Consider the following 72,089-nt stretch of genomic DNA (forward strand, 5'->3'; position numbering starts at 1 on the left):
TCGGGATCAACCTACCCCAGGACCCAGAAATCCCACTCTTGGGAATTTACCCAAGAGATGCCCAATCACATTACAAAAGCATTTGTTCAACTATGTTTATAGCAGCATTATTTGTAATAGCCAGAACCTGGAAACAACCTAGATGCCCTTCAGTGGAAGAATGGATGAAGAAAGTGTGGAATATATACATATTAGAGTGCTACTCAGTGCTAAAAAACAATGACATCTTGAATTTTGCATGCAAATGGATGGAAATAGAAAACACCATCCTGAGTGAGGTAACCCAGGCCCAAAAAGATGAACATGGGATGTACTCACTCATCATTGGTTTCTAGCCATAAATAAAGGATATCAAGCCTATAATTCATGATCCTAGAGAAGCTAAATAAGAAGGTGAATACAAAGAAAAACACTTATCCTCCTGGATATTGGAAGTAGACAAGATTGCCGGACAAAAATGGGAACTTGGGAGTGTGGTGGGATGGGGGGATGGGGAGAGAAAAGTGTGAAGTGGAGGATGAGGAGAGTTTGGGGGAATAGGATGGTTGGGATATAGGAATGGTGGATATGGGAACAAGGAATTATATATCTTAATTAAGGGAGCCATTCTAGGGTTGGCAGAGACCTGACTCCAGATGGGTTCCCAGGTATTCAGGAAGATGCCCCCAGCTAGTTCCTTGGGCAGCTGAGGAGAGGGAGCCATAAATGTCCAGATCCTATTGCCATACTCATGAATATCTTGCATATCACCATAGAACCTTCACCTTGCGTTGGATGAAGAAAATTACAGAGCTCCACATGGATCACTGGACTATGCTCCCAAGGACCTGATGAGGAGCAAAAGGAGGAAGACCATGAGCAAGGAAGTCAAGACCGTGAGGGGTGCTTTCACCCATTGAGACAGTGGGACAGAACTAACGGGAGACCACCAAGTCCAGTTGGAATGGGACTGATGGAATAGGCGACCAAACCAGACTCTCTGAATGTGGCTGAGGGTGGAGGAGGACTGAGAAACCAAGGACAATGGCGATGGCCTTGGACTCTTCTTCATGGACTGGCTTACTGTGAGACTTGTCAGCTTGGTTGCTTACCTTCCTGGACTTAGGGGGAGTTGGGAGGACCTTGGACTTAACATAGTGAAGGGAACCCTGATGGCTCTTTGACCTGGAGAGGGAAGGAGTGGGGGTATGGGTGGAAGGGAGGGGAGGGAAGGGGGAGGAGGAGGGGAGGAGATGGAAATCTTTAATAAAAAATGAGAAAAAATAAAAATATAAAAAATAAACAAACAAACAAACAAAAAAGAATGTTTAATCTGTCCCTTTTGGGTTGTATTCTCTGCTGAAATCTAGTCAGTCAATTTTATATATAGTAACATTCATCTTGACTGTTTATCTATGAATTTTTCTTCTGTATGACCTGTCTATTGGGGAGAAGGTAGGGAACTGAGGTCACCTACTGTCGTAGGAATTAATGTGTGACTTTTTGTTTAGCAGTATATGTTTTATGTAACTGGCCATGCCTGTGTTCAGTGGATGTATAACTAGAACTGCAATGTCCCCTTGATGGCTTACTACTTTAATTAGTATGAAGGGACCTTTTTATCTCAAAAAAGATAACATAAACATGAAGAAAACCCTTTTTAATAATCTTGAGTCTAAAATATATCTGTCTTTTAATTATTTGTATATCTGGAGCCCTAAGAGGCCAGACAAGGCATCATATCTCTTGAATCTTGAAGTAAAGGTATTTCTAAGCTATCTGATGTAGGTGGTAGGGACTAGACTTGTATATCCAACAGAAGCAATAATTCTGACCAAACTCTATAGCTTCCAAAGATATTATAACATGTAAGCCTTCTGTCTCCTATTGCTTGAACATGATGAAAGTTCCTGATAGATGGTTGTGAAACTACTCAACAGCTTTCTATACCTGTAAGTGGACTTGCCACATTGCTTCTTATTTTCATTGTTAACACAGTACTCTTAAAGATAAAAAAAAAACACATTTTACTAAAACCTAGTCAGGGTCTAGTCATATTACTTTAGGAAAATTTTCATAAATTTTGATGCTTTTTCTTTTGGAATTTTTAAAGACAACTATGGCTCTCCTGGAACTCATTATGTGAATCAAATTGAGACACTGGTTTGCCACCATCTGCCAAGTGCAGAGGTTATAGACATGCACTTTTAAGCCCAGGTGAGATATATTTTTAAGTGACCTATCTTTGAATCAGAGAACTAAAGGAGAAAACGAGAGTTTAAAGGAATGAGGAATGTTTGATTAACAGTAATACTTCTTGAAATTTCATAATAATAATTTAACCTGGCAAATCATTTCATGTTTTCAATAATTGGGGTACTTTATTTGTGTTGTTAATTTCACCCATTTAAAAATGTTTGAACTGATATTGAACTCGAGTTGGAAGAGGCGAGTCCGGTCTCAAAATGGAGGTAAAACCGTCGCCCGGTCGCCCCCAGCCTGACTCTGGCCGTCGCCACCGCCGCCGGGGGGGGGGGGGGGAGGGCCATGATCCAAAGGAACCGGAACAGTGGAGGAAACTGTTGATTGGTGGTCTGAGCTTTGAAACCACAGATGATAGCTTAAGAGAACATTTTGAGAAATGGGGCACACTTACAGACTGTGTGGTAATGAGAGATCCCCAAACAAAACGTTCCAGGGGCTTTGGTTTTGTGACCTACTCTTGTGTTGAAGAGGTGGATGCTGCAATGTGTGCTCAGCCACACAAGGTTGATGGGCGTGTGGTGGAACCAAAGAGAGCTGTTTCTAGAGAGGATTCTGTAAAGCCTGGTGCCCATTTAACAGTGAAGAAAATCTTTGTTGGTGGTATTAAAGAGGATACAGAAGAGTATAACCTGAGAGACTACTTTGAAAAGTATGGCAAGATTGAAACCATAGAAGTTATGGGAGACAGGCAGAGTGGGAAAAAGAGAGGATTTGCTTTTGTGACTTTTGATGACCATGACAGTTGATAAAATTGTTGTTCAGAAATACCACACTATTAATGGGCATAATTGTGAAGTGGAAAAGGCCCTTTCTAAACAAGAGATGCAGTCTGCTGAATCACAGAGAGGCCATGGAGGTGGATCTGGCAATTTTATGGGTCGTGGAGGAAACTTTGGAGGTGGTGGAGGTAATTTTGGTCGTGGTGGAAACTTTGGTGGAAGAGGAGGCTATGGTGGTGGAGGTGGTGGCAGCAGAGGTAGTTATGGAGGTAGTGATGGTGGATATAATGGATTTGGAGGGGATGGTGGCAACTACGGTGGTGGTCCTGGCTACAGCAGTAGAGGAGGCTATGGTGGTGGTGGGCCAGGCTATGGAAACCAGGGTGGTGGATATGGTGGTGGGGGAGGAGGATATGACGGTTACAATGAAGGAGGAAATTTTGGTGGAGGTAACTATGGTGGTGGGAACTATAATGACTTTGGAAATTATAGTGGACAACAGCAATCAAATTATGGACCCATGAAAGGGGGCAGTTTTGGTGGAAGAAGCTCAGGCAGTCCCTATGGTGGTGGCTATGGATCAGGTGGTGGAAGTGGTGGATATGGTAGCAGAAGCTTTTAAAAAAACAGCAGAAAAGGGCTACAGTTCTTAGCAGGAGAGAGAGTGAGGAGTTGTCAGGAAAGCTGCAGGTTACTTTGAGACAGTCGTCCTAAATGCATTAGAGGAACTGTAAGAATCTGCCACAGAAGGAGCGATAATCCATAGTCAGAGAAGTTACTGCAGCTTAAACAGGAGGCCCTTCTTGTTCAGGACTGTCAGAGCCACAGTTTGCAAAAAGTGCAGCTATTGATTAATGCAATGTAGTGTCAATTAGACGTACATTCCTGAGGTCTTTTATCTGTTGTAGCTTTGTCTTTCTTTTTCTTTTCATTACATCGTGTATATTGCCCTGTAAATTGTGGTAGTGGTACCAGGAATAAAAAATTAAGGAATTTTTAACTTTTCAAAAAAAAATGTTTGAACTATGTGTGCTTTTATTTGTGCCAGGCTGTTTGTGTGCAATGTAAGGACAATTTAATTTTTTTATTGTTTTTATTTTTTCCACACACTTCCACTCCTCCCCCCTCACCTTCTGCCCTTTCCCATGATCCACATACTCCAATTTCCTTCAGTATTAGCTTTTTCAGGTCCTCAAAGATGACCATAATATGAAAAGACTTTAAGAGACCAGTTAACACTGAAACTTTAACTCTTGTATGAACTCTACCATGAAGTGCAAAACTTTAAACTACATTTATAGAGTTTCTCTGCATGATGATTTTTTTTCTCATTATTTCAAGGACTCCATATGCATGTATAGGCTTTGCCACATTACTTACATTCACAGGGTTTCTCTCCAGTATGTGTTCCTTTATGTATATGGAGATTACTGGGAAAATCAAAGGCTTTACCACATTGCTACATTTATTGGGTTTCTCTCCAGTATGTGTTCTTCCATGCATTTGAAGACTATGGTGTTGTGAAAAGGCTTTTTCACATTGATTACATTTGTAGGGTTTCTCTCCAGTATGCGTTCTTTTATGTATTTGGAGATGACTGTGTCGTGAAAAGGCTTTATTACATTGATTACATTTGTGGGGTTTCTCTCCAGTATGTGTTCTTTTATGTATTTGGAGATGACTGTGTCGTGAAAAGGCTTTATCACACAGATTACATTTGTAGGGCTTTTTTTCAGTATGAGTTCCTTTATGCCTTTGGAGATTACCAGCACATGCAAAGGCTTTACTACATTGATTACATTCATAGGGTTTCTCTCCAGAATGTGTTCTTTTATGTATTTGGAGACGACTGTGTCGTGTAAAGGCTTTATCACACTGATTACATTTGTAGGGTTTCTCTCCAGAATGTGTTCTTTTATGTATCCGGAGAGTACTGTGTTGTGAAAAGGCTTTATCACATTGATTACATTCATAGGGTTTTTCTCCAGTATGTGTTCTTTTATGTCTTTGGAGATGACTGTGTTGTGAAAAATATTTATCACATTGATTACATCTGTAAGGTTTCTCTCCAGTATGTGTTCTTTCATGTCTTCGGAGACCACTGGCACATGCAAAGGCTTTAACACATTGTTTACATTCAAAGGTTTTCTCTCCAGCATGTGTTACTTTATGTAATTCAAGACTACTGTTGTGTGTAACCGCTTCATAGGGTTTCTCGCCAGTATGAAATCTTCCATGCCTCTGAAAATGACTGTGATGTGAGAAGGCTTTAGTACATTGAATATATTCACAGAGATTCTCTCTAGAATGACGATTTCTGTATCTGTAAAGACAATAGGAACAAATAAAAGCTTTATCACATTCATTACACTGATAAATATTTGTATCTCTACAAATTAATTTTACAAATTTGTGTATATGTTAATATGAATAAGAACTGAAGGTTGATAATCATAGTGTTCCCCTTCATTAAGGACTGTTTTGTATCATTGAAGTTATGTGTAATGGTAAAAGGTTCTATTATGGGGTCCACATTTAATGCATGTGACATTCTCCACATATTTAAAGTGAAGAACTCAGTGCTTTAATATACTTACTGGATTCATAAATTTTCCAATACTGTGAGTCATACTACATTTGCAAACCAGAACAGACATATTTATATATTCCAATTCTCATAGGGATTTTCTGCCTTGTGAATTTATTGATGTACTCCCAGTGAATTAGGAAAAACAATTTTAAACTTGTATCACATTAAAAACTTCTACTAAAAGTGGTGACTATTGCATATCTTCTAATTGTTCTGTAATAAAGAGTTATGTTGCTTCCTTCCATATTCCTTACTCACATGGATTGAATCCAGAGTGACATATGATATGCAGATAGGTTTCTCCTCAACAACATTCTTAATTTTCATAAATTGTCCCTCCCACTAAACTTACAAAAGTCACAACAAGTATATAAGAGACACACTAGTTTACTCTAAACTATTTCCTTACTAGAAGATTTTGGATATCCACTTATCACCTATTTAACACATATACCTTTTTCAAAGTCTGAGTGGTATTAAACAGATTGCCTGTTCTACAGCATACCTATCATGGAGCTGTAATTCAAATGCGGATATCAGGCACTATTATCCTATATTCTTTCTTAGAAAAATGCCTTGCAAACCCATATCAGCTACCTGGCACTGAGGTGTTTGGTTTTCTGAGAATTTAATAATCATCAGTATACTTTAAACTGTGTGCATTTACACTACTGTTTTTGTTTAAAACTTCCAGAACACGTTAAAATTTCTCCATATGCACATTTGAATAGTTTGCATATGAAAATTACCTTCCATGTCTTCCAAAACGTTGACAATGTTCTTCTATATTATAGTCTTCCCAACTGTAGCCTAAAACACAGTACCAGAAACTGTATGATATATCATGGGAAAGTAGCAAAATTTAAGTTACTATCTTCAGTGAACCTTAGAAGCAAGCCAAATTTATTTACCTCATTCTTCCACTTTCTCATCAACCGAAATTACAGAAAACTATCAATAACCAAAAAACAGTTGTCCTTTTATTTTAAAATGTGATGGAAAATTCAGTCTTACCTATATCTGTGAGGTTCCTATAGGTCTCCAGCATCACATCATTGTAGAGATTCTTCTGGGAAGGATCCAGCAAAGCCCACTCCTCCCAAGTGAAGTCCACATGCACATCACCATAGGTCACCGCATTCTAAAATATCCCATACATGTGTACAACAGAAAGTGTGATACATCATGCTAACAACATATTTCTTTGATAATATATTCATATAATTCTGGGGCTTCCCACACTTATTCCATGACACAGAGGTTCTAATCATAAGCTCATTTGAGAAAAAAAAAAACTGAACAATGAGGTTCACCAGTCATTTCTGTACCCTTTGTCTAGGATACATACTTCCAAGATAAATACCTATTAAGAGGCATAAAGAGAGAAGCAAGCAAACAGATCAAAGTTCACAGCATAGAAATTGAAAGAACACTTTCTGACTACAAAAAAGCTGGGAAAGTTGGGTGTACTGGCTCATGCTTTTAATATGTGAACTTAGGAGGCAAAAGCCTGAATTTCACTGAGTTGGCTGACAGCCTGGCCATTATACTCAGTGAATATAATGATATCCAGACTTACATATTAGTTAGACCCTGTCTCCACCATAAAAATAAATTGAACAAAAATGTAGAAAGAACTCACAGGGTTTTATGGAAGTTCCTACAAAGAATTAGGCACACACTCCAGTTTAGCATTCATCCTTCAGAATCCAATTTAAATTATAATAATCATAAGATCTTACTAAAGGGAATGAATTTTTAAAGTTACAAATGAACAGGTGAAAAAATTAACGATGTAAATGTTGATCATAAGTAAACAACACAGAAGAGATGGCTTAGCATTTAAATGCTCTTGTTGGTCTTCAGGCAGGTGGGTTTGATTGGCTCACAACTACCTGATGTAGGTGTGTCTTCTATCTATCAGATGACTTCATTGGTTAATTAATAAAGAAACTGCTTGGCCTGATAGGTCAGAACATAGGTGGGTGGAGTAGACAGAACAGGATGCTGGGAAGTTAGGCAGATGCTTCAGGCAGTCGTCATGCCTCTCCTCTCTGGGCAGTCACCATGATTCTCCAACCTGAGACAGTTGCCATAAAGCCAGCCACCAGGTCAGACATGCTGAATCTTTCCCAGTAAGCCACCACTTTGTGGTGCTATACAGATTACTAAATATGGGTTAAAGCAAAATTTAAGAATTAGCCAGTAAGAGGCTAGAGCTAATGGGCTAGGCAGTGTTTAAATAAATAGTTTGTGTGTTGTTATTTCGGGGCATAAGCTAGCCAGGCGGCCGGGAGCTGGGTGGCAGGAACACAGCCCACAGCTCCTCACTACAGAATGGTGCCCAATGTGGATAACTGAATCCACAGAAAGCCTGAGAAAGCTTGGGAAAGTATAAAGCATGTTTTCTTGGTAGCAGCAATTTCTCAGGTCTAGCTCTGCTTGCAAGAGGCAAGCAAACACTCTCATCTAAGAGAGGCTTCCTAACTCAGCCTTAGCTGCAAAACCCTGCAGCTCTTTTAAGAGTTCCTGCCATGAAACACTTAAACGGTGTTGATGAAAAGCTGAACGCATGCTTTTCGGTTTTCAGCAATAGCAGGAAAAACACTGTGCCATTTTAAAATGCTGGCTTTCTGGGCCATCCTGCCAGGGCAAACTCTGACTCTTTCAGGCAGGCAGTCGACTGAGTGTGGTCTGTTAGCAGAATGTTGCAGCTTGCTTGCCGGCAGGGACCTCAAAATAACATAGAGTTGTGGCGATAAACATGGCTACAGCCGGTACCTCTGCCATGAGGCTGGAAAGCTAAGGAATGGGCTGGATTCAGCCTTCAAAGCCAAAGCTTAATCCTACCCATATTGCTCAGAAATTTAAAGGCTCATGTGGTCAGAAAAAAAGAGAGAGATACAGTAAAGAGAGATTAAAAAAACAAAGAAAACCTCTAAATGATTTACAGTGTGTTAAAAATACATGCAGGCTAAAAGTTAAAGTTCTTAAAGTAGAAAGAAAGGAAGGAAGGAAGGAAGGAAGGAAGGAAGGAAGGAAGGAAGAAAGGAAGGAAGAAAGAGGAGTTGGTTGTGGGGTACACACCTTTAATCCCAACACTTGGGAAGCAGAGGTAGATTGACCTCTGTGACTTCAAGATGTGGCAGAACACACCTTTAATCCCAGCACTGGGGAGGCAGAGACAGATGGATCTCTGAGAGTTCGAGGACAGCCTGGTCTACTGAGTTATTCCAGGACAAAGATATAAAAAGAACCTGTCTCAAAAAGTAAAAATAAACAAAACAGAGGTTAAAATAATGCCACACAAAGATGGAAAATACACAGAGAATCTTGATGCTGTATACTATTATGCTCTCTTTGAATTGTTCGAATGCTGAGGAAGGAGCAAAAGCTGCTAAAAGATATTTGTTTATAAATGCTGAACTAATCCAACATAGATATTTTGAAAATACCTTGACTTCAGAATTTGGATCTAAGGATACGATACTTTGGAAAAGGGATTCTTCTTTTGTTTTCAGAGGATGAGAACTTGTGGATTGCATCTATCCCAATATGGTATGATAGACCATGCCCTCCTGAAAGGTTGCTGTGAACACCCTCAAAAAATTACTTCACTCAACTGCCAACTGAGATGAACCTAGCACACAGGTTACACCATGAAAGATCTGATTAACAATGCCCCCATTCAGCAGGAAGCAGTTTGGCCTGATAGGATAGAACATAGGTGGGTGGAGTAGACAGAACAGGATGCTGGGAAGTTAGGCAGATGCTTCAGGCAGTCGTCATGCCTCTCCTCTCTGGGCAGTCACCATGATTCTCCAACCTGAGACAGTCACCATAAAGCAAGCCACCAGGTCAGACATGCTGAATTTTTTCCGGTAAGCCACCACTTTGTGGTACTACACAGATTACTAAATATGGGTTAAAGCAAAATTTGAGAATTAGCCAGTAAGAGGCTAGAGCTAATGAGCCAGGCAGTGTTTAAATAAATACAGTTTGTGTGTTGTTATTTTGGGGCATAAGCTAGCCAGGCATCCAGGAGCTGGGTGGCAGGAACACAGCCTGCCACTCCTCACTACAACTACCCACTACTACAAGTTCAAGGATTGTAAGGCCATCATCTGATTGATGTGAGGACCAGACACATATGTGGTACATATCCATGTGTAAGGACAAAAGATACATATTCATATAAAAGAATTCAAAAAAATATAATGGGTAGGAATAATGTCATACTCCTGTAGTTGAATAACTGGGAAGACTCAGGCAGCATTAATGTCATGAATACTGTCATCCTAGGAAAGAAAAGTGGGTAAAGCTCAGGAAACAGCATATATTTAACATGTACAAAACTACATTCTAGTCCCACCAGCGAAGAATATATATATATATATATATATATATATATATATATATATATATATTCACACACCCAGGCATGATATTTAATCAAAGTATGTAGGAGTCAGAATTATTTGAATCTCTGAGATAAGGCCAGATATCTGATCTACAGAGCTACTTTCAGAACCACACCAAATGTAAAAAAGGCTGACTCACCTTCTCTGCCCCCAAATCCTCTTAATTCTATGACCTCAGAGGAACACTGAAACTGGCTGTGACTACACATAAAGAATCAAGAGGAGAGTGACTACCCACTCAGTGGGACTACCCACTCTCTAGGCCCTCCATACTGGGGAAAAACCCCAGGCTCCTCCCCCACCTGCCTCAACTTCTTTAGCCAGCTAGTAGGGCAAACTTGCTGCAGGTAGGCTTATCCAACACACCCATCACATCCATTGGACCCTGTAAGCTACAAGTCCCACTTAGCCACCAAACCCTCCTATCCACCCGTGGCCTCAGAGGAACTCTGAAACACAAGTTGCATTTACACAGAGAACCCAGAAACGAGTGAACACCCATCCAGGCAGGCAAAACCTGTGTACCTTCCCCCATCTGCCTCAGCTTTTCTAGCCAGAGAACAAGCAAGCTTCCTGCAGGTAGGCTGCTCCAACAGCCCCTTCCCATCTATTGTACCATGCAAGCTACAATTCCTAATCACCCGTGAAAGCTCAGCTATTTCAGATGAACTCTGAAACACAGGCTGCAACTACACAGAAAGGACCAAGAGGTGAGTGATCACCCACCCAGTGGGACACCCCATACTGCTTTCCATACTAGAAGCAAACTACAAGTCCCACTCAGTCTCCAAAACCTCCTATACCCCCATAACCTCAAGGACCTCTGAAATAAAACTGCAACTACACAGAGAGGATTAAGTGGTAGGCTGCTCCAACACCCCACCCCATCAATTGAACCCTGAAATCTACAAGTCACACTCTGCAATAAAACCCTCCTATCCTCCAAAATCTCAGAGGAACACTGAAGAACAGGTGAAAACTATACAGAGATGATCAAGAGAGGAACTGTAGAGCACAGACTGTTACTGCACAGAGTGGACAAAGAGAGTGAGCCAAGAGCACAGAGTGGACCAAGAGAGAAGTTAAGATAGACCTCAGTGGCTCCCTGAGACACAGACAGTGACAGTGCAGAGTAGACATAGAACAGTTCCCAAAGTCACAGAGAGCCAATCTAAGGGTTGGACCAAGAGGCAAAGACATTGACAGAACCAACTGAAGGAAGAGATGGGTAGGCATCAATGCAAGAATTCATTCAACAACTTAAAAGCAACATGGTAACACCAGAAGCCAGTGGTCATACAACAGAAAGACTTGAACATTCTAACCCAGAAGAATCAGAAGAAAATTATTTGAAATGTAACTTCATGAGGATGATGTAGACCTTTAAAAAAGAAATGAAAAGTTCCCATAAAGAAACGCAGGAAAAGACAAACAAAAAATGGAAGAAATTAATAAATCCTTCTAAGAAACCCAAGAAAAAACAAACAGGTGAAGAAAACAGTCCAAACATTTCAAGTCTTGAACACTGAAATAAAGGTAATAAAGAAAACACAAAGCAAGGGAATTCTGGATATGGGAAATTTGGGTAAACAAACAGGAACTACAGAGGCAAACACAGTACACAGAATAAAAGAGATGGACAAGAGAATCTCAAGTGTTGAAGACAATATAGAGGAAATAGATTCTTTGGTCAAAGAAAACATTAAATCCAACAAATTCTTAACACAAAACATCCAGGAAATCTGGGACACCATGGAAAGTCCAAACCTAAAAATAGTAGGGATAGAAGAAGGAGAACTTCATCTCAAAGACACAGAAAATACATTCAACAAAATCACAGAAGAAATCTTACCCAACCTAAAGAAAGATAGCCCTATGAAAGTACAAGAAGCTTTTGGAACACCAAATAGACTGAAATGAAAAAAAAGAAAAAAGTCCCCTCACCATATAATAATCAAAGCAAAATCATACAGAATAAAGAATATTACATGCTGTAAAGGAAAAAGATGAAGTAACATAAATAGGCAGACCAATCAGCAATACACCTAATTCTCAATGGAAACCATGAAAGCCAGATGGTCCTTTACAGATTTGCTGCAGACACGAAGAAATCATGGATGCCAACCCAGATTACTATAACCAGCAAAGTTTTCAACAACCATCAATGGAGGAAACAAAATAATCCGCAACAAAACCAGACTTAAAAAATACCTATCCACAAATCCAGCCCAACAAAAAGTACTAGAAAAATAAACCTTCAACCCAACCCAAAGAAGCTAACTGCATGCACAGAAACACAGCAACAGATAACCTCACATGAGCAAAACCACAAAAAAGGGAAACACAGAAACACTACCATATCTATCACCATGCACAAAACTCAAGTCCAAATGGATTAAAGACCTCAATATAAATCCAACCACACTGAACCTGATAGAAAAAAAAGTGGGAAGTAGCCTGCAATTTATGAGCAAAGGAGGCCACTTCTTACCTATAACTCCCGTAGCACAGACAATAAGAGAAACTGAATAAATGGGACCTCCTTAAACTGAGAAGCTTCTGTAAAGCAAAGGACACTGTCAGTAAGACAAAAAGGAAACCTACTGAATGAGAGATCTTCACCAACCCAACATCAGACAAAGGTCTGATCTCCAAAATATAAAAAGAACACAAAAAACTAGACATTAAAAATTTAAATTACTAATTAAAAATGGGGCACTGAACTTGAACAGAGAATTCTCAAGAAAAGAAATTCAAATGGTCAAAAGATACTTAAGGTCATGTTCAACTTCCTTAGTTACCAGGGAAACACAAATCAAAATAACTTTGAGATACTATCTTACACCTGTCAGAACAGCTAAAATTAAAAACACCAAGGATAAGCTATGCTGGAGAGAATGTGGAGGAAGGGGAACACTCATCCATTGTTGGTGGGAATGCAAACTTGTGCAACAACTTTGGAAATCAGTGTGGCAGTTTCTCAGGAAACTGGGAGTCAACGTACCTCAAGATCCAGCAATACCACTCTTGAGAATATATGTAAGAGATGCCCAATCATACTACAAAAGCATTTGTTCAACTATGTTCATAGTAGTATTATGTGTAATAGCCAGAACCTGTAAACAACCTAGATACTCCTCAATGGAAGAATGGATAAAGTGTGGAACATATACACATTAGAGTTCTACTCATCAGTAAAAAATAAAATAAAAAACAAACGATATCTTGAATTTTACATGCAAATGGATGGGAATAGAAAATACTATCCTGAGTGAGATAATCCAGACCCAAAAAGATAAATATGGTATGTACTCACTCATTAGTAAACTCTAGTCCTAAACAAAGGACAATAAACCTATAGTTCACGATCCGAGAGAAGCCAAATAATAAGGTGAACCAAAGAAAAACATACATAGATCCTACTTGAAACTGGAAAAAGACAAGATGGTTGGGTAAAAGTTGTGAGCATGGGGGTGGGGATGGGGATGAAGTGGGAGAAGGGTAGAAGGGAAGAAAGAAGGGAGAAGAGAAAGATTGGGGAGAACTTGGGGGAGTGGGATGGATGAGATGGAGGAAGGGTGGATACAGGACCAGGGAAGAAGATATCTACATTAACGGAGCCATTTTAGGGTTGGCAAGAGACTTGTCTCTAGAGGGGATACCAGCTATCCATGGGGATGTTACCAGCTAGGTCCTTGGGCAGCAGAGGAGAGGGTGCCTGAACTGGCCTGTCTCATAGTTGCACTGATGAATATCTCAACCTTTGTTTGGTGATGGATAGAGATAGAGACAAAGACCCACATCCGAGCATTGAACTGAGCTCCCAAGGTCCAGCTGAAGAGCAGAAGGAGGGAGAATATAAGCAAGGAAGTCAGGACCACAGGGGGTTAGTCCACCCACTGAGATGGTGTGGTTGATCTAATGGGAGCTCACCAAAGCCAGGTTAATTGGGTCTGAACGAGCATGTGATCAAACTGGACTCTCTGAATGAGGCTGACAATGGGGGCTGATTGAGAAACCATTGATAATGGCACTGGGATTTGTTTCTACTGCACGTATTGGCTTTTGGAGATCCTAGTCTGTTTGGATGCACACTTTCTTAGACCTGGATGGAGGGGAGGAGGGCCTTGGACTTTCCAGAAGGCAGGGTATCCTGCCCTCTCTTAGAACTGGAGGGGGAGGGAGCAAGGTGAGTAGGGGAGTGAGAGGGAAATGAGAGGAGGGGAGGAAGTGGAAATTTTGAATTGTATTATTTATAAAGCAATAAAAAAGTAACAGGAATTAACAATCACTGGTCATGAATATCTCAATATCAATGGACTCAATTCACCAATAAAAAGGCACAGGTTAAGTGAATGGATAAAAATAGATGATCCATCCTTCTGCTGTGTACAAGAAACACATCTCAACCTCAAAGAATGATATTACCTCAGATTAAAAGGTTGGAAAACGATTTTCCAATCAAATGGAGCTAAGAAACAAGTGGGTGTAACTATCCCAATATCTAACAAAATAGACTTCAAACTAAAGTCAATCAGAAGAAATGGAGAATACTTTATATTCATAACAGTAACAATCCATCAAGATGAAGTCTCCATCCTGAACATCTATGTCCCAAATACTAGAGCATTCCCATGTATAAAGGAAATATTATTAAAACTTAAACCTCACATCAAATCCCACACACTAATAGTAGGAGACTTCAACACCCCACCCAACTCTCCACAATAGACACAAGAATCAGATAGAAAAAAAGCAGCAACTGCCCTCCCCTTGCTCTCTGGCTTGCGGCTCTGCTTCCTGCAACTAGGCTCCCTTCCTGATTGCACAGAGGGCTGTTGTCTGGGATGGTAATCTGTAAGTTTTTCCCCCTTTAATAAATAACCATTCTATTAATCATAATTCCAAATTGGTATGGGATTGTTTGTGATTTACACTTTCATCTGGCACCGAAACGTTTGGTTTTAGGACCCCTCCTTTCCTCGCTTGGCTGCCTGTCACCAGCTCGGCTTGGCACGAGCCCTCCCTCCCTCAGCCATGGCCTGTACCTTGTGGGTGGAGCCAGCAGTTTAATATAAATTATCACGCAGTGCCTTTTCTTGCTGAAATTCTTTATATTTTCTCTTTACATGCCTCAAATTGGCTTCCAGTCCCCACACACCCTATCATTTGCCTCCCCATGTGGATTTAAATTCCACAGGCCTGCACCGTCTCTGCCTGCCTGGTTTGTTCTTTTCTGAGTTGTTTTTGATATCTTCCTTGCAAGTGCAGCACTTAAGTGGCACGAACCAGAGCACAAGCAGTTGCCGAAAGCAGCAACCCCTGAGGCAGCTCTGTCACATGGAGGCATATGCGGCTTCTGGGTTGCTCTTCTCTACCCCTGGATTCTGGGTTTCTGGTTCCGTGTATGGAATTGATTTGATTATATTTACTTTGTTGAGCAACTCGTATTTCCCAGTTTTTAACAATACTAAGGCAGACACTGAAACAGGACTCCATTTTCATCACTTTTGCCGTGGTTCTAGTCGCGACTTGGCAACAGCGCCACCTGCTGGGTAATAGGTAATACGGCAGTTTTCGTTTCCAACACAAATCTTACTGCTTTGTTTACTAATACAATGGATTATATCATGCAAGGTTTATATGATTATGGGGATACTTTAATTTACTTGTTACTAGGTTTCAGTTTTATTTTCCATATTCTATCATTAAGGAAGAATATGGCACCCGTAAGAACGATTCAATCTATATACGGACTAATAATGAACAACTAGTGGAAAGGATTAAAATTATTGAAAAACAGAGGTTATCTGAACAAGGGGATACTATGATAGACAAACTTGACTCCATATTCAAGGGTACTAGGAAGTTACCTGAAAGGGTTCAGGGTGTTGAATTTGACGTTCAGACGTTATCACAAAGTTTTGATAAGGTAACAGACAGAATATACCTCCAAGATGGGAATCTACATGATATACAAGAAAAGTTTAAGGAAGACATGTTATATTTGAAGGAAAAAATTAAAACTTTGGAAACACAGGTACAGAATGGGGACCAAAAAACTGATACCTTAGTGAAATCACTAGAAACACATATAGGTCAAGAGATTCAGGATTTAAGAGAGACAATGATAAAAAGATTTGAAAAGATTGAAGAAATTATTGGAGCTGGTCAACAGAGTAAGGAGGCACAAGGACAGGATACAATTCCACCACCAGCTATTAGAAATGGCTTACCCAGGGTTTTAGCGACATACCCTATAATTTATTCTGACAAAGTGTCAACTTCTAAAGGCTCAAAGGGAGTCAAAGAAGCTAGATGGAAGCCAAATAGAAATGAATTATCTAATAGAAATCAAGCAAGCTGTCATTAATTATGGCTTGCACTCTGCATTTGTTAAGGAAATGATAAGGACTTGGGCTTCTAATGTCAGAGCTATCCCCCAAGATTTCTATCAGTTAGTGTCTGCAGTTTTAGATGATGGATCTTCCTTGATGTTTGGAATTTATTTTAGAGAAGAATCCAAACATATGGAACAGCAAGGAAGAGCAAAAGGTGTGGAGGTTTCCCAAGATCAAATTCTTGGTGTAGAAGCATATGCTAATCCACAAGTCCAAGCTCTTTATGACAAAGAAGTATAGTGTCTATGTCACCAAGCAGCCTTAAATGCTTGGAATAGGATACAAGATCCAGCAAAACGTGTCGAATCATATACCAGGATTAGGCAGGGACAGAGAGAACCCTTTATTGACTTTTTGCAAAGATTAATTAAGGCTCTGGACAAAGGGGTAACAGACCCAGAAGCTAGATGAATACTTCTTGAATCTCTAGCTTTTGAAAATGCAAATATAGATTGCAAAAGATAATTGGGCCTTTAAAGTTTAGATCAGCACCTATGGATGAATGGATTCAGCATACAATGAATGTTGAGACGTTTAGCTATAATCATGAATCTTGGGTAGGAGAGGCAATTTCCAAAGCAATGAGGAGACATCAAACTGCCAGGTGTTTTAATTGTGGTAAATTAGGACATCTGAAAAAGGATTGCAGACAAAGAACTTCTAGGAATAATATCTCCTCTGGGAATGACAAAAAGAGTAGACCTCGGCCTTCAGGTATATGTAGGAGATGCGGTAAAGGACGACATTGGTCCAACGAATGCAGGTCAACAACAGACAGACAAGGCAACCCAATACCATTGGGAAACCCCTTGAGGGGCCTCTCACAGGACCCCAAGCCAACAGTGGCCCAGTCATTCCTAGTCACAGTGGAGAACGTGCTTCACCAAGAAAATTAAAAGCTCCAATTTCTGCTGTAAAAAGTAATACTGGTCTAAATGATAAATTACATGTGGAAGATGAGTCAAAAAATCTGGTAGGACAGAGTAAACGTATATTTTGGCAGACTTCTATTAATGATCAAAGACCAAAGCTAAGAGTCTGCATAAATGGCATTTTTATTGAAGGCTTATTAGACACAGGTGCAGATGTAAGTATTATTACTCCAAAATCTTGGCATCCAAATTGGCCTCTTCAAGAGGTAGATGTTCAGTTCCTGGGAATTGGAACCCTATCTCGTGTAAAACAAAGCACAAGATGGGTTGAATGCATAGGGCCTGAAGGGCAAATAGGAAGACTAAGGCCATAAATAGCAAATATTGCAATAAATTTATGGGGCCGTGGCCTGCTACAGCAATGGAATACCCAGATTAACATTCCTGTAGTTCCAGGAACTCATAATTCTGGGCAGGACATGATGAGGTATTATGGGAAAAGGTCACCAGCCATTCAGGCTGTACAATAACATACAGCAAATAGCAAACCTTTAGAGGTACCAACAGCCCTACCTTTAAAATGGCTAACTGAGAAGCCAATATGGATCAAACAGTGGCCACTAGCTGAAGATAAATTACAGGCTTTGGAACAGCTGGTACAAGAGCAACTAGATGCTCACCATATTGAAGAATGAACCAGCCCTTGGAATTCTCCTGTATTTATTGTAAAAAAAAATCTGGTAAATGGAGAATGGTGACAGATCTAAGAGCTGTTAACAAGGTAATTCAACCTATGGGCCCACTACAATCTGGAATTCCTTTGCCTTCCCTATTATCAAACGGATGGCCTCTTATAGTTATTGATTTGAAAGATTGTTTTTTTCACTATACCTTTACAAGAAAAGGATAGAGAAAAATTTGCCTTCATAGTGCCTACTTATAATAATTCTCAGCCCACTAGGAGATATCAATGGACTGTCCTCCCACAGATGATGCTCAATAGTCCCACATTGTGCCAATATTTTGTAAGTAAGCCATTGGAAATAATTCGTAAGCAATTTCCCAAGCCCATCATTTATCATTACATGGATGACATTGTGCTATCTGATTCAAATAAAGATACTTCAGAAAGGATGTTTGAAGAAGTAAAGAAAGTCTTGCCTAAATGGGGATTACAAATTGCCCCTGAAAAAATTCAAAGAGGAAATTCTATTAATTACCTAGGTTACAGAATACGGTTAGAGAACATTAAAACACAAAAGGCACAAATTAGCAGAGACCGGTTACAGACTCTTAATGACTTCCAAAGAATGTTAGGAGACATTTTCAGTCTATGACCAGCAGTTGGGATAACACCTGATCTAACAGTTCATTTAAACAAAACCTTGGATGGTGATAAAGATTTGAATAGTCCCAGAAAACTGACAGCTGAAACAGAAAAGAAACTGACAATGATTGAGGAAAATTTACAGGAGGCACATGTGGATAGGGTGAACCCAAATCTTAGCTCCATCCTAGTCATGTTGCCTTCCAGAATTTCTCCTACAGGGATTTTAATGCAGAGGGAAGATACTATTTTAGAGTGGATATTTATGCCTAATAAACCAAGTAAAAAATAAAAAACTTATGTAGAAAAAAGTCTCTGAATTAATTATAAAAGGTAAGCTGAGACTTCGTCAACTAGCAAGTATTTATACTAGCAGAAATTATAGTGCCTTTTACTACTGAGGAAATAAAAAATTATGAGAAAACAATGAACCATGGCAAAGGGCTTGTGCAATTTTTTGGGAGAAATTAATAGCAACTATCCCAAAAGTGATAGGCTTAACCTCATAAAGAGAACTTCTTGGATTCTTCCTAGAATTATACGAGATGCTCCAATAACTGGAGCCCGTGTGTTTTATACTGATGCAAATAAATCTAATTGGCCAAAGAGTGTTTTTGAAATAATATAGTTTCTCTGTGATTATTTCGGGTCTAACCTAGCTAGTCAGGCAGCCGGGAGGAACAAGCATACCTTCCTCCAACAGGACACAAAATGAAATGTTTGTTTTATAACTTCATGCTGAGGTCTAGTGAACTATTTCATAGGTAGTTTTTAAATGATTGTCACATGGATTTCCGACAACCAGAAGAGAAAAGCAAGAATCAAATCACAGACAAGCTGTTAGATCTTTCTCCCATCAGAAGGCTGGCTGATGGTTCCATTGCTTTAAGTGTTTTATTCCTGAAATATATTCCAATCTTTTGACAATTTAACAACAATATGAAGTTTAGTCTTCATGGTAAGTTGAATATTTAGAAATGAAACAAGGAAGAATACCTTTATGAGCATTATTATTAACTGAACATCTTCCTCTGGGCATGTGAAAAAGAAAAAAGAGAAAAGAACAGTAGTAGTCAAGGTTCTCCACTTGTAGAACTGATAGAATAAATCTCTCTATGTAGGTAAAAAGTGGATTTATCTCAGAGACTGTGGCCCAGCTAGTTCAATATTGGCTGTCTAACAATAAAAAGCTGAAAAATTCAATAATTCTTTAATCCATAAGGCTGAATGTCTCAGATGATATTCAGTATATACCCAAGTTTCTAAGAACTGTATTCTAAAGAGAGTAAATGAAGGACCTTCCTAGGCAAAGAGAAAGAGTTTCATTCTTCAATATTTTTCATGTACATAGGCTGCCACCTGGCGGTCTGGCTGAAATTAAAGGTGGATCTTATTACCCAAAAAATCAAGATTAATTAATGAATTAAAGGTCTTCCAATTTTCAAACCTTTAATTAAAAATAATCCTCACAGGTATACCCAATTACTTGTGTATTAGTTAATTACAGAGGTATCAGTTTGGGTACCAAGAATAATCATCACAATGGCCAAAACAGTAGACCTGACAAAGCTTTCTTACAGGAAGGAGGCAAGAATATGGGAGTCATTTCCAAAGCAACACTTTTTCTAAGCAAGAAAAGCAACAGGATTTTATTTGGGGAGTCTAGACACGTTTATATAGAGTTCTGCTACTGTCACAATAACAAAAGGACAGAGAAAATATCCACAGAAAACATAAAGGAAAAGTCACCTATCAGCACTGTGGTTGATGTTCTTAGTTGGATAGCTCTGCTGAGCTACTGTACCCTTAGAACAAGGCTGCTTTTGTCTCTAAGCAAGATTTCTCAGAAGGCCACAGCTGCTTCCATGCAGAATCAAAAAAGTTCATTTTAACTAGCCCTGGCTACTGTATGCCTCAGGACTCTGAAATCGTTGTAGAGAATTACATTCTTTCCTTTTTATACCTTTTCTAAAAATTTTACTTTTATGGGTGTTTTGCCTGCATGTGTCTTTGCACAGTACTTACAGAGGCGAGAAGAGGGCAGGATATGCCTGGGACTGGTTTTAGAGCAAATGGCTAGCTATCCTGTTGGTTCTGTGAATGGAAGATGGGTCCCCTGTAACAACTTTAATGGAGCCATCTCTCTAGAACGTTTTATTATTTAAAATTTATTCTATATATTTTAATTAAAAGATGTTTCATCTTGGTCCCCTCTTCACTGCATCCCTTTTCAGATGCTTCCCTTCCAACTTCTTCCTTATTACATGTGTTTGAATAAGCATGCTGAAATATATGAATACAGCCTGCTGAGTTCGTTTTTGTTGGTTTTATTACATAGTTGCAGGACTAATGATATTGTTATACAGAACAATAAAGAAATTATGCACTAGTCACACAGACGAGGACTCAAACTTTTAAGCCAAGGACCACTATTAAAAGTGTGTTTCAGTAAGAGGCCTTGCAGATGTTCATAAATTCATATCCAAGTTCTTTTCATTTTAAGCAGCAAACATGGCAGTGGAGTAGTCTCTTTTCTATTAAACTGAAAAAAAAGTTAAATAACCTGACTCAAAGTAATCTGGGGGGAAAACAATCACTTGACTCATAAAACAAGACCTTTCCATCTATCTAAACAAAAAAGAAAACAATCACATTTACGGAAATCAAAACCTAACTGCTTCCTATATCATCACATTGTGCAAATTCTGAGACTCTTAATAATATTCTGGGTTCTCATAGATGGAGGAAGCCCCATGTTTCAGTCTCTTCCATCCCTACCACACACAGTTTTCCTACCATCCCAATTCTAGACAACAACTACAGATCTCTTTTGTCATCCTACAGTCCAAAAATCCACCACAGCTTCAGGAGTCCACTGAGTCATTAACCTCTCAGGGCCTTTCCAGAGCTGTTTCAAACCAGTTACCCCATCATCAGTTCTCCATGAGCCCTTCAATCTTGGATTGGCAGTCAAGATACCAAAGCAGAAGAATCCAAGCAAAGCTCAGTATGGAGTCTACCTAGAAAGCAAGCAAGGGTAATTTCTATTCCTTCAACCTATAATGATTCTACTTATCACCTGACATCTTATAGACTTTGAGAGGATGTGAAGGGGGAAATGAAGAAAGCCAGCATGAGGCCTGAAGATGTGAAAGGACAGGTGAATAAAGAAGAGAACCTGTTGTCCCCAGGACACTAGAGCTGCTGACATGTCTCAGTCCCAGGATCACCACAGTTTTATCTATTGTTAGAGGCCTAACTCCATACCCCACTATACACTCAGTCCTTAGATTATGTTGAAACCCTCAGACTCCAGCCTTTGCTTCCCAAATTATGTGATCACAGGTTTGGGACACCATGTCTGGCTTTGGTGACTTCTTATTCAACTTGACAGAGTGTCATGGCAAGAACACATGGAAACTAAAAAGATAAAATTTTAAGAGTGAGTAAAAAAAATTTGTAAAAAACAGTCCTGGTGTCATGTAATGGTGGTTGAGAACACTGTACCCAGAGTCAGGAAGCAGGAAGTGATGAATTTTGGTCATTATAATGTAACTCATTATTACCAAATCCATGGAATAGAATGGTGCTATAACTTCTGGAAGGAAGAAGAGTCTTCTCCATCTCAACGAACTTAATATACAAGCTAATCTCTGATAACTACATCCATAGAATAACATGATCTAGATAAACGTCCAAAGGCATGCCACCAGTATTGCTCCTTGGCTGATTCTATGTCTTATGAGGTTGAAAATCAATATTAACCAACCACAAAATTAATAAAGTTTGCTGTGTAGAAGGCCTTTGTAGACAAGGACAATATTTCCTTTTTTAGCGATAACTCAAATACCAATGAGCCATGTTGGAAGGCAAAGTATGAACTTACTCTTTCCCAGATGTAAGCAGCAATTTTCTGAGGATATCCAGGATAGGATTAAGAGCCTCATGAATAGTAAGTCACTGTGCATAACTCTTCTGACCCATGCTTTTACCTTAGTAAATCAGAATCCTAGCCACGCCACTTCAGGAACTGATCTACGATTTTGTTATTAAGGACAAGGAAAGAAAGATCTGACTCTCTTTCAAAGACAAAGAGGCAAAGAGAAAGAGTGTGTTTCCTTCAGCATCTTTGAGACAGTCTCTAGTTTGCTATCACATATTCATAAGTTGCAGTATTTCTGCTGTTTGCCTTTTATCTTTACCTTACGATCATTATAGGCATGCACTTTTGCAACTTGCTTTATAAAATGCAGAAGTAAAGGGATATGTACCAGGTCAGTACTTTATCTGTTAACTGATTTTTTCACACCAAGGGTTTATTACTTACTAACCTGTGTGACCTAGAACCCATGATGTAGTAAATAGTTTAGGCTTAGAAACTGCAAGATCCACATGCCTCTGCCTCATGTGACCACACCTGACTAAAGAGATGTTTAGCATTGATTTAGCACAGATATTACTAGAAAGAACTTTTGGAAAGTGTGGTCTTGTGAGGGAGAACCACGCTTAAAAATTGACACAGAGCCCTGTATACAGTTCTGTTGACTATGTAAGCTCCATTTAAATTGTTTCTAAGAGTCTTTCTCTCTCTCTCTCTCTCTCTCTCTCTCTCTCTCTCTTCCTCTCTCTCTCTTCCTCTCTCTCTCACAAACACCACATACACACACACACACACACACACACACACACACACACACAAAACATAAAAGAAGACCAAAATTAATTAGAGTGCCGATGAATAAGAACAGTATTCTTTAGTCGTTTCAGATGCCACCACTGGTCCCTGTCAATTTATTCTCAGAAATGAACATAGCCAAGTACTGTAGAAGATCCAGGTAAATATCTTTGAATTTGAGCCAGCTTGTTCTATATATTAAATATGATAGGAAGACACAACTTACTAACACACACACACACTTGCAAATATGGTTGAACATAATTTTGCTTTGTTGAGACAGGATCTGATTAGAAAGTTTCAGCTGACTTAGAACTCATTATATATAAATAGCTTAATGAATTATGTATATTGAATATTTTAAAGCAAATTCCACGAAATTTTTATTCTATACTGTTTTCATATACTTCTAAATATTTCATTCTATACTGTTGTATCACTATTCAGAGCATGGCAGCTTTCTAGACAAGAGGAAACCTCCAAGCAATTTTGTTTATATTTAATTATATTTCAAGAAGACTCAAAGTAGGAAAAATTTTACACTCTTTACATTCCTACATTGTTTTATTCTATCCTATAAATCAATATTACTTTTTCCTTGAACTTTTAAAACCAGAAAACATTTAAACTCGTTTGTTTGTAAACTGACCTGTTTGCACATTTTGTTTTATGCTAAGACTCCAACTGAGGAGACTGAAACAATGCCCAGTAAAGTAAATATTCCAGCTCCCAGTAACCAAATGAATTTTCAAGAATGCTTTTTTAGGGGCTGGAGATATGGCTCAGTGGTTAAGAGCATTGCCTGCTCTTCCAAAGGTACAGAGTTCAATTCCCAGCAACCACATTGTGGCTCACAACCATCTGTAATGAGGTGTGGTGCCCTCTTCTGGCCTGCAGACATACACACAAACAGAATACTGTATACATAATAAATAAATATTTTTTTTTAAAAAAGAATGCTTTTTTCTAACAGTTAAGACATTTTCAAAAATTGCATTGAAATTTTTGGAATACCATTTTTTAAGTTTGCTGGGATAAAAAAATAAAAGGAGATTATTGATATACAATTACTGTATTATTTGTTGTGCTATAAACATTTTGAGTTAAATAGCTGCTATCATATGTATGTGAAATCATGAATGACTATTCTGGATTACTAGGTTTCCTAAAATAACACATGAGGAACAACAACACAAATCTATATGTAATAAAATTGTATCAAGAGCAAAATAGCAGTGTTCTCATAATTTCTCTCTAATGGGTAATGAATCATGTACTGTTTTAGTTAGAGTTTCTATTGCTGAGAAGACATCATGACTATGGTAATTCTTATAAAGGAAAAACATTTAACTGTGATGCCTTACATTTTTTAGAGGTTTAGTCCATGATCATCACAGTGCAACATGGTGGTGTGCAGGCAGACATGGTGCTGGAGAAGCTGGCATTGTAGAACTTAATATACAGGCAAAAGGAAGTGGTCTGGGACACTGGATGTGGCTTGAGCATAAATGAGACCTCAAAGCCCACAAACAGTGACAAATTCCTCTATCAATGCCATATATACTAAGACAAAGACACACCTCCTAGTAGTGCCACTCCCTTGGATTTTATGGGGGCTAATTCCATTCAGATTACCACAAGCAACTAACCATTAATGTTCACAAGGAAGAATGATATATTCTCCTGTGTGAGGAAACAATAAGCATGTACTGCTAAGAAAGACTAAGTGTGTTTGTTTCTGTATCATAATTTATAATTACCATGAGATTTTCAGTGTAGCTACCAAAGGCACCATGATAGATTATAAGAAGTGTTCGGCTCATATTTAACCAAATGTGGGAATAATGACAAGCTTGCTCCTTGTGTTCCAATTGGAGCATACTTGTATGTTTTTTGATATGTCTTTTGATATGTTTTTTGATATGTCTGCCTACAATAACTTGTAGAGGGTTTTTATTTTTCCTATTTTTTCATTTGCCTAAGAAAATCCATACCTTTATTAATTCCAAGACATCCTCAAGTATTATTTGTTAATGATGGCCAAGCACATGAATCAGCAGTAGTATTGTAATGAGTAAAACCATACATGTCTTTTAGACATATAAAAATAACTTAGTCTGGAATCCTACTTCTCCCAAGACTGCAACTGCAACCAGAACTCAATATCACCCATTCAAGATAAGCAGACACAGTTTGAGAACCCCATGATGCCCAGTGGACAATATATAAGCAGAGGCCAAGAATAATAAATGTTCTGTACATATGGAGATATGTACCTTGATCTGCACTGCAAGATAATCTCACCGAAGATCCTGACCCTCCATTCAGAGAATTCTGTTAGAGACTGGTCCTCAATTTCAACTAAGATACCCTGCACAGTTGAGCAGCTTTGGGAAAATAGGCTTAGAACCACAGTTAGGAATTCAGAGTATGAACCTTGTGTGATGATCATCAACAAAAATTATAACTTTTGTTGAGCTAACTATGCATATCTACCTTCTTTCTCATGACGTTTCTCTTTTCTAGCAATTTCCCCCCAATACTTATTGTTAGCTGTTTAGTGAATCTTTGCCATTCTGATTGCAATTACAATAATCCTTAAAAAAAGAAAAAAACCCTGATTTTATAAAAACAGGAACAATTTATAACATCAATCTCCATAATTCTGATAATTGACAATATAACTATATTTTAAATACAAAATAGCAAATGCCTCAAAATAAGTTATGAGTGTGTTTGCCTCATATTATTTCCAGTTTTATTGAAGAGATCACCTATGAGAATTAGTCAGGCTGCTGCAGAAACGTTCAAGACTCTATAAAGCCTTTATTGGCTGAGTCATCTTTTGGGCCTAATTCTAGCAATCTGTAATGGCTCAGAAGGCAACAGTGGCTCCATGGAAAGCTTTGTAAAGCAGCTGGGCAATGAAGTATTTGGAAGGCACTTGGGCTCGAAGAAGAGTCTGGAGAGTGGCTTACAGGCTAAGGAATTAGAAGGCAACCTTCTGGTTGGTGACAAGGTCCTTAAAAAGAGCTTTGCTTTTTCTGTATCAGGGGTTCACCTGTACAGTCACATCCAGTTGTTCCTGGGCTCTTCCCAACATACTACCACTCCTGACAGCTACAGCAGCAACAATATGACTTCCACTTCTCTGAATTTCATCATCAGACTTGGTTGACTCCTTGCTCAGAAAGACTCGCATCCTGGGGACGTCCAGGGACTAGTTCTAGGGATGCAAGTGATCAGGCAGGGATATGTTCCTGGGATAAGTCCTTCAGCTCCACAGATATTCACAGATAAATAAGAGCTGGGTTGGTGAGCAGGGCCTGTGATCTTGTACAGCCCCAACTTCCTGCTTTGTTCAATCAAGCCTGCCAATTCCCTACTAAACACACCCTCTCCTGGAGGAAAGCCCAGAAAAATTCTTCCACTCATCTCCTCAAGCACAGCAATCTTCAGATGTATCCCTAAGCAAGTCCTTCAAAGACATACCCACACAACATGCTCATCATACCCATCCTCCCAGGAAATGCTTTTCCAGACATTATTTTAGCCTGACTCGGACCTGATAATCCTGTGGTGACCTCAGTCCTGGGGAAATAGACAGAATGGAGAGTGCTTGTCACCTAAACAGGAGAGCTGCTCTAAGATAAAGGCCAGTGGAGACAGGGCAGCCATCAAATGTAACCATAGGGCATTGGAAGAGGAGACCTGGCCTTCCAGAGAAGGTATCATACAGCAGCTGGGAACACAAACCCACAGATAACAAGGTAGATAGAACCTAAGCCCTGCAACATCTCAGGTGAAGGGAAAAGCATGGCCAGTAGACATACTTACATAAGGGGGGTGAGAATATTCATAGAAAAAGTACTACAGGAAACTAATGACTGTTGAGAGAGGGAGTGTTATTCTTTCTAAGGCATGAACCTCCTATTTAGTTATGCAAACCAACATGGTCTTCCCTGAAATCATACAAACGCACACTTATCAGCAGCTTATATTTAAATATTTATGTTCAGAGACATATAAACATAAATGCAATAATACTAACAAAAGTAAAAGAGATAACCAATTTGAAACAGACTAAGTTGGGGGTATAAACATTAAATATAAAAGGAATACCCCTCCCTCCCTCTCTCTCTCTTTCTCTCTCTCTCTCTCTCTCTAGGATATTAAAAATACTAAATATAAGAATAATAAAGAATAGAGGGAAAAAGAAGAAACTCAAGTATCAGACACAGAGAATATGTTCAACAAAACTGTAGAAGAAAATGCCCCTAACCTAAAGGAAAGGCCAATCAAAGTAAAAGAAACAGAGAGAACACCAATAGATTGAAATAGTCCCTTCACCACATGATAATCAAAACACTAAATATATAGAACAAAGGAAGAATATAAACACTTCAAGGAAAAAACACCAAGTAGCATATAAAGGCAGACTTATTAGAATTATACTTAATTTCTTAATGGAGACTCTGTGAGACTTTAAGAGCCAGGAGGGACAAAGGTACAAACTTTGATAAAATATCACTACATTATCATTCTTTTATAATTTGCTTACATTTCATCATAAAAAATACAGTATAGAAACAAAATGTACCTCTAAAATAGGAGCTCAAGAGTCTTTTACAATAAAAATAAAAAATATTTGTATATGTACATGTAAAGTAACTACTATAAGTATGTAATGGTCAAACACTGAAATGCACATTAAGATTTTAGATTTCATAAGCAAAGTGAGAAGCAAATGTGGTACATATGTTACTTCAAACCAGAAGCAAATATTGCTTCTGTTAATTAATTAAAAGTGAAAATTGAATTCATTCTCTTGAAAAATTGCTTAAGTATCTACACAATGACTAATATGATTAGAGCAAACAGTAACAGAAAATTGTCATAAGTAATAATTTTAAAACTGCATGATTCTGAAAAGATTGAGAATATTTGTATGTACACATGATCACTAAGACACCTGCAAATAAGTACACAAATAATAAATTCCAGAAACAATCTACATAGTTATATATTATAGAATTGAATAAAAATTATGCTGGACTGTATTAAATCAAGGATGACAGGTAAATCTACATATGCTTCATGCTTGAGGTCCAGACAGGCAAGACCATCTGAGGCAGCTCCTTAGACACACATGCAAATAATCCAAATAAATAAAGTAATAAAAAAATCAGGGCTATGGTGTTGCCTCAGGCAACACAAGCAATGGGAACCAAGGCTAAAGTCCTAGTTTGATTCACAAGGCCTACATGAGAGAAGGAAACAAATTCCCTACACCTGTACTCAGTGGAATCTGTGTGTCTGTGCAAACAGTAGGACACTGAACACGTGTTTACATTACCAAGGCAAGCAGTGTGCTTTTGTGCTTTCATTCCCTTCATAATAGGACAATTTCTGGTACCCTATAGACACTGCTCCTAATTAACTTCTGCTCCACTAATTTACACTCAATCATTCCTACTAACTTTTTTTAACTTAAAAGGCTCTTCTGAATCTATTTCCCTCTACAAGACTACAACTAGCTTACTTAAGTCCCCAAATTCAACTTGCCCTCAGCTATAAAAATCAGTCCAATTAATAAACTACTAGATATTTTAACTTTTCACTATTCCTAATCTTTTTTCTTTTCCACATGTATTCATATGAAGGTGCAAATGTGTGTAGAGGTGCCATATTCATGAATGGTTCAGAAGACAACTTTAGGTGTCATTTCTCAGGTGTCATCCTGAGACTTGCTTCAGCAATAAAAATAATTGTATAATACCTGGAGCAGGTCTTATACACACCCAAATCCTCCCTTTTCTATACCTCTAAACAAAATCATCGCACTTAGTTAGAAGCCAAACTTAAGAAAACAAAAAATACCAGGTGTTTTAATAACCAAACCTTCCAAATTCCTAGTGAAGTAGATCACATTATTTGAAAAAAGCAATGCTAAAAGATAAAGTAATTATGACAGTTTGTTTATTCATTTATTTGTTTGTTACTTTATTTGATTTTATTTTCAGATAGTGTCTCACTACATAGCGCAGGCTTTCTTACTGCATGATCTTCATCCTGTTTGGGCTTTCCTCGGCATGACAGAAACTAGGATTACCTGGGAATAGGAACTTCATTATAGGGCATTTTCTTGATTAACAATTTATGAGGCATGGCCCAGCCCACTGTAGAGCTGTACTATTCATGGGCAGGTGATACTGCAATATATAAGAAAGCAAAAAAAAGATGGTGGTTTGTTTTCTAATGAGAGAGAGAGAAAGAAGGGGTGTGTATCTGGATGAAAGGGGACAAATTAGGAGCTGGGGAATAGGAAGGAAATCATAATCAAAATAGATTGCATGAAAATCTACTTTTAATTTAAAAAAAATAAGAGAAAACAGAAAACTGAAGGAGCCAGAAAGAACAAGCCATTGTTCCAGGGTTTCTATTTCAGGTCCTGCCTCTAGGCATCTGACCTGAGTTATTGACTTGCCTGCATCATGGACTGTAAACTGGACTGATAAGCCAAATAAATCCTTTCATTCCAAAGCACTAAGTGAGTTCAGTGAGGAAAAAAGCAGCCCTTGATTTGGAGAAAGGAAACAAAAAGAGGCAGGGTCACAGAAGGAGATGAAATAAGAGGTGGAGTTGATCAAAGTACATTATATTCATGTATGAATCCTAAAATAATAAAGGTAGATTAATGTAAGGCTAACAAACCAAAGCTTAAGTATCTGTGAGTCAATATCCCTGAATTTCTCAATATGATTTTGGTCAGTTATGAGCCTCGGTAGAAGAAAAGCAATTGCAATATGATATACCAACCTAGCTCTTATAAACTAACTGAATGCTCCTTAAACACATAAAACTACGAAAAATGTTTCTGTCTATGTGATGCTTTTATTGGTTAATGAATAAAGAAATGGCTTAGCCTATAGAATGCAAGGAGGAAGGCAGAGTTAGAGAGAAACAATGGAACTGCCACCAGAGTCAGACATGCCGAAACTTTGCCAGTAAGCCACTGCCCCGTGGCAATACACAGATTAATGGAGATGGGTTAAATTAATATAAGAGTTAGCCAATAAGAAGCTAGAGCTTATGCGCCAAGCAGAGATTTAACTAATACAGCTTCTGTGTGCTTATTTCAGTTCTGCGTGGCCGGGACAAACAAGTGGCCTGCTGCTACATAAAACAGCTTTTTAATAGTTCTTTCAATATTTAGTATATTCTTTTAGTATTTATTTTTACTTTTATTTATGTCTGTCTGTATGTATGCCATATATACCTGAGAGATACCTGAGAGAGAAATAGAATGTCACAATCAGTGAAGCTATAGGTACAAGCATTTGTGAGCCACTTGTCATAGATGATGGGGACCTGAACAAGTAGCCTCTGGAAGACCAGTAAATGCTCTTCACTGCTGAGCCATCCCAGCTTCTTATAGCACTTCCGTAGTGTCAAGTCCTAAAATGTAAATTTTTCATACATTTTGAGTTGCTCTTCAGAACTGGTGAGAAGCAGAAGTCTGACTTCATATTCCATGTGAATATATCTAATTTTCCTAAAACCATTCACTGAAAATTCAATGAGAAATGCTTTCATGAAAGAAGTGAAATGTGATCAATTATCTGAAAAACAAAAACCTCGGACCAAATGACAAGGCCTTTAGGAATTGTTTTAGAAGAAACATAGATGGAAATGGCTCTTCTAGTGGATTCCACACGTGTAGAGAAGTTCTATACAGGCAGGGAAGGTACTATATTTTCAAAAAAAATGTAAAATTTCTGAAGCCTCTAAAATAGCTAGCAGGTAAAAGCACTGGCTATTCTTCTATAGGACTCAGGTTTGACTCCCAGCACCCACACAGCAACCCACAACTATCTCGGACTTTAGTTCAAGGGGATCCTATACCATTGTCTGGCCTCTCAAGGCTGAACATATGCTAGTGGTGTACAAACATATACAGGCAGACAAATATGTGTGTGTGTATATGTGTGTGTGTGTGTGTGTGTATGTATACATATAATAGATATTTTTTCTTTTATTTTCTTTTATTAAAAATTTCCGCCTCCTCCCCACCTCCCATTTACCTCCCCGCCTCCTATTTACCTCCCCTCCCCCTCCTCTCCCCCTCCCTCTCCTGTCCAAAGAGCAGTAAGGGTTCCCTGCCCTGTGGGAAGGATTTGGCGCGGGGGGGGGGGGCTAGCCTGATTGGATGCTCACCTTCATAAAACAGCTTTTTAAAAAACTGCATAGGAAAGTACTGGAAAGGTATCTGACTTATCAGAAGCATTATAATAAAACTAAGATTAAAATCAGAAGTGGAAAACCACAAACGAATTGCAGCATGAAGAATTTTGATACCAGTTCTTAAAATATTTATTATTCCTTCAAAAGAAAACATTTCAGTGCCCCTAAGATTCACTCAGATATAACCTAATTGTTTTATTTTTAAGGACAGGTCTGACTACTGAAATCAGTGAAATCAATGGAAATATTGTGAAATAGATTGCAACTTGGTTTACTGTGTTCCACATGAAAATCAGATGTGATGAAGAAGACATTGACTTTTTAATTTATTTATTTATTAAAAATTTCCACTTCCTCCCATTTTACCATTTCCCTTCCACTTCCCACACTCCCCCTGCCTCTCCAGTCCTAAGAGAAGTCAGGGTGTCCTGCCCTGTGGAAAGTCCAAGCCCTCCCCCTCCATCCAGGTCTAGGTAGGTATGTATCAAAACAGACTAGGCTCCCAAAAAGCCAGTACATGCAGTAGAATCAAACCCCAGTGTCATTATCATTGGCTTCTCAGTCAGTCCTCATTGTCAGCCACATTCAGAGAGTCCATTTTGATCACATGCTCATTCAGTTCCATTCTCACTGGCCTTGGTGAGCTCCCATTAGATCGGTCCCACTGTCTCTGTGGGTGGATGCACCCCTCGCGGTTCTGACTTCCTTGCTCATGTTCTCCCACACTGACTTCTATGTTAAGTGGCTATGCAAATTAAATCTGTCAAATCAGTCTCCAAGACAATTAAACACTTAGCCATTGAACAATGAAAAGGCTTTTTATGTTTTTACTGGGTTTATTTTCAAGAGTCGATTTATTGTAAAAATGTACAAGAGCTAAACTTTGCTGGTGTAGTACTAGCATTCTTTTTTTTCTAATTCATAGAGACTCTCAGTTAACATTAGTCACTTCATAAAATAAATGACTGGTTTAAAGTACAATAGTGATTCTCAAGAACAAAAACTGTAGAGCACAATGTGTCAGCATTTTGGGGATGGTCAAAATACAGTAACAATCTCTAATTACCAGAAGCCTATAGTATAGTATAACAATGATATATTTAAATCACAAATTGTTATTATGGGATTATAATAGGGACTAGGGATATAGCTTACCTAGTTGGTGGACTGTTTGCCCTGCATTCACATTACCAACAGTCCATATAACAGCTGTGGTAGTGGTGTACACTTGTAATCCCCAAACCTCCTAAAGCACAGAAGGACCAGAAGTTCAAGGAGTCACAAAGAAGTGGTCAGTCTGAAATACTTGAGAGCCTGTCTCAAAAAAACTAAACAAACTAAAAACAGCCATAATGTCAACCAGAGATAGAATTAAACAGGTTTCCTATGATGTTGGCAAAACTGATGGACTGGAGCAAAGGCTCAGCAATTAAGAACACTGGTAACTTTTCTAGGGGGTCTGATTTTGATTCCCAGCACCCAAATACCAGCTCACAACCACCTTTAATTCCAGTTGCTGGGAATCTGACATCAACTTTTGGCCTCCATAGGTACCAAAAAATTTAAGTGGTACATAGACAAGGTAGACAAAGTATAAAAATAGGAAAATTTAAATAAAAGCTACTATCTTTTACTAAAAAATTTTCCAAGCAAAAAAATGGGTAGGACTGGCCATAAAATGGTTTGGGCTATAAACGTAAAGAGGTGATAGTGTAAAAATAAGCACCAGGACTGCATACATAGTTCTACTTGGCTGAATTAGAGATAAAGACACTTTAGGATTCTTCCTATGCTCAGTCTCTTCTTCACCACATTTTTAATGTAGGGCCTCCTATACTCATAGCAAGACCAAGTTGATCCTAAAAGCAAAGGTGGCTGAGCAAATTTAATGCTTGGACAAAATGAGGCATTGAGTTTCTCTACAATGAACACAGCCTTTTCTCAGCAGCCCAAAAGAACATAAACCAGGACTGCAGGAAAACTTTATTCTTTAATTTGTATTTGTCTGCATTTTCCTGGTACATAGATACTATTGCAGAAAAGTACTACTAACTTCACTTAACATAAATACACATAATGTCTCAGTACTTACATAGGACTACATGTATCCTGCAATAAAGTAACTTGAATTCTAACTTCCAACTGAAGAATAGAAACATCCATCCATATGATTGTCCACTTGTAAGCAAGCACTATAGTAGATAGCACAGATTTCCCATTTGCTGCAATATACCATCATTAATTTGGAGAAAATTACTTGAAGATATATGGTATTTTACAAGAATCTAAGATATGCAAAAATATCATAACTGTAAAAGCATGTGTGTACATGGCCAAAGGCTTGGCTTTTTAAATGCATAATATTGACCCTCTGGAATATAAATTCCTTATGATTCTATTGGGCTTGTTTAATGAACTTCACATTATGAGGAACTATAATGATAAGCTCCATAGATTACTATCACACCAGAAGAAACAAACCAGCCTTGCATGATTCTGGCAGATTTGGCTGTGCAAAACATGATTAAAGAAAGAAAAGTCTTCAGGAAATGCTTCATCTCCATAATGATGCTACAGGCCAGGAATACTGCATCCAGATTTTTGGTTCTGCCCCCACAATGTCATTGCCATTTTGCCAAAAGAGAACATCTATACATTAGTCACAAACCAGAGATGGATGCCGCTGGAGACTTAACAGACTTCCTGATGTTTTATATTCATCATTTTCTTTTTCATATTAACATACAAAGAACTAAGAAACAATATTGCAAGGTAATTATGAAGGTTACTGAAATGTTAGTTGCTCTTTTCACTAATAAAAGAAGAAATACCTCTCCCATTGCCATGAACTACTTCCACCTACTTGACACCAGGCAAGTAAGGATGATAATCTACTGTGACTGGCTTAACCCAGGTTCCTACAATTTCAATATTGCTATGTCAACCTTTACAACACTTTTGTCTGAAAGTGATTGCATTTCCTTTTAGTTCTGAATGTGTTTTACTTGGTGCATACCAAACCTACAAACCTAAAAAAAATAGGAATATATATATATATATATATATATATATATATATATATATGCCAGACAGATCATAACAATATCCTGTGATCTATATTGTTTTGAGCATTTTACTTAATAGTTATATGTTTTAAAGCCTAAAATCCATTGTCCTGCATTTATTTGCCTATTAATAGTTAGAACACTTACTGTATGTATCAAGGACCAGCAGATAAAATGTAATGAGCATAGTAAAAAAATTCATAATGCAAAAACAACTTTAACTTAATCATGAACACCACCACATCCAAGGCTGTACCTAATAAACAGAACCCAGTAATATCACTCAGTCAAGATAATCAGACACAGTCCTACAACCACAGGTCAGTAGACAGTATATAAGCACTAGACAGTATGTAAGCAGATACCAAAAGCAATGATGGGCTCTGAACATCTGAAGAGATATCACCTTGATGAGTCCTGCAACTAGAGCATCTCTCCCAGAATGCTGACTCTTGAATTAGAGACTTCTGTTAGAGACTGGACCTGAACTTCAACTAAGATATGTCACACAAGTGAGCAGCCTTGGGAAAATAGACTTAGGGCCCTATTTAGGAATTTGAAAGATGAACCTGATGTGTGACCATCAGCATAATAAAATATAACTTTTGGAATGCTAACTATGTATATCAACCTTCTTAATCATGAAAAATCAGGATCACTTAGAAACCATATTGTTTCCTATGACTGATGATGGGTTTTAGTCTACTGTACAGTATGGAAAGGAAAACTTTTTCAAATGAAATGCACGATAACAGATTTTTAAAGAACCCCTATGATTTGCATTACACACCTACAGCAACTTGTTTTGCTCTAAATGTTTTCTAAGAAAAAGAACTTTTGAAAGTAAATGTATCCACATTTTTATGTTCACACTTGTGCTCAAGAGAATGACTTCCATGTCTGTACAGATGACACACAAGAAAACAGGAGTTGGTGGCCATGGATCTGGAGTACTAGTAGATGGTTATGAGGCCCCAAATGTGGGTGTTGGGACAAGAACTCAGATATAATACTGTTTATCCAATAAACCAAAAGTCTTTCACAGATTAACAACAACAAGCACAAAACCCAAATATATAAATGATCCTTGGTAACATGATGCATCAATATTAAAGTGTTGTATATGGTAAATTTGCACCATAATACAATCCAAAGACTGTGGTGTTGGGGCGGCTGATCAATCCCTGGTCTGAGGGGCGTGGCCACTCCAGGGGCAAAAGATACCTTTAAAAGAACCGGCTTTGGGATAGGCCTGCCCCTTGTTCTCCCGCTTGGTTCTCTGCGTCGCTGGCTTTGTAAGTGTATCCCACTTTCTCCTTTTATTAAAACTGATTTATTCTAAAAAGGCTATTTTGGTTATTTCCAAATTCCTCCGACTGCCGCATCATCTGGCGCCCACCATGTGGGGCCTTCTTTTTCTTTAGAACCCCGGGGGCAGTTGCTGCAGGGGACTACTCTTACCCCACAGTCCGCAGTGGTCAGCAGATTTCTATTCGCAATTTGCAGGCGGGCTGACCTGGCTCGATTTTAATTCAGCTGATTTTAATTCAGCGGATTGTGCCGTGCAGCCTTTTTTTATTCCCACGCCTCCATACGAAGACTGCCTGCTGCCACTCGGCTGAACACTCACGGCTGCCTCGACTCCGCCCAGGAGCTGCTTGCCTGCACCTACTTAGACTGAGGACAACTCCCCCCCGCCCCCCCCCCCCCCCCCCCCCCCCCCCCCGCTGATTCTGCCAAGCCTGTTCCAAGCCCCGGTCCGGTGGTACCACCGAGCGCCAGCCCAGAGCTTTGGGCCGGCACAATTCCCTTCGCCACGGCCCCCGATCTGCATCACTGCGCACCGCCCACATCCCTGCACACCGCCTGCAGCCGCTGCTGCCTGCCGGCCTCTCTGTGCACCCCTGCACCGCCATAATTCTGGGTGTCATCTTTGAATTTCCCGGCCACGTGGATCCAGGTGCACCGCGCCATCTACTGGCAGATAATGGTCATTACAGGTAATTTTTCTTTCGATTAAAAATAAATAATCTCATTGAAAATGTCTGATAATAATCACCGTTGAAATATTTTATAGCTTGTTTAATTACACAATGACTGAATTTTGGAGCAATGCAGATGTGGTTTCCTTTGGTTGGATATTTACAGGGCTTGGTATCTTTCTTATTTTTATTTTTTCATTACAACGTGGTTGGACAATAGAAAAATGATAGAGTCCTAGAAGTTGAAAAATTAAAGAAGGGCACGACTCTTTTGGGAAACAACTTCCAAATGGTTGAAACTAATTCAAAAACAATTGAGATCGACAATAATCACATCAATAAACAGTTTAAAGTTCTCGAGGAAAGGAATAATAGCTCTTCCTCTGAGATGGCTTTATCAACTGAGAAAAATATGCAGGAGATTCGTAAACAGTTTTAAGTTCTCGAAGAAAGGAATAATAGATCTTTCTCTGAGATGGCTTTATCATTTGAGAAAAATGTGCAGGAGATTCGTATTGCCTCTCAGAAAAATTTCATTGCTATGGAAGCAGGAACAGCTGATTTGAATCATAAATTGCAGTCTCTATCTGTAGGAACTGAAACATTATCTGAGAAGATTTGAACTGTTGAATGTATTAACAAGACATTATCAAAGGGCTATGAAAGATTAATGGACAGATTTTCAATACAAGATAGCACCATTCATGCCATGAAAATTCTGTCCAAGGATGAGATATCATCGGTGTTGGACAAACTTCATATCTTAGAATCCTCTATGAAGGCCTTGGAACATAATTCTGGACAGGAAATTCAGGCATTGCAGAAGGCAATGGTAAAGACTTAAAAAGATTGAGGAAATTATAGACCCTGATGAACAGGAGCAAATGGTACAAAAGAAAATCTTAACCCCCATCAGTGAATAGAACTCTCTGGGATAATTTCCATAAGACTTTACCTGTTTTTCCAGAGAAGGTGACTGGTTCTAAAAACCCTAAGGTCACCAAGGAATATACATGGGAAGCCATCCATATGAATGATCTGAAAGAAATTAAACAGGCTGTTATGAATTTTGAGATACATAACTCCTTTGTTAAGGAGATGCTAAAATCATGGTCCATAAGCACAAGACCGACTCCAAACGATTGGATGCATTTGATATTGGCGGTTCTAGAGAGCGGATCTCAATTAAACGGGAAGTGTATGTTCAGACAGGAGGCTAGACTTTTAGAACAGCAGGAAAGAGCAAAAGGAGTTGACATTACCCTAGATCAAATTCTGGGTGAAGGACTTTATTCTGATCCACTAGAACAAGCTAATTATGATGAACACACCTTATTCATATGGACTACAACAGACTTAAAGGCTTGGGGCAGGGTTCAGGACCCAGGACAGAGAACAGAATCATATATCAGAGTTAAACAGGATCCAAGAGAACCATTTGTTGACTATTTACATAGACTAACTAAAGTTGTACAAATAGGGATATCTGACCCAGAAGCAAGGCATATAATAATTGAGTCTTTGGCTTATGAGAATGCCAGTGTGGAGTGCAAAAGGGTCTTGATGCCTTTAAAGATCAGATCAGCACCTTTGGATGAATGGGTCTTGCATACAATGAATATTGATAAGTTTGACTATGGCACTGAAGCATGGATAGAAAAAGCAATTGCCAATGGTAAAAGAAGGCATCAAAATACCAAATGTTTTAATTGTGGCAGAATGGGGCATATGAAACGGAAATGTAGACAAAGGATTTCCAGAAATAATAATAATAACACCTCTTCCAGGAGTAACGGGAATAGAAGGCCTCAGCCTTCAGGTTTATGTAGGAGATGTGGAAAAGGTAGACATTAGACGAACGAATGTAGATCGTCAAGAGATAGACAAGGAAATCCACTGCAAGTGGGAAACGCAATGGGGGGCCTCTCGCAGGCCCCCATGGGGAATGTGGTCCAGTCATTTCCCGTTACTACGGAGAACATGCCTCGTCAGGACAATTAGAAAGCCCCATGCCTGCTGTTAAAAGCAAAAACGGCCTGAAAGATGAATTACATGTATTTTGGCAAACTTCTATAAGTGATCAAAGACCAAAGTTAAGAGTGTGTATAAACAGCATTTTCATTACTGGCCTGCTGGACACAGGAGTGGATGTAAGTATCATTACTCCAGAATCCTGGCATCCGTATTGACCTCTACAAGACGTAAATATTCAGTTCTTGGGAATTGGAACCCTATCTCGAGTAAGGCAAAGCACAAGATGGGTTGAATGTATAGGGACAGAAGGACAAATAGGAAAATTAAGGCCATATGTAGCTAATATTGCAGTGAATTTATGGGGCTGTGACCTACTGCAACAATGGAATACCCAAATTAACATTCCTGCTACCTCTAGAGCATATATTTCTGAGGAAAACATTAAAAGATATTACAGATGGCGAAAACCAGCCATTCGGGCTGTACAAGAACACAAAGCAAAGGATGCCCTTCCAGAAATACCAACGGCCCTACCTCTAAAATGGTTGACTGAGAAACCAATATGGACAAAGCAATGGCCTTTAGCTGAAGAAAAGTTGCAGGCTTTAGAACAGCTGGTACAAGAGCAATTGGATGCTCAACATAAAGAAGAATCTACCAGCCCTTGGAATTCTCCTGTATTTGTGGGTAAGAAAAAAATTTGGTAAATGGAGAATGGAGACAGATCTCAGAGCTATCAACAAGGTTATTCAGCCTATGGGCTCTCTGCAATCTGGACTTCCTCTGCCCTCTTTATTACCAAAAGGATGACCTCTCATAGTTACTGATTTGAAGGACTGTTTCTTCACCATACCTTTACAAGAAAAAGATAGAGAAAAGTTTGCCTTCACAGTGCCTACTTATAATAACTCTCAACCTACCAGGAGATACCAGTGGAGCGTCCTTCCACAGGGCATGTTGAACTCTCCCACCCTGTGCCAACACTTTGTAAATCAACCATTACAAATAATACACAAGCAATTTCTGAAGTCTATAATTTTCCATTACATGGATGACATCCTGATATCTGATTCAAATATGGATACCTTAGAAAGACTGTTTGAAGAAGTAAAAATAATTTTACCTAAATGGGGATTGCAGATCGCTCCTGAAAAATTTCAGAGAGGAGATTCTGTTGATTATCTAGCCTATTATCAAGCCTATTATAAAATAGGCTTGCAAAAAATCAAGACACAAAAGGCACAAATTAGGAGAGATCGACTACGGACTCTTAATGACTTTCAAAGGTTGTGTGACATTTCCAGCCTTCGACCGGCTGTTGGGATAACACCTGATATGATAATTCATTTAAATAAAACCTTAGATGGCGAAAGAGACTTAAACAGTCCCAGAGAATTAACATCTGAAGCAGAAAAAGAACTGACAATGGTTGAAGAAAAGTTACAGGAAGCACATGTGGATAGGGTGAATCCAGAACTCAGTTGTATTCTCATCATATTGCCTTCAAAAATTTCTCCTATAGGAATTTTAATGCAAAGAGATGATATTATCTTAGAGTGGATCTTTCTACCACATAAACCCAGTAAGAAAATAAATCCTAATGTGGAAAAGTTTTCTGAATTAATTATAAAAGGCAAATTGAGACTTCGTCAACTAGCAGGCAAGGACCCAGCAGAAATCATAGTGCCTTTCACTGCTGATGAGATAAGAAAATTGTGGGAAGACAATGAACCGTGGCAAAGAGCTTGTGCTTACTTTTTAGGAGAAATTAATAACAACTATCGAAAGGGGTCAGACTCTGGCCTCCAGGCAGGTCTGAGGATTCTTGCGGAGGGGTACGGTCTCCTTCAGATTGTGCTGTCAGGTTCGCTGTATGATATTCTATTCCGCCCTGCCCCCACCTTGGCCCTTTTGTCCTGGCGGCATCCCTGGGCTGCCTGGAATCCCTGATCCCGTGCCCTGGAGTTCCATCTGGACTGGTGAGTGGGTGCGACCCTGGGGCAACCTGCCCTGGAAGAGAGCACAAACACTCTCCCCCAGCTCCCTCTGCAGGCTTGTCTTTGTTTCTCACGTAACTGCCTCTCCCAAGCCTTCCCTAGTGTTTTCAAGTGTCCTACTCCTGTACTAAGGCCATCCACCCAAAGGGGTCAGACTCTGGCCTCCAGGCAGGTCTGAGGATTCCTGCAAGGGAGTGTGGGCTTCTTCAGATTGTGACTCAAGGAATAGGTCCTCCTCTAGCACTGGGGAGATCCAACCAGATTCAGTCACAGCAAAGATTGGTCTAGGACACCAAGCGCCTCCCAGCTCCATTTGAAGGAAGAGATGGGCAGGCGCCAATGCAAGAACTCCTCCAACAACATGAAAGGCAACATGACATCACCACAATCCAGACATCCTGAAACAACAAGAATTGAACACCCTACCCCAGAAGATATAGAAGAAACCAACCTTAAACAGTACTTTATGAAAATAATAGAGGACCTTAAACAGGAGGTAAAAAGCTGCCATAAAGAAATGGAGATGACAAACAAAAAGGTAGAGGAAATAAATAAATCTTTCAAAGATACCCAAGAAAAAAAAGAAAAACAAGAAAAAGCAATCAAACAGGTAAAGGAAACAGTACAAGACCTGATAAATAAAATGGAGGTAATGAAGAAAACACAATCTGAGGGAAGACTGGAAATGGAAACTCTGAGTAAACGAACAGAAACTTCAGAGACAAGTATTTCCAACTGAATACAAGAGATGGAAGAAAGAATCTCAGACTCTGAAGATACTATAGAGGAAATAAATTCACAGATTAAAGAACTAAACAAATCTAACAAATTCTTAACACAAAACATCCAGAAAATCTGGGACACCATGAAAAGACCAAACCTAAGAATAATTGGGGTAGAAGAAGGAGAAGAATTAAAACTCAAAGGCCTAGAAAATATATTCAACAAAATTATAGAAGAAAACTTCCCCAACCTAAAGAAGGATGTTCCTATGAAGGTACAAGAAGCCTACAGAACACCAAATAGACTGGATCAAAAGAAAGCATCCCCATGCCATATAATAATCAAAACACAAAACTTACAGAATAAAGAACAGATATTAAGAGCTGCAAAGGAAAAAGGTCAAGTAACATACAAAGGGAAACCTATCAGAATTACACCTGATTTCCCAATGGAAACCATGAAAGCCAGAAGAGCTTGGATAGATGTGCTACAGACACTTAGGGAACATGGATGAAAGCCTAGACTACTATACCCAGCAATAGGTACATTCACCATTGATGGAGAAAACAAGATATTCCAGGACAAAAACAGATTTAAACAATACATAGCCACAAATCCAGACTTGCAGAAAGTAATAGAAGGAAAATCACAAACCAAGGAGTCCAACAATGCCCACAATAACTCAGGCATCTAGCAACCCTTCACCAGCACAACTAGAAGAAGGGAAACACACAAACTCTACTACAAAAAAATGACCGGAGTTAACAACCACTGGTCATTAATATCACTTAATATCAATGGACTCAATTCACCTATAAAAAGGCACAGGCTAAGAGATTGGTTACAAAAACAGGATCCAACATTCTGCTGTTTACATGAAACACACCTCAACCACAAAGACAGACACCTACTCAAAGTAAAGGGTTGGGAAAAGGTTTATCAAGCAAATGGACCTAAGAAACAAGCCGGTGTGGCCATACTAATTTCTAACAAAGTTGACTTCAAACTACAATCAACCACAAGAGATGGAAAGGGACACTTTATAGTCATAAAAGGAAAAATCCTTCAGAATAAAGTGTCAATCCTGAATATCTATGCCCCTAATATAAAAGCTCCCACTTATGTAAAAGAAACACTTCTAGAACTCAAGGCCGCCATCAAACCACACACACTAATAGTTGGAGACTTCAACACTCCTCTCTCACCAATGGACAGGTCAATCAGACAGAAACCTAACAGAGAATTGAAAGACTTAATGGAGGTAATGAACCAAATGGACTTAACAGACATCTATAGAACATTCCACCCAAATAGGAAAGAATATACCTTCTTCTCTGCAGCTCATGGAACCTTTTCGAAAATTGAACATATACTTGGTAACAAAGCAAACTTCCACAGTTACAGAAAATATTAGTAACCACCTGTATCTTATCGGATCACCATGGATTAAAATTACAAAAATCAACAACAATGCTACCCCCAGAAAGCCCACAAACTCATGGAAAATGAACAGTTAACTACTGAACCACACCTGGGTCAAGGAAGAAATAAAGAAAGAAATTAAAGTCTTTCTTGAATTTAATGAAAACCAAGACACAACATACTCAAACCTATGGGACACAATGGAAGCAGTATTAAGAGGAAAGTTCATAGCACTAAGTGCCCACTTAAAGAAAACGGACAAAGCACTCATTGGTGACTTAACAGCACACTTGAAAGCTCTGGAAAAAAAAAAGAAGCAGACTCACCTAAAAGAAGTAGACGACTGGAAATAATCAAACTGAGGGCAGAAATCAACAAAATAGAAACACAGAAAACAATCCAAACAGTCAATGAAACAAAAAGCTGGTTCTTGCAGAAAATCAACAAGATTGACAAACCCCTAGCCAAACTAATCAAACGGCAGAGGGAGAACACACAAATTAACACGATCAGAAATGAAAAGGGGGACATAAACACAGACAAAGAGGAAATTCAGAGAATCATCAGATCTTACTACAAAAGCCTGTATGCCACAAAATTGGAAAATGTAAAAGAAATGGACAGTTTTTTAGATAAGTACCATATACCAAAGTTAAACCAGGACCAGGTAAATGCTCAAAATAGTCCTGTTAGTCGCGAAGAATTAGAAACTGTTATCAGAAACCTCCCTACCAAAAAGAGCCCAGGCCCAGATGGTTTCAATGCGGAATTCTACCACAACTTCAAAGAAGACCTAATACCTATTCTCCTTAAGGTATTTCATAATATTGAAACACAAGAGTCACTGCCAAATTCCTTTTATGAAGCTACAGTTACCCGGATACTGAAACCACACAAAGACTCAACAAAGAAAGAATTACAGGCCAATCTCACTCATTAACATTGACGCAAAAATCCTCAATAAAATACTGGCAAACCGAATCCAAGAACACATTAGAAAAATTATCCACTATAATCAAGTAGGCTTCATGCCAGAGATGCAGGACTGGTTCAACATACGAAAATCTATCAATGTTATCCATCATATAAATAAACTGAAGGGAAAAAAGCTTATGGTCATCTCATTAGATGCTGAAAAACCATTTGACAAAATTCAGCACCCTTTTATGATAAAGGTCTTGGAGATATTAAGGATACAAGGGTCATTCCTAAGTATAATAAAAGCTATTTACAGCAAGCCGACAGCTAACATCAAATTAAACAGAGAGAAACTCAAGGCTATCCCACTAAATTCAGGAACATGACAAGGCTGTCCACTCTCTCCTTATCTCTTCAATATAGTACTTGAAATTCTAGCAATAGCAATAAGACAACATAAGGGAATCAAGGGTATTCGATTTGAAAGGAAGAAGTTAAACTTTCGTTAATTGCAGATGATATGATAGTATACATAAGCGATCCCAAAAACCCCACCAAAGAACTCCTACAGCTGATCAACTCCTTCAGAAACATGGCAGGCTACAAGATCAACTCCAAAAAATCAGTCGCCCTCCTATACACAAAGGATAAGGAAGCAGAGAGGGAAATCAGAGAAGTATCACCTATCACAATAGCCACAAATAGCATAAGGTATCTGGGAGTAACTCTAACCAAGGAAGTAAAGGACTTATTTGATAAGAACTTTAAGTCTTTGAAGAAAAAAATTGAAGAGGATACCAGAAAATGGAAGGATCTCCCCTGCTCGTGGATTGGGAGGCTCAACATAGTAAAAATGGCAATTCTTCCAAAAGCAATCTATAGATTCAATGCAATCCCCATCAAGGTCCCATCAAAATTCTTCAAAGATATTGAGAGGACAATAATCAACTTAATATGGAAAAACAAACCCAGGATAGCCAAAAAAATCTTATACAATAAAGGTACTTCTGGAGGCATTATCATCCCTGACTTCAAACTCTATTACAGAGCTACAGTATTGAAAACAGCTTGGTGTTGGCTTAAAAACAGAGAAGTCGAGCAATGGAATTGTATAGAAGACCCGGATCTTAAACCACAAACCTAGGAACACCTGATTTTTGATAAAGGAGCCAAAAGTACACAATGGAAGAAAGAGGGCATCTTCAACAAATGGTGCTGGCATAACTGGATGTCAACGTGCAGAAGAATGAAAGTACATCTGTGTCTATCACCATGCACAACACTCAAGTCCAAATGGATTAAAGACCTCAGTATTAATCTGAACACACTGAGCTTGATAGAGGAGAAAGTGGGAAGTACTCTACTACAAATGGGCACAGGAGACCGTTTCCTACGCATAACCCCAGCTGAACAGACATTAAAGGCAATATTGAATAAATGGGACCTCCTGAAGCTGAACAGCTTCTGTAAAGCTAAGGACATTGTCACTAAGACACAAAGGCAGCCTACTGACTGGGAAAAGATCTTCACCAACCCTGCAACTGACAAAGGTCTGATATCTAAAATATATAAGGAACTCAAGAGACTAGACTTTAAAATGCTAATTAACCCAATTAAAAAATGAGGCGCTGAACTGAACAGAGAATTCTCAATAGAAGAAGTTCAAATGGCCAAAAGACACTTAAGGTCATGCTCAACCTCCTTAGCTATCAGGGAAATGCAAATCAAACAACTTTGAGATACCATCTTACACCTGTCAGATAGGCCAAAATCCAAAACACCAATGATAACCTTTGCTGGAGAGGTTGTGGGGTAAGGGGTATACTCATCCATTGCTGGTGGGAATGCACACTTGTGCAACCACTTTGGAAAGCAGTGTGGTGGTTTCTCAGGAAATTCGGGATCAACCTACCCCAGGACCCAGCAATTCCACTCTTGGGAATGTACCCACGAAATGCCCAATCATACTACAAAAGCATTTGCTCAACTATGTTCATCGCAGCATTATTTGTAATAGCCAGATCCTGGAAACAGTCTAGATGCCCTTCAGTGGAAGAATGGATGAAGAAAGTGTGGAATACATACATATTAGAGTACTATCAGTGGTTAAAAACAATGACATCTTGAATTTTGCATGCAAATGGATGGAAATAGAAAACAGTATTCTGAGTGAGGTAACCCAGATCCAAAAAGATGAACATGGGATGTACTCACTCATAATCGGTTTCTAGCCATAATTAAAGGACATCGAGCCTATATTTCAGGATCCTAGAGAAGATAATAAGGTGTACCGAAAAAAAAAGATATAGTAATCCTCCTGGATATTGGAAGTAGACAGGATCGCCAGGCAAAAATTGGGAACTTGAGGGTTGGGCGAGATGGGGCCAAGGGAAGATGGGGAGAGAAAAGCGTGAAGGGGAGAATGGGGGGAGCTCGGAGGAATGGGATGCTTGGGATACAGGAAGGGTGGATATGGGAGCAGGGAAACATACATCTTAATTTAGAGAGCCATCTGAGGGTTGTCAAGAGACTTGACCCTAGAGGGGTTCCCAGGTTTCCAGGGAGATGCCCCCAGTTAGTTCCTTGGGTAGCTGAGGAGAGGGAGCCTGAAAAGGCCAGTTCCTATAGCCATACTGATGAATTTCTTGCTTATCACCATAGAACCTCCACCTGGCGATAGATGAAGAAAATGACTGAACCCCACATTGGAGCTCCGGACTGAGCTCCCAAGGTCCTGATGAGGAGCAGAAGGAGAGAGAACATGAGAAAGAAAGTCAGGACCGTGAGGGGTGCGTTCACCCATGGAGAAGTTGGGACAGAACTAAGGGGATATCACCAACTCCAGTTGGATTGGGACTGATGGAACATGGGACCAAACCAGACTCTCTGAATATGGCCGAAGATGTAGGCTGACAGAGAAGCCAAGGACAAAGGTGCTGATCTTGACTCTTCTTCATGGACAGGCTCTGTGGGAGCCTTCTCAGCTTGATCACCTTCCTGGACCTGGGGGGAGTTGGGAGGACCTTGGTCTTAACATAGAGTAGGGTACCCCGATGGCTCCTTCGCCTGAAAAGGGAGGGAGGGAGGGTATGGGGGGAGGGGAGGGGAGGGAAGGGAAAAGGGAGGAAGAGGGGAGGAGATGGAAATTTTTAAATATAAAAAAATAAACCAAAAAAAAAAGAAAAAAAAAGAAATACAAATGCTGAATTGGTATTTAATACTGTATTTGAAACCTCGGTGGGAAATGCTCTATTTATGTTATAAGATAAATCAAGGGAGCATTATACCTAGCTAGGAGAATAATCAGCTGAAGGTAACACACTGCACTCAACCACAGGGTTTTAAAACATGTGCAATAAACGATCCTTCTGTTACTTGAAAAAAAAATTACAACTATCCAAAATTGAAGAGGCTTAACTTTATAAAGAGAACTTCTTGGATTCTTTGTCGAATTGTCTGTGATACTCCAATAACTGGGGCCTGTACATTTTATTCTGATGCTAATAAATCAGGGAAGGTAGTCTACAAATCAGAAGACTTGAGTAAGGTGGAACAAAGTCCTTAAGATTCTGTCCAAAAGGCAGAATTATATGCCATTCTTATGGTGCTAAGGGATTTTAAGGAACCTCGTAATATTATTACTGACTTACAATATGCAGAAAGAGTTATCTTACATATTGAAACTGCTGAATTCATACCTGATGATACTGAACTAACCTCATTGTTTATCCAGGTACAAGACATGATCAGGAACAGGCTTTGCCCTATGTATATAACTCACATCCGATCCCATACGGGTCTGCCAGGTCCTTTAGCACAAGGTAATGCAGATATTGATCAGTTATTGATTGGTAGTGTGCTGCAGGCTTCAGAATTTCATGAAAAGCATCATGTCAATAGCAAAGGCTTGAAGAAAGAGTTTTCTATTACATGGCAACAAGCTAAGGAGATTGTAAATGCCCTACTTGCTCTTTCTATAACCAAGCACCAATGCTCGACTACTGACAAAGATACAAAATATCCGTAAGTGGATAAAACAGAATTGTCTTATCTTGCCAAGACAGGATAGGATAGTTCTATTATAGGTCCCTTGCCGTTGAAAATTGGTATGTCAGGTTGTGTTAGGCCTTAGTCAAAGTTGGTTGCCTCAACATTGCTAACGAGACTTTGTGTGATTGCCCAGGTAGTCAGTTGTCTTTGTCATCTGTTGCACATTTTGGAAGTTTCTCATTTGTACTTCATGGTTGCTTTAGTAATATTACTTCCCTTCTCAGATCTTTGATGGGGTTGAAGATTAGATAATTGTAGCTACCCTCTACATTATTTAGACTCCCTGAAGTAGAATATTTAGTAAAATTTCTGCTATATGTTCCTTGCTTAATATTGTTTGCTTTTCGTAATTTTATATGATCTGTTCTCATTGTATATACTTGTATTTGGTTTTTGAATCTGTCTTATTTAGACAAAAGAGGGAGTTGTTGGGGCGGCTGACCAATCCCTGGTCTGAGGGGTGTGGCCGCTCCAGGGCCAAAAGATACCTTTAAAAGAACTGGGTTTGGGATAGGCCCACCCCTTGTTCTCCCGCTTGGTTCTCTGCATTGCTGGAACCTCGGTTTTGTAAGTGTATCCCACTTTCTCCTTTTATTAAAACTGATTTATTCTAAAAAGGCTATTTTGGTTATTTCCAAATTCCTCTGACCGCCGCATATTTTATAACAGGCCAATAATTTAAAACAGGAAAGCTGACCCGAAGCTACATGCAAAGTAGAAACACTCAGAATGCCCAATGGGATTATGAAACGATAGTAAACACAATGACACACTATGACTTCTATATTTACCACAAAAGCTACAATAATCAATAATAAAAAGGATGGAGATTGGGCATCTCTTGGGTAAATTCCCAAGAGTGGAATTACTGGGTCCTGGGGTAGGTTGATCCCGAATTTCCTGAGAAACCGCCACACTGCTTTCCAAAGTGGTTGCACAAGTGTGCATTCCCACCAGCAATGGATGAGTGTACCCCTTACCCCACAACCTCTCCAGCAAAGGTTATCATTGGTGTTTTGGATTTTAGCCAATCTGACAGGTGTAAGATGGTATCTCAAAGTTGTTTGATTTGCATTTCCCTGATAGCTAAGGAGGTTGAGCATGACCTTAAGTGTCTTTTGGCCATTTGAACTTCTTCTGTTGAGAATCCTCTGTTCAGTTTAGCGCCCCATTTTTTTAATTGGGTTAATTAGCATTTTAAAGTCTAGTCTCTTGAGTTCCTTATATATTTTAGAGATCAAACCTTTGTCAGTTGCAGGGTTGGTGAAGATCTTTTCCCAGTCAGTATGCTGCCTTTGTGAAAGAAAGTGAGGGGTGCGTTCACCCATGAAGACGGTGGGACAGAACTAATGGGAGATCACCAACTCCAGTTGGAATGGGACTGATGGAATATGCGACCAAACCGGACTCTCTGAATGTGGCCGATGGTGGAGGCTGACTAAGAAGCCAAGGACAACGGCGATGGGCTCGGATTCTACAGCGTGGACGGGCTCTGTGTGGGCCTTGTCAGGTTCGTGATCACCTTCTTGGACCTGGGGGGAATTGGGAGGACCTTGGACTTAACATAGAGTAGGGAACCCTGATGGCTCCTTGGCCTAGAGAGGGAGGGAGTGGGGGTATGTGTGGAGGGGAGGGGAGGGAAGGGGGAGGACGAGGAGAGGAGAAGTGAATTTTTTATAAAAAAATAAACCATGGGGAAAAAAAGAAGTGGTGATAAGATAAATGAATTATCTGGAGCAATAAACATAAACTTGAGAATTAAATGAGCAAAAAAAAAGGATGGAGAATAAAAATCAATAAATGCAGGAAAATATAATCAGCTTTTAACCAAAAGACCAGATGGAACTCAGCCAAGAAAAGAATGAACCTGACCAATGCTACCCAGCTACCTATGATTCTATGTATATAGAAATCAAACACTGACTTCACAACACCCATAAATTAACTCAAAGTGACCCTTAAAATGTTATGTTTCTGAACATCTGGCTACTGATATTTATTCTAGATAGGCTCTACAGTTCTCCAAAAAGGGAGATGATCTCAGTCAGATCTTGTTCCGTAGCCCTTCATGTTCCCTTGTGGTTTAAGGCAAACCCAGTCCTAATGATACCCACACAGAAAACACTTTAGAAGAATAACTTAATGTCTGCTTTCTACCCCATGGATTATTCACAAGATGTGGCATCTGCCCCAACCACCTGACCAACACCATGCAAATCTGAGATACCTCTGCAGAGCTTCCTTATGTCTCCTGGAACTGAACTTCACTGAATCATACCATGGTAGCTAACAGTAGCAGAAAGTTAAAGCATTCCATTGCTGAAGGATGATTACCATCACTCACTCCCTTTCTAGCAGTTTCCAAACTGCCTGAAACATTTGTAAGACAAACATGAAAGTGAAATGCAATGTTCAGCACTTCTAGAAACCAGACCTTCTGCTGTCCAATTTTTCTTCTCAAATTCCCATTGTGGCAAAAACAATGCCTGTGTGTGCACACTGGGCAGTGATATCGAAAGCATTATAGCCTCCCATTCAAGGGTGGCAGAGCCTTCTCTTCCTTAGGGAATCCACATTTGGAGGCCAACAGCTCAGAGGCCAAAGGCCACTGCCAAAGTCACCAAACAGAAACATAGCCTGGCTCATGGTCCATCCCAGTCCTAGGAGCTCAGACTCTAACACCTCAGCTAACCTGGTCTTCCTAAGCTGGGGACCATGTTCACCATGGCATAACTGTGTTCTTTCTTATAGTTCCCTACAGCAGAAGCAGAGGAGAATCCAGGAAAGATCCTGTAAGGTACCTCTCATTGGCACTTCATATGGCAAAGCCTTCCCAAAGTTCCTCATTGGTTAGGACCTCCCGGATGGACCTCAGAACATTAGCAGTGATGCTACTGTGTGAACAGAGATCAAATGACTTAGAAAACACAAGCCCTCCCAGCTCTGTCCTTCCACAATAGTTCAGAGAGAGCCCCAATCTGGGAAATTTGTAGTAGAATCTTCCATCCTCCCGGCGCTTTTCCTGTTCCTCCTCCTGTTACAGCAGAAAAGCTTTCACCCTCCTTTCACCCCTCTCTGTGCTGTGACTACACCTGCTTTACAGATGGTCAGGGTACTCAATTCTTACACAGGTCTCACTTCATTTGTAAACTCACAATGAAATCTACAGAAGTTGGAGGCTCCTCATTCACTGGCCTATTTTTCCTTCTCACTGACCAGTCAAGAACCAGCATGGAAAGAGTCACAGGAGTCTTTCCAGCATTGTGCAGCAGAGGCAGGATTCGGTGTTCAAATCAATTCTCAATTATATAGTGTGAGGAAAGCCTGAGCTACAGGAGACACTGATCTAAACCAGGGGTTCTCAAGTTTTCTAATGTCACACATTAATACCATTCCTTATGAGGTGGTGACCCCCCCAACTAGAAAATTATTTTCACTGCTACTTCAAAACTACTGTTATAAATTATACTAAAACTATCTATGTATTCCAATGGTTTTTGGTCACTTTTTTGATAGGGTCACATGTTCCCTGTAAAGGGAGCCTCAACCCCTCTGGTTGAGAACCACTGCTCTATAAACTGATATAAATAAATAAATCAACAAATAGCAACTAAGAAAAAAAATGGAATGAAATTCTTAATGGCTGGGAAACATTGGAAAATAGAATCAAATAGAGATTAGTGCTGTAATGCATTTAAATAAAGTGATGTTTAAAAACGATATGAATAATTGACTTTTTAAAATGAATGATTGACTTTTTAAAATGATAGAATTAATTGGAAGAGCACTTAGCTATACTGACTTTGCAACAGAGTTGGTGGTTCGCTGCTAGAGAGAATACCATTAATAAGACATTGTATGACTTTGTCCCATGTAAAGTGTTAACTGCTGGGTGCTATAAGCTGACACATGGAGATAAAGTCAATGACCTGTTTTCAAATCTCTGAGCTGACTTCACTGTATCAACCATGATTGCCCATATCTGCATAGGAGGGATCCCTAACTGCACATTGAATAATCAGTACTTCAAATTACCCTCCCTAAATTGTACACCCACCAATGCTGTCTTCATTCACATGGAAGGAATAAAACAAGGAGTTAAATTACACAGAAAGCCAGTCACACTGCCCTAGCAGGTCCTTTCTTATGATGAAGACACCTGCATCTCACTGCCTTAAACTTCCAGCCATGACCTAGCTCAGTATGTGACTCAAATCAACCACTTTAGAACTCTGTGGAGCTACAGACCTGTAATCCAAGAATTGATGATGGTTAGTTTGGAACATAACAAAGGGGAATGCCCAGTGGGGATACAGAAAGGGCTCAAGTCCACCTCAGTCTACATAGGAAACCCTGACTCAAAACCACTTTTCAAAAAGACCAGAGATGCAGCTGTTCCAGACTTAATACATCCTTTATGGCACACGAGCATGTAATAATGTTTATGACCCTGTAATTGCCCCCTTCAGCATCATGCTAAAGGCCTGTTCTTTGACAGGGGAGCAGGGAATAGGGGGACCCTTTTGGCTGGCTGTAAATCAAGGGTTGTCTCCTTTGTTATGGGACTAGTGTTTAATGGCTGGTTAATCCTGGGGAACAAATATTTGCAATTTATCACTCTAATCTCTAAGAGCCATGGTTAGCATACTACTTATCTTTGCCATATCTGGAAGACAGTCCTCCCTTAGGTTAATTCCACTTTGTGACTTACTGTCTCCTAAGAATGGGTAACTCCTTATACCATCAATTCTATTACCATCCATTCTTGCTCTTCTACACCACAGTTTAGCAGTGGAGTGCTGCTCTCCACAGGGGATACTGTTTACCAGCTCCATAAAATTAACTATGGTTATTCACTAGCATAGATTTAAAACCTAAACGTTAAATTTTAAAAGTGCAGAGCTTCTAGAAGATATCAGACAGAACAGTGTTAAGATACCGCACAAGAGGGATTTTGGCAGGTGCAAAGAGTCCCAAGGTGGGTGAGAGACAAGCCATGCAGATCTCGCATACATGAAGAGTTTTATTGAGAGAAGGTGAGAAGGGAGCAAACAGAGAGAGAAGGGGAGTGCAGAGCTGCCTCGTGGGAAGAGAAGAGAAGAGGAAAGAGAGAGAGAGAGAGAGAGAGAGAGAGAGAGAGAGAGAGAGAGAGAGAGAGAGAGAGAGAGAGAGAGAGAAACAGAGAGAGAAACAGAGAGAGAAACAGAGAGAGAAACAGAGAGAGAAACAGAGAGAGAAACAGAGAGAAACAGAGAGAATCAGAGAGAGAGAAACAGAGAGAGAGAAACAGAGAGAGAGAAACACAGAGACAGAGTGAATGACAGAGAGAGAGGGTCACAGAGAAACATGGCTCAAAAGACCCCCTGTCGTTTGAGAGGAATAGCGGAAAGGAAGCTGGAGTGGGAGGAGCTTATCTCTTAAAGGGGCTTTTGGTGCCTGCCTACAGACCTTATGTGGACTCTGGGTTGGTCAGTGTCCTGCCTGAGTGCACCCAGCCAGATGACAGGAGACAGGCCAGCATAAAATGTCTGAATCCTAACAATCAGGGCTTTCTGAGACTGACAAATTTGCCTTCCTTAGTAACAATACAAGCACTACAGGTGCCAGCATTTCACGGTGACAGCAACTACAAAGATATTTCTAAGTCTTGTTCCCTGTGAGCTGCACAGACACAGCCCACAGAGTAAAATGCCGCCCAAGCCCAGGAAGGTGCAAGGACCACATAGGACATGTAAGGCCGGGAAGGAATATGCGGAACACTGCAGGGCAAGAAAGGTACAAGTGGGACAAGCGGGTCCACGCAGGATCAAGCAGGACCCTGCGGAACTCTGCCTCTGGCCGCTAGCTCCCACCCAGTCCCAGGAAGGATTCACCATCGGGCTCCTGCTGCTCAGCAGGCCGCTCCTCCCAATCTGAGAACAGAAGCCTCTCACTCACCATGGTCGGCCACTCCTTCCCGTCTGGGCACAGAATCCCCCTGCACACCATGGCGCGGGTGCCGAGTGCTCTACCCACAAAGGATCTCACAGAGCAGCGCGGGGCACAACTTCCGACTTCCTCAGCAGGGAAGCTGAGCCAGAAAGCTAGGTCCCGGAAGAAGAACCCGCCCATCTGACTGGCTCAAGGCCCTGATTGGCTAGTGAGGTCTGAGTGACAAGACCTGGTGAGGCGAAGGGACACAGCACAGTCCTGACTTAAACCTGTAGGACAGAACTATCACAGATTGGCCAGAAATTTGCGGAAAATTCCTCAGCAAGTGTCTTGTTAATATAAACCAATGGGTTCATTTTGAGAGAAAGAAGTAGGCAGTTCAGATAACGTTGCCTAAGAGAAACACAGGATATCTCCAGAACATTATAGACAAAGCCCGCAGTGGCCATGGGCTTGATCAGTCCCAAGTGTGGAAAGAGATGGTTCTCAGGATATGAAACAACCCTTTCACAAAGGCCAGGGTCCCAGACCTTTATCAGTTCTCACAAGCATATTCCTAGTTTCAGAGAAGGCACTCTTTTCTCCTACTCTATCTATACACCAAGGCCTCAGGGAAACCTCCTAAGACCTAGACAGGTTCCAAAACTCAGAGATGCCTAGTTTCTCAGGTATCTACTAGAAATTCTGAACTTTAAAATTTATGTGTAAGATCCATTTGAAGTTATTTTGAGAAGATTATAAATTGGATCTTGTGTACTGGGTAGCACTCCACTACTAAGCAGTGATTGATGTAGGAGAGTAGAATTAGTGATATAAAACATAGTACATAATCACAAATATAGAATTTAGCTGGGGGCAGGGACTGCCCCTAAAGTAACCCAAAGATAAGTAGTATATTAACTAGGTCTGTTAAGGAATAAGAAGCTAGAATGTGACTCTTTACCTTTTATGTATTTTGCTATTTGTGACACGACTGTGGTAAAAACAACAAGGGGGTGTGCATCCATGAAGAGGACAGAGCAAGACCTCTGTGTAAGGATCTCTCTACACTAAAAGGTAGCATCATACTTTTAAGAGGGTTTTCTTAGATAAGCTTTATGATTTATTAGGTATTAACTGTTTCTTTGTATTGCCTACATACACCTAATATTAACAAAAATCGCGGTTATTGTAGTGATGCCATGTATTATATGAAGACTGTGTTGTGTTTTCTCTAAATTTCAGTTTAACAGACTGTACCAAGCAAATATTAATTTATTGCATAATCTTATACAAAGTTTATATTCAGCTTTGTTGGATTCTTGTTGTTCAGCATTATCTAAGCACAAACACTTAGCAACATCCTATGATCAGCTGTCCCTGCTTACAAAGGATGACCACCACCAGATTTACTGACTCTTGATATTTTATCATAAAAGGAGGTATTTCCATATTCTGAGTATACAACCTGTATAAAATTTAGCCCTAATAACATGTAAATTCATGGAACACTGGGTAGAGTCTGGTGAAGTGTTCCTATTCCCAGTCTTGAAGTTACTGTTTGTAGCCTCTAACAAGCCTGACTTACCCTCAGTCAAGTAACAAGGGCTCTGAAATGAAAAATGGGAGCAGGAAAAAGGCAGAAACATAGTAGCCCCATCAAATCAGCAGCAGGGCAAAGTCTCCTCCTCATCCCCTGAGACCCTGACACTATATAAATGTCATGTGTAGTGGCATTTCATTTCTATTTTAATATATAAGCTTGCCTGAGGATCAGAATAGTAAAACAGTCACACTGGCCAGCGTTACAGACCAGGCAGGAATGACACACATCTTTACTCCCAGTAGCCACACTAGTTTGCCTTAGAAAGCAGGCAGTAGGGGTACATGTCCTTAATTCTGGAACTATAGAGGATTATAAAACAGTAAAAGATAGATTTTAGTCTCATTCTCATTCTGAGGTGTCGTGGTGGCAGGATCACCGTTTTTGAATTGAGTTCGAAGTAAGAGCAAATGGTTGATAGTTTTGCTTTTCTGACCTTCTGGTTAAACCTCACTTTCTGTCTTTGAGTTTTTAATCATGCTACAGTTTTGAGCTTTGATTTCAAGGCAACTGGCACTCACATCTCCCACAGCTCAGAACTTGGGGTTCACATGCCTCATGAAAGAAGACACCTCAAGCCTCAGGAGTAAGATTGTCCAGAAGCCCACAGGCTTTTTCTAACCTGTAGACTAGTCTGAAGCCCACCATAGTCTTGTCTCTTGTTGGGGGTCTGACTCATACCCCATTGTACATTTAGTCCTTGGATGATAATGAAACCCTCAAACACCAGTCCCTATCTCCTAAGATATGTGAACTCATGTGTGACTATTGAGTCTGTGACACGGTATTGAGTATCGTGGAATGAAAGTACAGACACCAAAAAGGTAAAATTTTAATAGCAAATAAAGGGAATGTTTATAAGAAGTAGCCATGATGGCAGGTAATGTTGACTGATAACTTTGTATTTACAGTCAGAAAGCCGACAGTGATGAATGTTGGTCATTATTACATAATTCAGTCATTATTACAAATCCAATGAACCTTATATTCAAGATACTCCCTCACAAGCACATCCCAGAGAATAATAAGATTTATATAAGTCCTCACAGGTATGACAGGAGTATTGTCCCTTGGCAGATTCTATATATAATTAAGATTAGAATCATTATTATCACTCAAAATTAATAAAAATTTGCTGTGCAGACTGCCTGTGTAGACAAGAAAATATCCTTTTTTTAATGATATCTCAAATACCACTGAGCCAAGTTTGAGGCCAAAGTATATAAAACCTTTTGAGTATGGACTTACTCCTTTCTCAAATGAAGGCTAAGCAATTTTCTTATGATCTTCAGGGCAGGATTATGAACTCCATGTAGAGTAAAGCACAGTGAAGAACTCTTCTGACCCACGCATGCAATTACTCTATTAAATCAGAAGCATACCCAACACACTTCAGTAACTGACATATGATTATGTTACCAAAGAGGAGAGAGAGAGACATAGAGGAAAAGAGAAGAAGAAAAAAAGAGAGACTCTATAAGAACCCATTGCATTGGAACTTACATAGTCAACAGAACTGTATACATGACTTTGTCAATTCTTAAGTGTAGCTAACCCCCACAAGACAACACTTTCTAAAAGTTCTTTATTTCTACTAATATATGTGCTAAATCCATACTAAACATCTCGTTTTAGCCAGGTATGGTCACATGAGGCAGAGGCATATGGATCTCTGCAAGTTCCAGGTCTAGCCTATTTACTACATTGTGAGTTCCAGTACAGACCAAGATAGAAAGTGAAACTGTGTCTCAAAACAGATTCACTCCAAAAATCTCTACTTAATAAAATTTTGGACTTAGAAAATGTATTAACAGACAAAGTACTCACTTTGTAGCTATCCATTTACTTCTGTAGTATAAAGCAAGTTGCAACAGTATGTGCCTATAATCCAATGCTTTTAAGGCTAGATAAAAAGTAGACATGAAAAATTCTGCACGCTGTAAACATGTTATTATAACAAACAATTGACCCTGTCTCAAATATGCTTAAGGGAAAGTACCAACACCTAACGTTATTTTCTGACATTTACACCCATACCATGACACACATAAACACATTTCTACACATAAATGAGCACACATGTGCAAACAAGTCATAAGTAAATAAAAAATAAAATTACAAGATGGATGATGTGACCTACCTCTTTTATTTTGATACTTTATTATAGGAGAACCCAGAATTCTGAGATTTGGGTGCCAATATAATCTACATTCTTAGTTCAGGACAGTCAAAAATACAGAGAGGCCCTGTCTCAAAATAAAATAACTGATTTGCATTGACCTATCCTGAAATCCTCTTCCTAAACACACCGATGTGTCCCTAATTAACCTCAGTAAAGTTTCCGATAATCAAATAGTATGAAAAAACACAGCATGAGGTTGTGTCTCTGACCCTTCATCTTTTCACAGAATGGCTATTCTTGTCTCTCCATTCACAAGTCTCACTCAATAGTTTGAAAACTGCCGACTTGATCCATAAATGGGTATGTAAGCCTATCATAGTAGCATGCAAGAAGCAGAGGCAGAAAGATCACTGTCAGTTTGAGGAAAACTTGTGCTATTCTCTCTCTCTGTCTTTCTCTCTCTCTCTCTCTCTCTCTCACATACACACACACACACACACACACACACACGCATGCACCCACGTGCACACACAATGAAAAGAAGACTAAAACTTAAAAACAAAGTGCACAGAGTTTAATGAATGTAGCCAAGCATGGTATCAGAGCTGGCCTAGAACTCACTATATATAAGCAGTTTAATGAATAATATATGTTGAATATTTTAAAACAAATTCCAGTAAACATTTCATTCTGTACCATTTCATCTTTACTCAAAGCATAGCAGCTTTCTACATAAAAGGGAGATTCCAAGTAATATTCTTTATATTTCCTTACATTTCAAGAAAACGGTAAGTGGGGAAAATTTTACACTGTTTACATTCCTAGATCGTTTTCCTTCATCCTATCATTCTATAAAATCAATGTCATTTTTTCTTGAACTTTTTCTAATTTAGAAACTTTTAAACTAGTTTGTAAATTGAGCTGTTTGCACATTTTGTTTTATGCTAAGGTTCCAACTGTTGAGACTGAAACAATGCCTAGTAAAGTAAATATTTCAGCTACCAGCTACAAAATGAATTTTTAAGGATGTTTTTCAAGTAGTTAGAGATTTTCGCGTATTGAACATTTTGAAATACCACTCTTTTTTTTAATTACTAAGATCAAATACTGAAAGAAAGTTGTTGATACACAATTAGAATAGTATTTGTTAAACTATCAAAACATTGAGTGTAGATAGCTGGTATTGCATGTTACATGAAATAGAAAGTGACTATTCTGGATTCACAGGTTTTCTATTAGTAACAAATGGAGGCAACAATGCAAATCAATATGTAATACGATTGTATCAAAAGTAGAGTTAGCAGTGTTCTCACAATATTTTCTTCCTAATGGGTAATCAATCATACTGTTTTAGTTAGAATTTCTATTGCTTTGAAGAGACACCATGACCATGGAACCTCCTATGAAGAAAAAAAAACATTTAATTGGGGTGACTCAGAATTTTAGAGATTTTGTTTATCATCATGATCTGTGACACAGTGTGAGGCTTGAGCATATATGAGACCTCAAAGCCCACCCCCACAATAACACACTTTCTCCATGAAAGCCATACCTACTGCAACAAAGACACACCTCCTAATGGTGCCACTCCCTGTGAGCTTATTGGTGCTAATTACATTTGGACCACCACAGGCACTAAGTTCACAAACAAGTATGATTTGTTCTCCTGTGTGAGGAAAGAATGAACCCATACTACTGAGAAAAACTAAAAGAATAAGTTTGTTTCCACACCATAATTTATAAGAACCTGAAATTCTCAGTGGAGCCACCCAAGGACCCATGAGGGTGTTCAGTTTACATAAAACCCAATGTGGGAAAAATGACAAGGTTACTCCCTGTTCTCTAATTACACATAGAGGAAGTAAGACATTTCTTTAATACTAGATACATTTTGAGATGCCTGTTTTAATAACCATGCTTTTGGTAACTTTTGAAGGGTAAAATTTTAATTTTCCCCTTTTTTTCATTCACCAAAGAAAAAGTCTTCCCATTATTAATTCCAAGGAATCCTGGTGTATTATTTTTTATTCATGGCTAAGCAAATGTGAATCAGAAACATTATTGTAATGAGCATAGTTGTCAAAGGAGGGGCAGGCTTTGTCCTGCCCAGCTCCTGTCCACCCGGCTAGCTTAGCCCCATAAATGATTACACGGAAACTGTATTCTTTTAAACACTGCCTGGCCCATTATATCTAGCCTCTTCTTGGCTAATTCTTACATGTTCGTTTAACCCATCTCCATTAATGTGTATTGCCACTTGACTGTGGCTTACCGGCATGAGTCTAACCAGCATCCGTCTTGAAGAGGAGAGCCATGGCGTCTGCCACATTGCCTTCTTCCCAGCTTTCTGTTCTGTCTACTCCGCACACCTAATTTTCTGCCCTATCAAAAGGCCAAGGCAGTCTTTTTATTTAACCAATGAAACTAAGACATAAACAGAAGACCCTCCTATACCAATAGTAAATAACACGAATGTCCTTCAGATGTGTAAAAAATGGCTTAGTCAGTACATCCACAACTATATCTAATAACCAGAATTCAGTGACAGCAGTCACTCAAGATAACCAGATAGTCCTAGAATCCCATGATGCCCAATGGACAGTGTAAAAGCAGAGACCAAGAGTAATGTTCTGTACATTTGTAGATATGTGACCTTGACCTATACTGTGGTCAAAGAGTCTCCACCAGATGCCTGACCATCAGTAGACTTCTGTTTGAGACTGGATCTGACATCAGCCAAAATACATTGTACAGATGAGTTGCCTTGGGAAAATAAGCTTAGGACTATAATTAGGAATTGATAGTATGAACTTTGTGCAATGACTATCAGCATAATAAAGTATAATGCTGGTTATACTAACAATGCATATCTATCTTCTTTCTCACAAATTTTCTCTTTATCCCCATTTCCTCTCCAGCACTTGTAGTTGTTTAGCGACCCAAACCCCATTCGTGTTTCTATAGAACAGGAACAATTTATAATATCAACACCTCCATAATTGTGATGATAGATAATATAATTAGATTTTAATACAAAATAGCATATGCCTCAAAACAACAGTTATAAGTGTGTCTTCCTCATAACATTTCCAGTTTTACTGAAGAGATCACCTATGAGGGTTTGCCAGGCTGCTTAAGGAAAATTCAACACTCTAGCAACTTCTTATATTTTTGGTTGTGAACCTAGCCTTTAATGGCTCAGTCATCTTTTATGCCTGAATCGAGCAATTTCTAATGACTCAGAAGGCAATAGTTGTTCCAGGTAATGCTTTGTAAAGCAGCTGGGAACCAGGAAGAATTTGGAAGGCACTTGGACTCAAAGAAGGATCTAGAAAGTGCCTTACTGAGTAAGGTTTCAGAAGGCAAGCTGGCAGGAGAAGGTCCTTAAAAAGGGCAGGTGGATACCTACTTCACTTTCACTACATCAAATGTTTATCTTTACAGCTATGGCCAGTTGTTCCTCGGCTCTTTCCAACATCCCACCACTCCTGACAGCTACACTAGCAGCAGTATGACTTCCACTTCTCTGGGTTTCATCATCAGACTTGGTTGACTCCTTTCTCAGCAAGACTCAGTCCCAAGAGATCTCCAGGAACTTGTTCCAGGAATGTAAGAATCAGGCAGGGCTATGGTCTGAAATAACTCCTTCAACTCTTATGTAGGTGTGTCTTCTATCCATCTGTCGATTTCATTTGTTAATAAAGAAACTGCCTTGGCCAGCCCTTAGGTGGGTGGAGTAGACAGAAAAGGAAGAAGGAAGTGAGGTAGATGGCTCAGTCAGATGCCACGCCTCTCCCAAGTTAGGCAGACTGCCATGCCTCTCCTGAGAGAGAAAGATGCGATGAAGCTCCAGCCCAAGATGGACACACGCTAGAAACTTCCCGGTAAGACACCGCTCATGGTGTTACATATATTATTAGATATGGGTTAGTCAAGATGTGAATAAGAGGCTGAAAATAATGGGCCAGGCAGTGTTTAAAAGAATACAATTTGTGTGTTGTTATTTCGGGGTATAAGCTAGCCGGTGGCCGGGAGCTGGGCAGGATGAAAAGCAGGCCTGCCAGCAGCTCCACACTACACAACTCCACAGATATTCACGGACAGAAAAGACAAGAGCTGGGTTGGTGAGCAGGGACTGTGATCTTGTGCAGCTCAAGATAAACTCCCTTCATTCCTTTGCTCTTCTCTTCTGGTCTGAGCTGCAATGAGACCCAACCCCTCTCTTCAGTCCATCTGCAATGGACTCACCTTCTGGATCACTGATTTTTCAGCATTCCATCCAACAACAGCAATTAGGTGAGTTTCTGTGTTCGCCTGTGTAAACATTTCCCTGGGTCTGAGGAAGTGACCAGTGAGTGTCCATCACCCCTCTAGTACTCTTGGAAGCAGAGGTACTCCAAGACACAGTCTTTAAGGATATGGAGGGCCATTTTGACCTGACCACACTCCCTCACACTTGGAGCTGTGAACAGGAAGTTTCCTTAGGCCCAATCAAGTTATAGTTATAGTATCCTTTCCTGTCTCCCCCACAAAATAGAGACACAAAAGCCTCCTTTACCCAGCCCTTTTTTGACTGTGAGACCCTTCCCCTAGAATTCAGTTTTCCCTTACCTTCTTGCCTCTATAGAAACCCTGATTGTAGGCACCCGAGGCTCTCACTGGCTTATCCAGGCTAAGCTTTTGATGTTTGACACTTGTTGCATTGGGTGACAACCCTTTGAACAGCTTGCTCCTCATTCAGTCCTCCCTGAGCCCAGAGGATGCTCATGACTACAAGCTTCAATGACCTTTACCCTCACATCTCTCATCTATGTGAACTAAGCATTCCATACCCTGTTATTTCCTCTTGTGATGCCTCCTAGAAAATCTCAAGGCTTTACACCTGGAACCCAATTGGAAAAGCCTTAAACTTGTTAGCCTTTGCAATAAAATTTGGCCTCAGTATCCCTTAGATAACCAACATAAATGGCTGCTTACTGACACACTAGATCCCAATATCATTTGGGTCAGTTACAAATTCTGTGATTGATCCAGGAAATGGGAAGAGACCCTTTATGCTAATGATTTTTCTTACCTTCACTCTCAGCCTTCTCTCTGTGCTTCCTGTTTCCCCACACAGCTCCTGCTAGCTATGAAGTCAGAAAAGAATGAATCTACTAACTATGTTCCAGATAATGAGCCTCCCCCATAAACAAAGCCCATAGATCCTGCTTTTCTAATGCATTCATCTTCCCTTCTCACTCTTCAGGGACAGGTTATCCAGGTCAGCTCTCTTTGGCACCCACTCTCAGCCCAAGTCCTCCTGTTACCCATTCCTGCTCTGCAATGGGACCTCCCCTGCAATCAAGATCTAAACCAGCCCTATTCCTAACTGGTGTCCCCTGGGCTGGCCTTAAGGCAGTAAATGATAAAAGGTCCACAAGATCATCCAGGAAAGGCAGGAAGACCCATCCAATTTACTCAACTCCCTTAGAAATGCCCTCTTTCAATATACAAACTTGGATCCTGAGACCCCAGATGAAAAGCAACTCATTATGAACTACTTCTTCTCCCAGAGTTTTCTAGACAGTAAGGGTAAACTTAAACGTTTAGAGAGAGGACCCCTGACTCTACAGGCATAAGCCCTAACTATGGTGTTTAAGGTACATCACGGAAGAGATACAAGCTTCATTGGCTAAAAGAGGCTCCAAGGAAAGAGAAGATACAGGACAATAATTTTCTAACAAAATATATGTTGCATGAAAATATGAATTGATGTCTTGCCTTTATTACTTTACCCCAGGGCTAAAATTAATTAAAAATAATAAAAATATTTTCTCTATAAATTTACCTAGAACCATTGTGTTACTTAAAATATAAACTGATTTTTCTATTCCAAGTCAATGATTTTCCCATGAAATTTCAATCTCACCTTCTATTGATTTATTTATACTTTTATGTGTGTATATATAGTGTCATGGGGGAAGAGGAGATGCTACATGTGTCCCTGGAGGTGAGAAGAACTATCTTAGGAGCCTCAGTTACAGAAGGCTGGGAGCCACCAGTTATGGGAGCTGGAAACTGAGGAACAGCAGGTAGTCTCACTGCTAAGCTGTACCTCAACCCAATTTATTTATTTTTTATTAAATGTAACTTTTGACAGTTTTATAGCTGTACATAATGTATTCTGATTATTCTGTCCTCATACCCTTACTTATATTCCTCCCTTTCAAGCAGGGCATGGTTAAATTAATTGAATAACAAACAAAATTATTCTTAACTTTTTATGGATTGCTATACAAGCCCTGAAGAACACTGAATATTAATTGTCTAGAATTGCAAGCATGCATTATCAGATTTCATGGAGAATGGAGCTAACAATTATTTGAGACTCTTTCTGATGTAATGGCTGTACAAATTGCCCTCCAACCAAAGCCTGATCAATGACTGCCTTTCACTTCTAATGTGTGCAGACTCTGGAAGACATTGCATGTATATGTGTGCAGAGAGCCCAGATCTCATTTGTGGTCAGGATACCGTGATCCTGCATGTCAAAATTGAAAGTTTCAATATGAGTTAAGCCTTGAAAAAAAAGAATCAAAAGTGATATCACTTTTTAGTCATAATTCGTGAGTTCTCAAAATTTACATTACTAATTAGACACAAATGTATCACCATCATGAAGCTGTCACTGTACTGGCGATATCAAGGCTTGCCTTCAAAGCTCTACAAACTTTCCAAGAAAAACAATTGGCCTTCATATCAACAGGAGATTATTTCTAAAAAGCCCAGAGTGTACCAGACTCTTCCACTGTTCAAATCACTTCTACAAAATGATATAATAGCTACATATAACTTTGACATCCTTTAATAGACATGAAATTACATGCAAATCACTTTACAGGGATTCCAATTTAAAAACACTTAACTAAAACTTAAATGTGGCATCCAGTTGTGAAAAAGCAGGTGAGGAATTGGGTCTTTCTTAGTTTAGGATACCTCACAGAGAATGATTATTTCCAGCTCTACCCACTAATTTGTGAGTTTCATAATTTTATTTATTTTTTTTTAGCATAAAAGACATTTATTTTTTTTTCATGGTTTATTTTTTTTATATTTAAAAATTTCCATCTCCTTCCCTCCTCCTCCCCCCTCCCTCCCCTCCTCCTCCCCCTTCCCTCCCCTCCATCTCCCCCTTCCCTCCCCTCCCCTCCACCCATACCTCCCCTCCCTCCTTTTCAAGGCCAAGGAGCCATCAGGGTTCCCCACTCTATGCTAAGACCAATGTCCTCCCAACTCCCCCCAGGTCCAGGAAGGTGATCGATCAAGCTCAGAAGGCTCCCACAGAGCCCGTCCATGCAGAAGAATCAGAGCCCAGAGCCATTGTCCTTTGCTTCTCAGTCAGCCCCCGCTGTTGGCCACATTCAGAGAGACGGGTTTGGTCACATGATCCATCAGTCCCATTCCAACTGGAGTTGGGGATCTCCCATTAGTTCTGTCCCACCGTCTCATTGAGTGAACGCACCCCTCTCGTTCCTGACTTTCTCCCTCAAGTTCTCGCTCCTTCTGCTCCTCATCAGGACCTTGGGAGCTCAGTCCAGTGCTCCAATGTGGGGCTCAGTCACCTTCACCATCTGTCGCCAGCTGGAGGTTCCCTCACGGTCCTGACTTTCTTTCTCATGTTCTCTCTCCTTCTGCTCCTCATCAGGACCTTGGGAGCTCAGTCCGGTGCTCCAATGTGGGGCTCTGTCATTTTCTTCATCTATCGTCAGGTGGAGGTTCTATGGTGATATGAAAGAAATTCATCAGTATGGCTATAGGAACTGGCCTTTTCAGGCTCCCTCTCCTCAGCTGCCCAAGGAACTAACTGGGGGCATCTCCCTGGAAACCTGGGAACCCCTCTAGGGTCAAGTCTCTTGACAACCCTCAGGTAGCTCCTTAAATTAAGATATATGCTTCCCTGCTCCCATATCCACCCTTCCTATATCCCAAGCACCCCATTCCTCCGAGCTCCCCCCGTTCTCCCCTTCACACTTTTCTCTCCCCATCTTCCCTTTAAATATGGCTAGAAACCGAATATGAGTGAGTACATCCCATGTTCATCTTTATGGGTCTGGGTTACCTCACTCAGAATAGTGTTTTCTATTTCCATCCATTTGCCTGCAAAATTCAAGATGTCATTGTTTTTTACCGCTGAGTAGTATTCTAGCATGTATATATTCCACAGTTTCTTCATCCATTCTTCCACTGAAGGGCATCTAGGTTGTTTCCAGGATCTGGCTATTCCAAATACTGCTGCTATGAACATAGATGAGCATATGCTTTTGTTGTATGATTGGGCATCTCTTGGGTAGATTCCCACTAGTGGAATTGCTGGGTCCTGGGGTAGGTTGATCCCGAATTTCCTGAGAAACCGCCACACTGCTTTCCAAAGTGGTTGCACAAGTTTGCATTCCCACCAGCAATGGATGAGTGTACCCCTTACCCCACAACCTCTCCAGCAAAGGTTATTATTGGTGTTTTGGATTTTAGCCAATCTGACAGGTGTAAGATGATATCTCAAAGTTGTTTTGATTTGCATTTCCCTGATAGCTAGGGAGGTTGAGCATGACCTTAAGTGTCTTTTGGCCATTCGAACTTCTTCTGTTGAGAATTCTCTGTTCAGTTCAGTGCCCCATTTTTTAATTGGGTTAATTGGCATTTTACCGTCTAGTCTCTTGAGTTCCTTATATATTTTAGAGATCAGACCTTTGTCAGTTGAAGGGTTGGTGAAGATCTTTTCCCAGTCAGTAGGCTGCCTTTGTGTCTTAGTGACAATGTCCTTTGCTTTACAGAAGCTGCTCAACTTCAGGAGGTCCCATTTATTCAATGTTGCCCTTAAAGTCTGTGCAGCTGGGGTTATGCGTAGGAAACAGTTCCCTGTGCCCATTTGTTGTAGAGTACTTCCCACTTTCTCCTCTACCAAGCTCAATGTGTTCAAATTAATATTGAGGTCTTTAATCCATTTGGACTTGAGTTTTGTGCATGGTGATAGATATGGATCTACTTTCATTCTTCTACAGGTTGACATCCAGTTATGCCAGCACCATTTGTTGAAGATGCCCTCTTTCTTCCATTGTGTACTTTTGGATCCTTTATCAAAAATCAGGTGTTCATAGGTTTGTGGTTTAAGATCCGGGTCTTCTATACGATTCCATTGGTCAACCTCTCTGTTTTTATGCCAATACCAAGCCGTTTTCAATACTGTAGCTTTGTAATAGAGTTTGAAGTCAGGGATGGTAATGCCTCCAGAAGAACCTTTATTGTATAAGATTTTTTTGGCTATCATGGGTTTCTTGTTTTTCCATATAAAGTTGATTATTGTCCTCTCAATCTCTGTGAAGAATTTTAATGGGACCTTGATTGGGATTGCATTGAATCTATAGATTGCTTTTGGTAGAATTGCCATTTTTACTATGTTGGTCCTCCCAATCCACGAGCAGGGGAGATCCTTCCATTTTCTGGTATCCTCTTCAATTTCTTTCTTCAAAGACTTAAAGTTCTTGTCAAATAAATCCTTCACTTCCTTGGTTAGAGATACTCCCAGATATCTTATGCTATTTGTGGCTATTGTGAAAGGTGATACTTCTCTGATTTCCCTCTCTGCTTCCTTATCCTTTGTGTATAGGAGGGCGACTGATTTTTTGGAGTTGATCTTGTAACCTGCCACGTTACTGAAGGAGTTTATCAGCTGTAGGAGTTCTTTGGTGGAGTTTTTGGGGTCGCTTATGTATACTATCATATCATCTGCAAATAATGAAAGTTTAACTTCTTCCTTTCCAAATTGAATCCCCTTGATTCCCTTATGTTGTCTTATTGCTATTGCTAGAATTTCAAGCACTATATTGAAGAGATAAGGAGAGAGTGGACAGCCTTGTCGTGTTCCTGAATTTAGTAGGATAGCCTTGAGTTTCTCTCCGTTTAATTTGATGTTAGCTGTCGGCTTGCTGTAAATAGCTTTTATTATATTTAGGAATGACCCTTGTATCCCTAATCTCTCCAAGACCTTTATCATAAAAGGGTGCTGAATTTTGGCAAATGCTTTTTCAGCATCTAATGAGATGACCATATGGTTTTTTTCCTTCAGTTTATTTATATGATGGATTACATTGATAGATTTTCGTATGTTGAACCAGCCCTGCATCTCTGGGATGAAGCCTACTTGATCGTAATGGATAATTTTTCTAATGTGTTCTTGGATTCGGTTTGCCAGTATTTTATTGAGAATTTTTGCGTCAAAGTTCATGAGTGAGATTGGCCTGTAATTCTCTTTCTTGGTTGAGTCTTTGTGTGGTTTAGGTATCAGGGTAACTGTAGCTTCATAGAAGGAATTTGGCAGTGACTCTTGTGTTTCTATATTATGAAATACCTTAAGGAGTATAGGTATTAGGTCTTCTTGGAAGTTCTGGTAGAATTCCGCACTGAAACCATCTGGTCCTGGGCTCTTTTTGGTAGGGAGGTTTCTGATAACAGTTTCTAATTCTTCGCGACTAACAGGACGATTTAGAGCATTTACCTGGTCCTGGTTTAACTTTGGTATATGGTATTTATCTAAAAAACTGTCCATTTCTTTTACATTTTCCAATTTTGTGGCATACAGGCTTTTGTAGTAAGATCTAATGATTCTCTGAATTTCCTCTGTGTCTGTGGTTATGTCCCCCTTTTCATTTCTGATCTTATTAATTTGCGTGTTCTCCCTCTGCCGTTTGATTACTTTGGCTAAGGGTTTGTCAATCTTGTTGATTTTCTCCAAGAACCAGCTTCTTGTTTCATTGATTCTTTAGATTGTTTTCCGTGTTTCTATTTTGTTGATTTCTGCCCTCAGTTTGATTATTTCCAGTCTTCTCCTTCTCCTAGGTGAGTCTGCTTCTTTTTTTTTCCAGAGCTTTCAGGTGTGTTGTTAAGTCTCCAATGAGTGCTTTCTCCGTTTTCTTTAAGTGGGCACTTAGTGCTATGAACTTTCCTCTTAGCACTGCTTTCATTGTGTCCCATAGGTTTGAGTATGTTGTGTCTTTGTTTTCATTAAATTCAAGAAAGACTTTAATTTCTTTCTTTATTTCTTTCTTGACCCAGGTGTGGGTCAGTAGTTGACTGTTCAGTTTCCATGAGTTTGTGGGCTTTCTGGGGGTAGCATTGTTGTTGAATTCTAATTTTAATCCATGGTGATCCGATAAGACACAGGTGGTTACTAATATTTTTTTGTAACTGTGGAAGTTTGCTTTGTTACCAAGTATATGGTCAATTTTCAAAAAGGTTCCATGCGCTGCAGAGAAGAAGGTATATTCTTTCCTATTTGGGTGGAATGTTCTATAGATGTCTGTTAAGTCCATTTGGTTCATTACCTCCATTAAGTCTTTCAATTCTCTGTTAGGTTTCTGTCTGATTGACCTGTCCATTGGTGAGAGAGGAGTGTTGAAGTCTCCAACTATTAGTGTGTGTGGTTTGATGGCTGCCTTGAGTTCTAGAAGTGTTTCTTTTACATAAGTGGGAGCTTTTATATTAGGGGCATAGATATTCAGGATTGAGACTTCATTCTGATGGATTGTTCCTGTTATGAGTATAAAGTGTCCCTTTCCATCTCTTCTGATTGATTTTAGTTTGAAGTCAACTTTGTTGGAAATTAGTATGGCCACACCCGCTTGTTTCTTAGGGCCATTTGCTTGATAAACCTTTTCCCAACCCTTTACTCTGAGTAGGTGTCTGTCTTTGTGTTTGAGGTGTGTTTCTTGTAAACAGCAAAATGTTGGATTCTGTTTTCGTATCCAGTCTCTTAGCCTGTGCCTTTTTATAGGTGAATTGAGTCCATTGATATTAAGTGATATTAATGACCAGTGGTTGTTAACTTCAGTCATTTTTAGTAGTAGAGTTTGTGTGTATCCCTTCTTCTAGTTGTGCTGGTGAAGGGTCGCTAGATGCCTGAGTTATTGTGGGCGTTGTTGGACTCCTTGGTTTGTGATTTTCCTTCTATTACTTTATGCAAGGCTGGATTTGTGGCTGCGTATTGTTTAAATCTGTTTTTGTCCTGGAATATCTTGTTTTCTCCATCAATGGTGAATGCAAGCTTTGCTGGGTATAATAGTCTAGGCTTGAATCCATGTTCCCTTAGTGTCTGTAGCACATCTATCCAAGCTCTTCTGGCTTTCATGGTTTCCATTGAGAAATCAGATGTAATTCTGATAGGTTTCCCTTTATATGTTACTTGACCTTTTTCCTTTGCAGCTCTTAATATCTGTTCTTTATTCTGTATGTTTTGTGTTTTGATTATTATATGGCGTGGGGATGCTTTCTTTTGATCCAGTCTATTTGGTGTTCTGTAGGCTACTTGTACCTTCATAGGAACATCCTTCTTTAGGTTGGGGAAGTTTTCTTCTATAATTTTGTTGAATATGTTTTCTGGGCCTTTGAGTTGTAATTCTTCTCCTTCTTCTACCCCAATTATTCTTAGGTTTGGTCTTTTCATGGTGTCCCAGATTTCCTGAATGTTTTGTGTTAAGAATTTGTTAGATTTGTTTAGTTCTTTAATCTGTGAGTTTATTTCCTCTATTGTATATTCAGAGTCCGAGATTCTTTCTTCCATCTCTTGTATTCGGTTGGAAATACTTGTCTCTGAAGTTTCTGTTCGTTTACTCAGAGTTTCCATTTCCATTCGTCCCTCAGATTGTGTTTTCTTCAATACCTCCATTTCATTTATCAAGTCTTGTACTGTTTCCCTTACCTGCTTGAATGCTTTTTCTTGTTTTTCTTGTTTTTCTTGGGTATCTTTGAGAGATTTATTTATTTCGTCTACCTTTTTGTTTGTCATCTCCATTTCTTTATGGCAGTTTTTTACCTCCTGTTTAAGGTCCTCTATTATTTTCATAAAGTACTGTTTAAGGTCGGTTTCTTCTATATCTTCTGGGGTAGGGTGTTCAATTCTTGTTGTTTCAGGATGTCTGGCTTGTGGTGATGTCATGTTGCCTTTCATGTTGTTGAAGGAGCTCCTGCATTGGCGCCTGCCCATCTTTTCCTTCAAAAGGAGCCTGGAGGCGTTTGGTGTCCTAGACCAATCTTTGCTGTGACTGAAACTGGTTGGATCTCCCCAGTGCCAGAGGAGGACCTATTCCTTGCGTCACAATCTGAAGAAGCCCACACTCCCTTGCAGGAATCCTCAGACCTGCCTGGAGGCCAGAGTCTGACTCCTCTGGGTGGATGGCCTTAGAACAGGAGCAGGACACCTGAGAACACTAGGGAAATCTTGGGAGACACAAGCCAGTTCAGATGGAATGTCAGGGCACAGGATCAGGGATTCCAGGCAGCCCAGGGTCGCAGCCCAGACAAAAGGGCCTAGGTGGGGGCAGGGCGGGATGGAATACCACACAGCGAACCTGGCAGCACAATCTGAAGGAGCCTGCACCCCTCCGCAGGAATCCTCAGACCTGCCTGGAGGCCAGAGTCTGACCCCTTTGGATGGATGGCCTTAGAACAGGAGCAGGACACCTGAGAACACTAGGGTAAGCTTGGGAGACACAAGCCTGCAGAAGGAAGTGGGTGTAGGGGGTCTGTGCTCTCTTCCAGGGCAGGTCGCCCCAGGGTCCGCATTCACTCACCAGTTCAGATGGAATGTCAGGGCACAGGATCAGGGATTCCAGGCAGCCCAGGGTCGCAGCCCAGACAAAAGGGCCAAGGTGGGGGCAGGGCGGGATGGAATACCACACAGCGAACCTGGCAGCACAATCTGAAGGAGCCTGCACCCCTCCGCAGGAATCCTCAGACCTGCCTGGAGGCCAGAGTCTGACCCCTTTGGATGGATGGCCTTAGAACAGGAGCAGGACACCTGAGAACACTAGGGAAAGCTTCCATAATTTTATTTTTTAAGCCAAGAAAATATTCAATTATGCAAAAGTGCCATATTTGCATCATCTATTCATCAGTTGATGGACACTTGGACTCTTTCCATTCCCTAGTTATTGTGACTGGAACAGCAATTAATATGTGAACGAGTGTCTCTATAGCTGCATATGGAGTCCTTTGGGAATATACCCAGAAGTTGCCTACCTGGATCATATGGTAGACCTATTTTTTAGCTTTCTGAGGAACCTCCATATTGAATATATAAAGGTCCTATTTGAGTGTAGGAGATAATGTTAAGGGAAAATATTCACAAATGTTTGGACAGAGGCAGTTTCTAAAAATGTTTCTCAGTGGGTTATTTTGATCTGAGGATGGGGAATATAGAGGTATGTTGGGCAGATTATGACTACACGTTCCTCGTTGTGATTGTCTTTTTCTGCTATTTAATAGAAACTCTCCTTAATACAGTAAACTTTTCCAAAGTACAGAGTCTAGCTGCCATAAAATTTGTATGGAGGATGTCTAGAAAAATAGGCCTGTCATTCTGATTCACAGTGATATTTTGGATTGTTTGTTATCAAAAAATGACTTTTTTGATGGATGCAAGAACACAGCAAAAAAGACAGTATATTTTGTTAAAATTCTTGGATTTGTAGTGTGATCATCTTGATTTCAACTTTCTGTCCTGACTCCAGCATTCATTATTTAACTCCCTCTACTGTGCTTTGTCCATTGTAGACTAAAATATTTTAAATGTATCATTTTCAGACATTTGAGTAAGAATAATGAAAAACAAATTGAAAAAATAAAGTTGTAAAGAATATCCCCAGTGATTTCTTAGTACTAGTAAAAACAGAATTGTATTTGTGTGTTTTTCATACTTGTTCATGTTTTTATAAAAATAATATGACTCTAATTGGATACTTTCGTCTTAAGAATAAGTGTTCTGCTTCTGTTATTTCTAGTTTTTGGGTTTTTTTTG

At 39.6% G+C, this 72,089-nt stretch overlaps 1 protein-coding gene and 1 pseudogene across 1 annotated transcript; one reads left to right on the forward strand and one right to left on the reverse strand.

Annotated features, from left to right (window-relative positions):
• The first annotated feature begins 2,444 nt into the window (after positions 1-2,444).
• Positions 2,445-3,600, forward strand: LOC119826778 (annotated as a pseudogene).
• Positions 2,992-53,698, reverse strand: LOC119826777 (zinc finger protein 120-like). Its single transcript, XM_038348264.1, has 4 exons — positions 53,562-53,698; positions 6,568-6,694; positions 6,303-6,363; positions 2,992-5,286 (listed from the first exon to the last, which is right to left on the reverse strand). The coding sequence occupies exons 1-4, from the start codon at positions 53,610-53,612 to the stop codon at positions 4,248-4,250; spliced, it is 1,278 nt and encodes a 425-aa protein (XP_038204192.1). The 5' UTR covers positions 53,613-53,698; the 3' UTR covers positions 2,992-4,247.
• Between the last annotated feature and the right edge of the window lie 18,391 nt (positions 53,699-72,089).

The sequence above is a fragment of the Arvicola amphibius genome, chromosome 11, assembly GCF_903992535.2.
Source record: "Arvicola amphibius chromosome 11, mArvAmp1.2, whole genome shotgun sequence".
Taxonomy (NCBI): domain Eukaryota; kingdom Metazoa; phylum Chordata; class Mammalia; order Rodentia; family Cricetidae; genus Arvicola; species Arvicola amphibius.

Excerpts from the sequence above, each read along its gene's own strand:
- LOC119826777 (XM_038348264.1), bottom strand. The coding sequence starts at position 53,612 with ATGGTGTGCAGGGGGATTCTGTGCCCAGACGGGAAGGAGTGGCCGACC. Across the intron at positions 6,364-6,567 it reads TAGGAACCTCACAGATATAG|GCTACAGTTGGGAAGACTAT; the intron begins GTAAGACTGAAT and ends ACTGTGTTTTAG. Across the intron at positions 5,287-6,302 it reads CGTTTTGGAAGACATGGAAG|ATACAGAAATCGTCATTCTA; the intron begins GTAATTTTCATA and ends TTGTCTTTACAG.